Source organism: Dreissena polymorpha, chromosome 12 (assembly GCF_020536995.1).
Source record: "Dreissena polymorpha isolate Duluth1 chromosome 12, UMN_Dpol_1.0, whole genome shotgun sequence".
Classification (NCBI taxonomy): Eukaryota; Metazoa; Mollusca; class Bivalvia; order Myida; family Dreissenidae; genus Dreissena; species Dreissena polymorpha.
Window position 1 is genome coordinate 73,740,830 of NC_068366.1, and position 72,089 is coordinate 73,812,918.

At 34.0% G+C, this 72,089-nt stretch overlaps 1 protein-coding gene across 1 annotated transcript; it reads right to left on the minus strand.

Annotated features, from left to right (window-relative positions):
- Nucleotides 1-25,806: 25,806 nt before the first annotated feature.
- On the minus strand, nucleotides 25,807-27,533 carry LOC127854125 (testis-specific serine/threonine-protein kinase 6-like). The gene is given in 3 exon segments (XM_052389130.1): nucleotides 25,807-26,272; nucleotides 26,560-27,100; nucleotides 27,102-27,533. Coding segments are annotated over 3 exon segments (1,107 nt in total). The 5' UTR covers nucleotides 27,366-27,533; the 3' UTR covers nucleotides 25,807-25,970.
- Nucleotides 27,534-72,089: the final 44,556 nt, after the last annotated feature.

The window sequence follows — 72,089 nt, forward strand, 5'->3', positions numbered from 1 at the left end:
CGACTATATGCTCCCCCCAACAATTTTGGGGGAGCATAATAAAAGAGAAGAGCAATTTAAACAAGAGCTGTGTTTGTGAAACACAATGCCCGCTACTGCGCCGCTTTGAAGCCAATTATATTTGACTTTGACCTTAAAGGGTGACCTAGACCTTTCACCACTCAAAATGTGCAGCTCCACGAGATACACATGCATGCCAAATATCAAGTTGCTATCTTCAATATTGCAAAAGTTATGAGCAAGGTTAAGTTTTTGGACAGACACATACAATGACAGACAGACAGAAAGACAGGCCAAAAACTATATTGCCCCGATAATTTGATCCGGGGGCAAAAAAGAGCAGTGCAGTAAATAAAGGAAGGGTTTGTTAAACAAAAGAGGAGATAATTTTAGCTTATCATTTCGAGGAAACGACTTAGCTTACTCGTGGCAACGAGTTAGTCAGCCAATCAAATTGTTCCATATGGTCTTTCATGGTAATCTTTATACAAAGGGAAGTAATCATCAAATTAAAAGCCTGCTTTGGCCAGCTATATATATGCGTACAGAATATTTGCACATGTTACGCAAAATTTGATCGGCTGAGTAACTCGTTCCCTCGAGCTGTAAGCTGTGGCCTGGAGTTACTAAGTCGAGGCCACGAGAAAGAAAAAAGAGGAGTGTAATTTAAAAAAAGAGGAGTGAATGTCACTGCTATGCCACTGTACAGGACCAACTGGTTTATAAATAAGTCATTTAAGGAACATAAAAGCCAGGAAATCTTAAAGCACATCTCCTATGCATATGGAAGTCAGTATTACATCATAGCAGGAATTATTAGTTTGCCCACCAGTCCTGTCTATTCCTTACATTATTCACTGGAGGAATATACACCATCATAAATATATTGATTGCTACGGTGTTTTCACACTTTGTCTTGCCTGAAGAACAAGTCTATTTGTTACTGCCAAAAGCTTATTAAATCTGCAAATTAAAACAGTCCTCTGTGAATACATAAGTTGTCATTTGTTAATTGAATGACATAGATAACATATATCCAATCACAATGTTTAACATTTGGTAATTTAAAGCCAATAATAATATTAGGTAGTTCCATAGCCTGGGGTTTTGTGTTAATCTTACAATGCTGTGATATTAGCAACCATATTGGTAGATGGGCCAATGACCACCATGCCAAGAGTGGACATTTTTGGAGTTCCCAGATATTTCAAGTTAATCATAATATTTTGTGAGAAGCAAATTATGAGATGGGGCGCTAGGACACTACATGTATGCTGTTTCACCAAGGGGCGAGCGGCGTCCTCCTTGCTTTATCTTCTTTGTGATAATTTTGGTGTCTTTTTTTTAGCTTTGGTGTCGTTGGTGTAGTAAGACGGATTTTACCTCGCGCGATGGGCGCCATGTTAATTTACATCGATATTTTCAATCTTTTCAACCCTTTATCCCCCACATATTGTAAGTTACAAGTTTTGTATTTCATGTATATTATAAAAGCCATGCAACTATTGCTGTACAACATTTATTGGTAGTCTTTTTGCATCTGTTATTACTCTCGAACCTTTTCGCCCCCATTAATGTATTCGTACCCAATATTTTCGTCCAAAACAATTGTTATAGATTAGTATATGGTCATTCTTACAATTTTTTTTTGGAAACGTTTTTCTAACGTTTTCTTCCAAGAATATTGCTGACACCGTTTTTAGTGAATTTTTCTAAGACCGTTTTATGTCAAAAAATCTTCTTATAACCTAAAACAAATTTCGTTCGTAAAACAATTCTATCTGCACTATAAATCTCAATCTCCTACGCAGTGGCCTCCCTTATACTAGAAGTTACTGACCGGGCTAAGCAAGGGAAGTAACTGCTGTGAGGAGTTTCTATAAAAATCTGCATTCAGAAATCTGTATTCAGAACTCAATCTGTTGTGCACGTCTGCATCTAACGCTTACCACAAGTTTAACGACAAATTCTTGACGCAGACGAATAGGGTAGCGTCTATTTTCATTTGTGAAAACAAAAGTTCTATACAGATCTGTCCGTGCTTAAATTTTGAAAGGCTTGGGTAATTATTTTTCATAAGCGTTTCAAACACTGATGTAAATGGAAAGATTATCTATTTAAATAGTCGGTAATTGTTTGAAATTATTGATTTGAGAAATTCGCGGATGGCGATATCGAACTACATTATACCACGTGACGCCATTCTTCCCTGTATCTTGCACCTATGCTTTTAACGCCATCGGCGCTCTCGTTACCCTAGACAGCATAGACACTATGCTTAATGCATATGGGCAAGTATCATGCCCAATGCTTATCAGGTCGACACTTTCCATCTTGACAGGCTTTTTGTTTAGAAGAGATTTTCTTTACACAAGAAATTCCCTTGAAGTGTATAGTGTCCTCCTGATAAGCCTCTGCCCACTGCACAGGATAATCTGGGACAATACTTCACATACAAATGATAATCTGGGACAATACTTCACATACAAATGATAATCTGGGACAATACTTCACATACAAATGATAATCTGGGACAATACTTCACATACAAATGATAATCTGGGACAATACTTCACATACAAATGATAATCTGGGACAATACTTCACATACAAATGATAATCTGGGACAATACTTCACATACAAATGATAATCTGAGACAATATTTCACATACAAATGATAATCTGGGACAATACTTCACATACAAATGATAATCTGGGACAATACTTCACATACAAATGATAATCTGGGACAATACTTCACATACAAATGATAATCTGGGACAATACTTCACATACAAATGATAATCTGGGACAATACTTCACATACAAATGATTATCTGGGACAATACTTCACATACAAATGATAATCTGGGACAATACTTCACATACAAATGATAAACTGGGACAATACTTCACATACAAATGACTTAAGCCCAATTTCTCAGGGCATGGCTTAATCTAATATACATTGGGCTCAGTGAGAGGGAGAATTTTTTGGAAATAAGTTATTTTTTAAACTTTTTTATTTTAGCTGGATTGAATCAAAACCCTAAGGTCTTAATTCATGTTCATGTTTGTATTTTAAGTTTCCACATTTTTTAGTGCTTTAGCTTAGCTGTCTAAAATCACTTTTTAACTATATTTGTTGCAATAATTTATGCAGCATGAAAAATAAAAGGCAAATGAATTATACAATTTTTCCGAATTTAAGGAATATTATATTATCAGTTTTGTTTAATGTTTACCAATAACTTCAGCAAACTTTTTGAGGATTTAAAGTTAAACAGCTGTTTAAAACATACATGCCAGAATTTTTCAAGTCCAAATCGGGACTTTCCATAAAAAATTGTCGGGACATTTTACCAAAAAGCGGGACACCTAAAACGATCAATCATTCCACCTTTTCTATATACTCAACAGTCAGTATATTACTTACAAAAACTCTAAAGTTCTGCCCAATCTTGACGAGAAATGTGTGTTCAGAATTTCGTGAGCACAGACGTTCTCCATTTTCCGGAAGTAAACACACTCCATAAATTAAAATGAGGGGTATCCCCGTATGCCTCGATTTGACATCAAATTGGTACAGGGATATCCCCTTGAACATATGTAAATCGCTTGACACGATGTGAGTGCATCGAGCACTGTTCTTATTCAACCAATCGTAAATTAACTCTAAATTTAGATTGATGCAATATGTACAAACTATTTTCTGAAAATCAGTCGAAAACGAAAGGTAATTTGTGAGAAACATCAATGTATATTGGTCATCATTCAATTTGTTTGATGTACAAAATCGGTGTTTTGACAGGATTTATAACCTTAGGTTGTATAATACACAGGATAAAAGTATCGTTGGATTGAAATACAAACGCAGGTGGCGTTAATTTCTGTACGATACATCTTTCGATAGCAATTAGCGACCCCTATCATAAAAACACCATGGTGTGAATGCTGATTAAATCAATAAGTTGCCGATAAATCGCTGATAAGGTGTCAAAAACAACACTGGTGCACTCGAGTAGTAGAAGTGGGTTGTTAATTGGGGGCAATAAAGGGATTAGCGATGATAAGTTTTAGCCAGAAAGAGCTTGAAAAGCGAATTTTATTGGGAACTTAAAGACCTTATATTGTTTTTAACGAGTGTCGGGACAAATCGTCTCATATCGGGATGCGGGGACAAAGAGCCCAAAAGCTGGACTGTCCCGCGGAGATCGGGACGTCTGGAATGTATGGTTTAAAATAAGTGATTTCACAAAGTAATAACCATACAAAATTATAACCCACACATATAGAACCAAAAATAATTGTTCACAGTTTTCCTCAATTTATGTTTTATTCGAAGTGAAATGTGCATTCTTCCAATGAAATGTATTCAAGTTGAATTCCTCCATTCGCGTAGCAGGAAATCAATACACTTTGTGTAAATTTGTCATACATATTAGTTTATATAGTATGTTTTTACAGATTATCTGGATCCTGTTGTACTTTATCAAAGGCCTATTAAATCTATGTATTTATATCAACTTTTTTTGTTTGTTTTGAAGTCATTTCTTCTTTTTAAAGGAAATACTTTTTTAAGCAAAATAGGACATGATGATATTTTATGTAAAAATCTTTAAAATAGCTAATTTCATAATAGTGTATTTTCATCCACATTAGTTCATTTTTATTCAGTAACATCATTAATATTTACAAAAATGAAAACCCAAAGAATATAAAAAAAACTGTTCATTTCCGAAGGATCCAGTTCAAGAATATTGAAACTTCAAATAATTTGAATGGAAGATGGGCTACTTTTGCCACTTACTACAAATCTGATGACAGGCTGTCGCTCTAATTCTATGTTATTCGATATTTATTGCCTCGCTATCCCGGTAAACCATTTGTTCCAATAATTGTCCCATAACCCATATATGGTGTATCATGTGCATCCATTCGATAAGCAATGAAGATGATGTATGCGGGACAAGTAACCATAAAAATAGCTAGAAATCTCGGCTATGCGATAACATAATTACACATGGAAGAATATTTCCCATAAAAACATGAATATGAAGCAGTGAAATGTGACCCAGTTTGATCCAAAGTTCGGACAGAAAAATGTACATGCAAGATGATTAAGATATTTTCCTCGCAAACGTAATTTTCCTATGTCCTGGAATAAAACTGTGTACCCTAGACTTTATTTTATGTTTTCCAGTGATGTAAGTAAGTCAATTTCAGTAAATGAAAGTGGGTTATTCTTATTCAAAACATTGCCACACTGGTCTCATTTTCTCCAAACATTTTGAAATACAGGAAGATCCTCCACACAAAAATCAACAAACAAACTCTATACATAAACAAGTAATATCTTTAAAAAAGATATACGGCGTTGATTGTGGTCGATGTTTATGAACGATCAAAAGTTATCTCTATGAGATAAAAAGTAGCGGATGCCTTTTTTCTGCGCAGTTCTTAGCTACATCACAAGCAAATCAATTACGGGGTGTTGCGCCAGATTTCGTGGCTTATTTTGCTTTATGTGATATTATTACTCAGATATCTATATTTACAGAATAGAAAAACACAAGAAACATGAAAATAAACGAGTGCATATAGGTCAGCCGGCAATACTCAAATCTTATTTAATTGCATAATTATAGTATAGTGAAATATTGTGCTCATGCTTAATAAACTGGTCTAAATGGATAAATATTTCTAATTAATTTTATCAAAATTGGTCCTTATCATGCAAATGTTGAAAACATATTAAAATCGATGATTGACATACCACAATAATATCGCCGAATATCTTTATTTAGTATCTTTCTGATCAAAACAGACTTCAAGTGCACAAAGTTTACGAGACAGCGTTTATATAAAGATTTCTGCAACTGACCGCAAACTGACCTTGATACCTTGCGGATTGGAATGCAATGCATTAAAGTTAGGTAACAATTCTGCTGCTGAAACGACGGCTTGTTTACGCCAACTGTACCACGACCAAGGCAACAGCTGTGCCTAAAATATTGATATATCGACAAAGCGACTAAACAAACTATTTACTCCATCAGACAAAAATAGCATAGATTCCAATTTGTTCCTTCAATGAAAAGATCGCAACCCCTTCTTCGAACTCCGGTGATGAACTGTATATAAACTCTGACTTTAACACACTGGCCGCGAATTGACCCGAAACCATGCGGGTTGAAATGCAATGCAAGTAAGTACTAAATATGAGAATATAGCCTTTAGTATAAACGCTTTTGCACTGGTAATTCTCTGAAAATAAAAGGTGAACGCACAAACTGTATTTATGTCGAAAATTGATTGTAAAACTGTTCTATCTATTGAGCCTTTTCATTAGAGATAAAATTGTTTCATGCAGTAAAACAGTGTTACAAAGACGCGGATATGTTTCCAATGTTCTGGTGTTATACTCAAATCAGCCAATGGAATAAATGAAGTGTATTCATTCGTACCTAGCCGCGGGAAATTTTATTTGAATAGTATTGGACACTTACAAAGGTCAAGTCAGGGTGAAAAGCTGGCTTAATACAGCTTACGCCGAAAAATACCCCTTTCCTGTACTGCAATACCCTAATTCCTATTCCTTTAATATCTGATCAAACAACAGTTTATATGCTTCATGCTCATGAATTAGAAGCAATGACTCTGTTTGTGTATGACAGCATCAAAAAGAGAAGCAAACATTTCTTATATAAACATATGAAAACTAGGACACTTGGAACATTTACAAAAAAATATGTAAAGTTAGCAATGGAAACAAAATTTAGCTTACAACAAATATATAATTTAACTGGACATTTGTTAAAGCCAAAGCACATAGTATTCTTGCAGGAATTTACCTAGCAAATTAAAGGGATTGTTATCAGAGAACAGCTGAGAGGCAATTCAGGTGCCATCTTATTTCATTAGACAACAAATAGAAGAACAAATAAAAAAGGTAATTTGTAAATCTTCTAAGCATGCAAACATATCAGTGTCACCATAGACACATACATTCCAGCTCTACAGCAATTAAGCCAGGGAGATGTGTCCAATTTCTTCCTTTATAGGAACTAATTCTGTGGCAATCTAATGGCTCGCAGCTGTCTTGCATGGTGTTTTATCACTTTTCCTAGATTTCTTTACATGGTTATTATTTGTTTGCCCTTATCTCTTGTTGCGCCAGGCCAGTGCTTTGCGGTGAAGCAATAAAATGAGGAGATAAATAATCATACTCTAGCTCCCTCAGTATTTATTGCTGAACACCAGATACTATAGATTATGTACAATATGGAACCATACATAATCAACAAATATGGAATGGGCCGATAAAGATGTCACATGCATTTTTTATTAATATATTAATTTTATAACCTCATTAAGTGTTTCTGAATTTTTATGAAAGAATTATACTGAAGCAAGCAATATGAAAACAAAGAGAAGCAAGCTACACACTGGCTGATATAAACAGGTGAAACATTCAGGAAACTTGTGCATCCCCTCTCATGTTCCATTTTTAAGACACCAAAAACAACAGCCTTCATCCATAGTTTTCTATCATAAAGTTTTTACTAATATCTGTAGGTCTTGCAAGCATTTGACCATGAGCAACACCATCAACAAAGCTTTCCTTACATTCATGTAATAAGTACTGGTACATTATCAATTGAATACATTTTACAATACCATGTTGTGAAGTAATAAATGAACATTATTCAGAGTGCAAAACAACATAAATGGTGCTGCCAAAGAATACAAACCTATTATGAATTCCTATATGCTTAAGTTATTATATATCTACCAATATCGCCATAATTACCTCTTATTTTCTTTTGTTATTGGACATTCTTTTTTATCACTGCAGACCAGACATTTCCAGACAAAAAGGCAATAAAGCAACAGCAAACAGTAATTCTGGGCTCCAAATATGATCCAGCATCCAAACATCACGATAGCCTAACATTTCTTTATAATCTTGGGGAAAAAACATAATGGCTTCCTTGATAAATGGCCATTCTTGCATTTCGTAATGTTATGTACTAACAAGATATATTAAAGTCTTTTGGCTGATAAAAACATTTTCCTACATGATAGGAATATTTCCATGTGTATTTGAAAGAAACAGGCTCAATTAATACAACTTACCAGGATATGTTATTATTCTTTCTTTCTTGTCCATTTAAAGTAGCAATATGAAAATTGTTATTCTGTATTCAATATCAAATTTGAAGGTTGAGATAAAAACAGGTGTTTTTTTTTAACTTTAAATACTTTCATTAAATTTTGAATGAATAAGTAAAAAGTATAGTGTACCAAAGAATTACTTTTTAAAGTTTAAATTACAAAATCAATTAATTCTTTTTCTTTATAATCTTTACTTAGGAAATGAAAACTTATTACTGTCTTAAACATTGTTCAACAAAATTTCACATGTCTTTTGATTGACTTTTTGCCTTTTTGGATACTTTCTACATCTTTTATGGCGAAGTAAGAAAGGAATTGCATTAATGCAATCTTAAGTATGGTAATTTCCTCATAGATTAGATTATTGCATGCAATAGCATCATCGCCATTGGCACTGTGCTCGTGCTAAAAAATATAATATCCTGTCAGTAATATAAGAAAACAATCTTTTGCCATGCTCGAGAGCAATTAATCACAGGTTAGTCCAAGTTTTTCGTATTCATTATGTATTGTACAGTATTTGGGCTGTTTGCAGTGTTTTTGAAATCATAGCATCAATGTGTTGGCAAATGAAGGCGAAATTAACAACAACAATTGTGCTAGAGGACAAGAAACATTTGCCACAAGTAACATTCGCCTGCAGACTAGTTGAATTGTGGAAGCAACTTGTCAGTTAACAAGTAAATAATTTAAATATGTTCCCACTCATCTTTTATATGTTTATATATACTATACCTTTACTTCTAACAAATATAGCACATACAGAAATTATTCATATTGTATAATATAGCTGACTTTTCCAGTAAAATACAATATACACAAACATGTAACGAGAAAATATTGTTTTATGATAAATATTTGTTTTATCATAATTTAAGTAACATAAATACTCAAAATAAACAAATATTTCACAAAATAGTTGGTAAAATAAAGTTAACCCATAAAAAAACACAGTGTTCCTAATTGCAATAACCAATATTTCAACGCTAGATGTGGTAATTGGTAACATAGATTTAAAGAGATACAAAATGCTAGTTTTTATTTTTTGTGGAACAATATATGCCATTCTAATTTCCCCCAATTGATTCATACAACACAAGAATACTAACTTGGTACATGAACATGTGTTGAATATATTGTCCCACAAAAAAACAAAAAAGTTTATTTTGTATCTTGTTAAAAGGGCCTTTTCTTGTTCGCATAAATTGACAAAATTGAAAAAAATTGTTTCTGATTCGCAAATTTTCGTTTATGATATTTGTGAGGAAACAGTAATACTGAACATTTACCATGCTCTAAAATAGCCATTATATGCATCTTTTGACAATTTAAAAACCCGAAAATTATAAAGCGTTGCAACGCGAAACGAATTAATAATTTGGAGAGTTCTGTTGTTGTCGTTATGTTTTGGGGAACTACGAGGATTGCTTATATAAAGTATAAAATACGCCTAAAAATCTATGCAGAAGGACGGTCGAGTGGTCTAAGTTGCAGGCTTTTTACTCCAGGGCTCCAGGGGTCAGTGGTTCGAGTCCCGCTGAGGGTTACCTTTTTTTCTTTTTTAAAATTTTATTCCTGATTTTTTACTGGAGCTTTTTATATCCAATATTTATATTTATCAATATAAAGAATTTAATGACAAACTTCCAAACATGCCTAAATCTGTGAAAAGGCCCCTTTAAATCTATGTTCCCAGACCACATCTAGCCTTGAAATTCTGGCTATTGCTATAAGAAACATTAATATTTTGTATGTGTTAACTTTATTTTTATATTGTACCAAATATTTGTTGATTTTGAGTGTTAATGGGCTTTTAAACAAGAGTGAACGGTTTCTGTTTGAACCCAAAGCATGATTTAAACAATCTTCGTTGAGGACCACTGTACAATGTTACCAAATGTTGAACCCCTGTCTGTTGCATTTATTACAATATAAGTATAATGCAGCATGTGACCCCTGGGGCATGGCCAGCTTTGATCATATGGGCTTGAATAGAACAAACTTAATCAAGGACCACTTTACGATTTCACAGACATAAATTATGCACCTCACCCTTGCAGTTTCAGAGATTTATTTATTTATTTACTATAAGAGTCTTTATTAATTATGGGACCCCTGGGGCTTTGCAAGTTTTTACCTCAAGGGCATGATCTTAACAAAATTAGTAGACAGCACCTACATGATGTAAAACTCAAAATATTGATTTCCTGACCTTTCCTCTTTCAGATTCTTACATTTTTAAGAGTTATTTTTTATGTCCCCCACCACTAATAGTGGGGGACATATTGTTTTTGCCCTAGCTGTCTGTTGGTTTGTTTGTTTGTGTGTTTGTTTGAACATTTGCAATACCTTTTGCAATATTGTAGATAGCAACTTGATATTTGGCATGCATGTGTATCTCATGGAGCTGCACATTTTGAGCAATGGAAGGTCAATGTCATCCTTCAAGGTCAAAGGTCAAATATATAGCTTCAAAGCGGCGCAAAAGGGGACATAGTGTTTCTGACAAACACTTATCTTGTTTAAATATGTTTTACATCTGGTGTCATCTTTGAACAATTGGAAAGGGGGTCATCCAAGGATAATTCCTGTGATGTTATTATGAGCTTGCATATGAAGAAAAAGTTACTGATGACGCATGACGGACAATGCATGGCGCACAACAGACAAAAGGTGATCCAAAAGTGACAGACAATGCATGGCGCACAACAGACAAATGGTGATCCAAAAGTGACAGACAATGCATGGCGCACAACAGACAAAAGGTGATCCAAAGCTGACAGACAATGCATGGCGCACAACAGACAAAAGGTGATCCAAGTGACAGAAAATGCATTGCACACTACAACAAAAGGGGATCCAAAAGTGACAGACAATGCATCGCGCACAACAGACAAAAGGGGATCCAAAAGCTCACCCTGGGCATACCGTGTACATGTGGGATTTGAAAACAAAATGATGTTGCTGTGTGTAATTGTACATTTCTGCATCATTTCACAACTCAATCTTGCATGAAATTATAAGAAACAAATTAAAACCTTCATGTTTAAAATTCCTGTAAATAAGTTTACAAGCAATTTACAAACACAAGTTGTCATTAGTGTTAATGTAATCATGATCATAATTATTGAGTGTTCCAAGTTTGTTGTAGTCATACACCTATTTGGGATGAGTAATAATATGCAGTTCACACTACATAAGGTAATGAAGATTATGATTAATTTCTATTCGATTTCTCACAGATTTGAAAGAGAGACTCACCAATCATAATTGTCGTACCTGACTTGGATTCTCATTTGGCCTCCATAAGGTGTGTGGTACAGGCTAATATCCTTGCACTGATAATCCAATTTCACAATCGACTTACTTCATTTATGTTGAAAATCTTGACAAAAGGAATACAGTATAAATATTATTTTATCAGTGACTTATCATTTCTCGCCCTACCCAATCAATTTCTAATTAGCAAATGATCACTTTTGTACACAGATATCTCAAATAGCAAGATCAAGGATTAGATTTCCAAAGTCTGTGAAGATTGTTGTGTAAATGCTGTGAGATTATCTAGTAGAACCAATTAGGGACAATTTTGTACAAAGATATTCCCTGACCTTCAAACAACTATATTTTTCAACTTTTTTTCCACCTGGCCAAATGTGAATGTTCATACGGTCATATGATCACGGGTAAATCTGTTAACACATTTTTAAGGAAAAGCAAAACTGTGTAAATAACACAGGAAATAGTACCTGTTAACTTGTTTTTATCTTAAAGTATCACAATAATAATTCAATATGGGCCGGTTTTCATGCCTCATTAGTTGTTTTGTTCCGTCCTTATCAGAAGAAACACAGACATGCATGTTTTGTTACAAAGTTCACTGGACAGGGTTTATATTGTTTTTATGAAATATGAAATTGTTAACATACTATCTGTCCACATGTTAGTAAGTATTACACATGTTATAATAAAATAATTATCTTCTTATAAATAAGTTACTAACTTAGTTAGTAATTTAGTAGATATGTTATTATCATAACACATGTAATTTGTATGAACATTAAATACAAAGCATGAATGCAAAACAAAAGTTAACACTTGGCCTATAAATGGAAAGAAAATGATGTATGTTTTGCTTAAGACAACTTAAATGTAGGGCCCTCGGTGAAGTTTTCTATTTCTTAAGTTAAAGCTAATAACTATTAAATGATTCTTGTGCTTTTTTTACTGGTATTCCATTTTCCAAGTGTTACGTTTCCTATGTTTCAAAGTTGCTTGACTCAAAACGTTAAGGGGACTTGTTTAGGGATTTTTAATATTTTCAACAAATTCCTTTAAATGTATTTACTTACAAATATATCTTATTTGGAATGGTATAAAATAATTATGATAGCAAGAAAATCTCTAAATAAATAATATTGCCTTACACAAGATTCAAACATGGGATCTCTGGAAGCAAAATGCTACTATAATTTATCACTGCACCATAAAGGCTTTTTTAAATTTCAACTGCGCTTTTTTAATGCTTATGATATTGATGCATATTTACAATCCTTTGATGAAAAATATTACCAAGGCTTTTGTAATTATTTTATGATAGGGATTGTCTATAAGAAATCAAATATTTTAAACAATTTTTCTCAGTTAGGGGAGCTATAATTTTGCTTGTTTTAAGAAAATACACCTTCTTTTTTGAACTTATGCCAATTATTTTAAAAACTGACATTTTGCCAAACAGTATACAATTCCCTTTCAAAACTGCCTATCTCTTCCTGTTTTTGCACAGGTTATAGTTATTGCATTTAAATGAAAGCTTTAAAGGGGCCTTTTCACAGTTTTTGGCATGTTTTGAAATAAGTCATTAAATGCTTTATATTGATAAATGTAAACATTGGATCTTAAAAGCTCCAGTAAAAAAATCAAGAATAAAATTTAAAAAAGGAAAAAAAAAGTAGCCGCAGCTGGACTCGAACCAGTGACCCCCGAAGTCCTGGAGTAACCTGGAGTAAAAACGCATTAGCCCGCTGCCGGCTATTCAGCCAAGCATACTTGATTGAAGTATTTTATGCATTTTATGAGAAATCTTCGTAGTTTCACAAAATTTAACGACAACAACAGATTTCTCTCCAAATTATTCAATCGTTTCGTGTTGCAGCGCTTTATAATTTTTAGGTTTTTAAATCGTCAAAAGATGCATAAATTGGCTATATTAGACCATGGTAAATGTTCAGTAATACTGTTTCCTCACAAATATCATAACGTAAACGAAAATTTGCGAATCTGAAACAACTTTTTTCAATTTTGTAAATTTACCAAACCGTGAAAAGATCCCTTTAATTGATCAATTTATGTGAAAGAATGCTCAATTCAATTTATAATTTTTAAGGTTCTTTACAATTGATGATCACTTGGTTCCAAAATGAAAAGTAGAACCTAATTCTTTTTAACAGAATGTTTAAGAGCTACTTAATTAAATTTCATATGATTTCAAACCCATTCTCATGTACCTGAAATGGTACTAAACGCATTTGTCAATGATTTGAACAAAGTCTATGGCAAGTGACAGCAAAACCTCCATTTATTTGACAACCCATGACACAATTATTAAGTGGTGTTACACTAAGATTAACCTTCTGCATACAAAACACAATACACAGAATTCTCCATTTTTTTTTATTTATATCAAGTTAAATCAAGATAGATCGTTGGTGGCCACATCAGTCAAATCATGTTGGCTGTGTGAAAGAAACAGTAATTGCAATCTATTGTGAAAATCAAAATATTTCAAGTCAATTAAAAAGGAATCTCATTTTTCAAATTCATTTGACAGAAATAATAAATGATCTCTGCCAAATAAAGTCTCTGAAAATACAAGAAATTTAATATTTGCAGGGAGGCTTGAACCAATCTATTGCATTAAACAAAGAAACCATCATTCAAAGTAGTTTGCCTTCCGTAATACTGTAGTTATTCCATGCTAATATCAAATTTGAAAATCCTGAAAGAAAATAATGCAGAATGATTAATGTTGTTTTCTGTGCTATTTTTACGATGAGATGTTTTTAAACATTATAATTAGATATTAATGCAGGGTGTCAGTTCATTACACAATTAGGAAACAGTTGAAGCTGAACTAGTGTTTGAAAGATTTCATTTGTTGCTGATGTGTATTACCTGTATCAACGTGCCTAATTTGTTAAAAACATCTGCACATAATCTACAAGAACTAAAAAATTATAATAAACTTAGTCGATGTTCTAAATAATATTTTATTGCTCTTTTTCATCCATAATTTTGATATGCATTCCAACGTTCATAGAATACTTAGAAATCTTCAAGATTATAGTGGAAACAAATTAATTTATGAAATGTAAAAAAATACTTCCATTGGTAATTCTGGACATTCACAAACAGTGCCTTAATGCAATTTTAGCATTCCACAGATATAAAGGCTTCACCAAAGCAGTGAAAGTCATTTATGATCAGACATAGAGTTCAACAGTTAATTGTTAATTTTCACAAGTGTCTTTCATGTTAGTAATTAGCATTGAAATTTCCATCAAGCTTCAGCAGCATTATTAATTACTTCTTCAAAATTCTGGACAAAACAAATATCATAATCTGAGTCATCTAGCAATTTTTATCATTAATATTCCCACCTAACATCGCCCAAAGTCATTAAATCAGCAAATGTTCCTCTGGAATCTTGGCGAAAATTCATAATTACCATACAATGTGACACTGTTTTATTATGCAAAAGCCCAATGTAATAATTGCCAATTAAAGAAACATGGCTGGCCCCTAAATCAAATGTGCCGCAGCAGCTCCTTTGGCCTACCACACATCCATTTCTGGTACCGCTCTATGCAAATGAGCTTCTTACCAATACAGAACTCTTTTGGGTTTGAGCAAATCTCATCACCTACACAATTAGATATTTATTGCTTCCTGCTTTGGGGTCTGTCTTGCTTGACCAATAAAACAATACAAGTATTTTAGTTTTAGCTTCCATAACATGAAATGACAGCTATAAGTATTCTTGAATATATGCTTTATAATTTTAATATAAAATGGTATGTATTTTTGTGTATGCATTTCTGGCTTGAGCATTTATTTGTATGTTTATTTGTAGTTATTGTAAGGACAATTTGCATATTGATACCGCTATTTAAAGTTGACTTAGCAAATGTTTGAAAGTTGACTGTTGTCATTGATTGAATAAGGCTGATGGATTATTAAATGTGATAGACATTGACAAATGTTAAGACTTGGCACTTGATATCCAAGATAAGCACCACTGAAATGTTACTAGATATTTAAATATATATAGTATAGGTACACTGGTACATGAACTTTTGAAGAATTTTTTTATAATCAACATATTTAGATATATTATATTGTACAGGTATACATGAACTTTTGAAGTTATGAATTTTTTGTAATTGACAGACTGGCATTGCAATTTACGATTGGGATCCATCAAGAAGCTCAAGAGATTACAAGTAAGCAAATAATATACATAAGAACTGACAGGACTAGAAAGGAGAGATGTACTGATATACTCTTGGAAAGATTGACAAACAGACAGGTGGACAAAAATACAGACAGACTAGCAGGCAACGGTTCAAACTACAATTGCATGTCCAAAGGCCAAACTACAATTTCATGTCCAATGGTCAAATTACAATTGCAAGTCCCATGTTCAAACTATAATTGCATGCCAAATGGCTATCTATAATTGCATGCCAATTGGCTAACTATAATTGCATGCCAAATGGCTAAACTACAATTGCATGTCCAATTGTCAAACTACAGTTGCATGTCCAATTGTCAAACTACAAGTGCAAGTCCAATGTTCAAACTACAATTGTAAATCTCATGGCCAACCTAATATTTCAAATCTCATGGCCAAACTGCTTCAAATGAGGTGAAGACATAATTCCTTCCAACGTATTTATGTTCTCTGCCCTAGAACTACTGGCAATAGCCTACTGTCATAAAATTAATGGCATATTGATGATGTTCAACCCTCGGGACTGTTGCCATGTACTACTCCTTATATTTCATTTCCATCTGTATTGATTGTGGCAAACCAAATGTTTGTCCTTCATAACTGTGTCCCAAGAAAAAACATAAAATCCCATCATAAATTGTGGATATTTTATCTCAAACCAAATGTGTCTGAAAGCGTAATAGATAATTGTCCAAAATACCAAACATGTCCATTGGTCCTTGTAAATTGCAGCACTGGGAGCAATAGCAATTTTAGGAGTGGAAAACTGCCAATGAAATATTGCAATTCAATAACAACTATTCAGTGGGTATACTTCATGTTGACTACTATTTTCCGTAAGTATTGATTGGTTTTTGTGTTATTTTTTTCTAAAGAAACTAGCGTACCTTCATGTGGTTGTCTTCTGGTGTACTTTATCACTCATTAACCTTTTGATTTTACATGTTTATCTTCTGAACCTTTCTTTCCCGCCAAAAACTGCACATGGACACGTGCTAATCGTGGGCATGCAATCATAAAAGTGTTAGTAATAAACTTAATTTTCGCTTTACAGTCGGAGCTCAACACAAGCGACGTGACCAATCATACGGCAACATAATAGCATTGACACGCATACAACAGCCATTTATTATGCGACGCCATATCAGCGTCATTTTAAACTGCCCAATTATCTTACGCAACGGAATGTACACACGTCACTTACAAACAGCAGCGGACGCGTGCAAAGGTGATTATTTCGCACGGATAAGCGTATCTTAAATTACAGCCGTGGAGCAATGTGACGCGTGCCTGGATCTGTCATTATGTGCCCATGTTTTGTCTGAATTTAACGATTATATACTTAAAATCATTCAATAGAGCAACGTTGATGTTGTCAGTAGTTATTATATCCATCAAAGTGGCACTTAAAAATGTTTAAAAATGCTGCGGTCGACTTTTGTAATTGGACACCACCTGTACATGCAATAATGATCGTAGTTTAACTAGTGGGAAAAATGTGAAATGAATGTATGCACGAGTAGCTGAGTTGACTGCGACACTTAAAAATGCCATGAGCATGGTATTGTGTTAGGTCGCCATTATTAATGGCCATTGCAACGAAGCGCATTGCACAAACATCATGCAATTGTATCTGAATACAAGTGCTTGCTCATTCTCAAACACATAGAATGCTTTTTCTTTCACTGCGCAATATTAAAATGCGTTACCAGCGTAAATGAATGTTTTAATCTGTCGAATGCGCATGGACATTCATTTTAAGTCAGACCGTAATCTGAAGTAGCTCTAGCAAAACAAACATTCCCAAAAGAAATGTTTGAGAATTCCTCTGCGCATGAATGGAAAACTGAGAAATTAAATTTCATGATTGATTTCAATTAGGACATTATCCATTAATGGAATTAAAACGATTAAGTATTTTAGGGGGCTGTCCAGATGTAAGGTTTAATTTTACCCCCACGAGCCCCTTTACACCAAGGTTTGTTGGAGACCAAGGGCTCGATGTCGACAATCGCACTCTCCAAAATGGCGTTCCGTTAAGAGGGGTTCATTATTCAGCCATAAACGGTCCAGTGTTAAGTGATTCCCGAATATTTTTCCTTCTGTTCGTCGAATGATTGAGTAGTTTTATAGGGCCCAGGCGTAAAACGGGGGTTCTTTTTCTATTAATTATGCTACTTGAAAGTAATAAAATCTTCATCGCCTGTCGTGCGTTTATTTCATTTGTCTTATTTGCAAAACTGCATTCAGCATTAAGTCGCTTCAAGTTATCTTTTTACGAGAGCAGATGGCATGGATATTATAGACATCAATTGATTTAAAACATGTTTTTTCGATAAAAAATGTAAATGTTTTGATCGTATAGTATGCTACCATAACAGATACTGATGAAATGGTATTAAATTGCGTCCACAGTATAACCGTGGTAATAAAAGTGTCGCAGTCTTTACAACGGAACTCACTCGTCTTCGTATTACGTGAAAGAATGTATTTTATTGTTGTACACATAGCGACTGCGAGTCTGCTGTCCGCGTTCGAGTAAACAGGCGGCAATATTTAAGAAATGTTGCTCCCATGAATGACGTTTTAATGAAAAGCGCGGAGAGCGTTCCTGTTTCGACATTTATACGAAGATTGTTTTATAGCGTATTTAAATTATCAACGAAGCGAAACACGCAGAATACTGAATATAAAAATGTAACTGAAACGATACTCTGGTGACCAAATATGCTTATGCAAATTTAGGTCATATTAAGAAAAAAATCAGAACTGAAATTCCGGCGATTTAACCACTAGTATTTTGCACAACGTCGGAGGATTAAAACTGTATTTTTAAAAGTATAATGGGTTAATTTTTGAATGGATAGTGTAAAACTTAAACGCCATTGTTTTTGTTCAAAGTAGACCTAATCAATATGAAACTGATCTTTTGATGCGTAAAAACAGCCGTTTCCTTGTTACCAATGGCACTTTGCGACCATCAGCATTCCTTAAGGTATGTAATCGGATTGAAATTGAGCGTCTTCGAGCGAAAATGGGTCTTATTGCCATTTGTGGTCAGCTCGGCTTCACACCAGCCCGGCCAGAAGCCAAGCTGTCCGTTATAAGTTCACGCAAGGTTTCGTGATGTCATTAAGGGACATGACAGCTCCAGACAACGCGGATGCGCAGGCTGGGCACATATTCACAAACTAAATATACTACTTTTAGTAAAGAAAGTACGCTATTCTTCAAACTTAAAAAAATGTTCTATAAAAATGCATTTTCTGTCAAAGTGGCCATTTGACTCCAATAATTGAATGATTCCTTTCAAAGAAACGTTTGTTAATGACATGATCACCTTCGGTAAACTATATATCTTGAAACTGAATTATGTTTTATCGAATCTAAGTGTATTTTTTTTTTCTTAGGTCTAAAAATTGGTTTGTAAATACGGGCCCAAGGCTGGAGCGTCACTGGCCGCATATGACATAAGACCCATTTCCGCATAGCCCCTTTCAATTGGTGATTATGCTTATGAACATGTAAATTTTCAAATGTAAATCAGAAGTAATAACTAGTTGTCAACCAAGCATAAAATGAACAAATCTATAAACATGCCAAATCGTCTAATATAATTATATTGCAATAAAGCTTTATTGTAATTGGCGTGGTTTAGTGGGACATTAAAACATAATCACCCTTTTTTTGAACACCGAAGAGACGACCAACTATGTCCCCGCCGTCTTTTCTTGGCATCCGAATGTGTGACTGCGTGTCGCCACATAAACAAAGATCGTTTGCTCATATAGAATTATGTTTCCGCGTTGAATTGCCTCGATTCTGTTGGTACTGAGTGTCAAAGTGTTTGTTGATTTGACATAAGACCCATTTTCGCATAGCCCCTTTCAATTGGTGATTATGCTTATGAACATGTACATTTTCAAATGTAAATCAGAAGTAATATCTAGTTGTCAACCAAGCATAAAATGAACAAATCTATAAACATGCCAAATCGTCTAATATAATTATATTGCAACAAAGCGTTATTGTAATTGGCGTGGTTTAGTGGGACATTAAAACATAATCACCCTTTTTTTGAACACCGAAGAGACGACCAACTATGTCCCCGCCGTCTTTTCTTAGCATCCGAATGTGTGACTGCGCGTCGCCACATAAACAAAGATTGTTTGCTCATATAGAATTATGTTTCCGCGTTGAATTGCCTCGATTTTGTTGGTACTGAGTGTCAAAGTGTTTGTTGATTTTTGGTCAGACGCCATCACGATTTCGGTAATTTTAAATGATTGTTAGATGGATCATATTAACCAATTAGCATACTATTAGTTCATGGCATTCTGGAAAGTATCAATACCTGGTTATAGTTCCTGCCTTGAAATACTGTTTTAAATGGTTTGACATATCTTATGTATTTGCAATTGAAAAAAATATTTAGTGAGATTATGTTATAACTTATAAAGATAAAACTGTACATATAGATATTCATATGTTTACATGTTGTTTATTTTTGAAACCCGAACTTGCCGCGCACTTTTCACCACTGGGCGTCATATCATTGTTTGCTTATAATAGAATTTGACATTGACGTCTTAGAACAACGAATGAACGCTTAAGTTGCGAGAATATAGGGTTTAGCTCTTGATTCATTAACGAACCTTATTGTATTGTATTGCCCATTTGAATACTATTATGCATTTACAATTAATATGTTACAATACGTGTTTGATGTTTACAGATCATACATATCTTTATAATTAAAAATACTACCGGTAATAATGATTCGCTATAAACATTAGATATTTTTCAGGCAAGATACGGATTTGATAACCCTTTTACGTGTATTTGGCCTATTCAGGGACAGTGCGTACTCTCGTCCTGAATCATTGCCCAAGATCACACAATCTAAACATATTAGTTTTGGATGTCGCTAGTTGACTGGAAACAGACAAGGACCACCTTTAGTGTAATTGGAGTCTTCATCTATATAAACAGGAAGTTCAGACGGGTTCATTGCCGCAGGTGATAGTCTAAGCGTCTTTATTCCATCGGACGGAGTCCATCGTTGAATGCAATAGCAGTTCTCTCCAATGCATGTAATTATGGACCTTACCACGCGCGCCGAGATTGGCGCCTACTTGGCAGGGACAAAACTGTTTGTTACCAAGTTCGTCGACATTGATGATTTTATGTGTTCAGTTTAAAACATGTTCATTGACGTGATGTTTTTTCTCTTTCTTTTTAAATATAGGTAGCAAAATAACATTTATGGGCCGCTCTAGTTTTATTCATTGTGTTTTTTTTTAAAGTGCTATGTTAATTGTTTAAAAGTATTTCAATATTGGTTATTTGCCTAAAATAAATGACCGTTAAGTAATTACTGCTGATGCAAAAGGATATTCTGTTCTTTTATATAAGGGTAGAATACATGTATATACAAATACTAACATCGGCATAGCAATAGTATATCATAGGTCAGCACAGGCTAATCAGAGACGACACTTTCTGCCTAAACTGGATTTTCCTATACATGAAAAATGCAATAAAAGTGGAAAGTGCCGTCCCTGATTAGCCTGTGCTTTACTGTGTTTATACTGCATAGGCTAATCTGGGACGACACTTAACGCACATGTATTAAACCCTCTTTTAACAGAGAGCGGCTAGAAAGTACTATTGGAATCACTTTTTACTGTGATTCTTTACAGCAGATAAATATTTAATGTAAACACGATATGTACACTGGCATGAAAACAACATGCAGATTCGTTGATACGAAAGTAGACACAATTTTGTTCGCCCATGGATATGAGTACACGTTTTTGTATCGGCGTAAACTGGTTCCCTTTTAGTTAAGATGAAGTGAACAATATTTGATTTATGGTACCATATATAAAGATAATTAATTTTATAAAACATTACTCGGTAATATCCATATGGGGGTTAATTATTGCGATAGTATAACGTTGACATCGTATTTACCGGTACTTTACTTAAAATATAAGACTCGCTTTTGTACAACCGTGCTTAAAGCATTCGCGTTCTGTCGCTCCATATTAGCCTGTGCAGTCCGCCTAGAATGTATTTCCGTTTATAAGAGACTTCCTTTAATCGAAACAAATCTGATTTCTGCGGCTCGTATCGTTCCTGATAAGCCTGTGCTGACTGCACATGCTAATCTAGGACGATATTTTACGCACATGCATAACGCCCGGTTTTAACAAGGGGCGGCTCGTGAATGATAGTTCGCAACGATGCAAAAAAGCATTAAATGTAGGTAATTTATTGAAGAAAAACCAACAATTCTTTTGGAATTCCATAATTACGATCCTCATTATTAAGTTAGTTTTGCAATTTTTTCGAACACAAACAAAACTTATATCTTTGAAAAAATATATGTTCTGTTACGGGAATAGTTACCATGTGTTAAATGAAGGGTTTCTAATGGGTCTCGTTTACTTGTTATTACCATAGTAACCGATAATATAAGGTTGATGAAGCACGAAGACCTGAAATTTTTTATATGAGGACCGAATTTGTGTTCAATGAAATTTGCGAGTGCATAATAACGGACAAAGTATCATAGCTCAATTTGCATATAAATATTATCGATTGTTGAGGGATGCACAAATCGAAGATTTATTGAACCATAATCTGCTACACCAGTGTTGCAAGAAACTTCCTAGATAACGTGAAGATATATATTGTATATTAGTGTACATGGACAATATTAATTTTGTTTGCTTTCTGGGTAATACCGTGAAATATTTTCTCAGTAAAATGAGAAATACATATTTTCACAATCGCTTGCGCGAGTGAAAATGTTTCATCATCATCATCATCCTCATCATCATCATCATCATCATCATCATCCTCATCATCACCACTATCATCATCATATTCATCATCATCATATTCATCATCATCATCATCATTCCCTTGACCGGTTCGGCCTTTGGGGAAGGGGAATGCGGGATGACGATACAGAAATCCTCATCCAGTCAGGTCTGTTGTGTGCTGCTGAGAGTAATTCATCCGACGGGAAGGGATGTCTACTTATAAACTTTGTCCATCTAGCTTTTGTTTTGACGGCCTCGACGTCGCCTTCCTTTTAGCGTGCCCTGTGGAACAGTCTTGCACAGAGAGTCGTGCCTGTTGACGTGTCCAAACCAAGCCATATTCCGTCGTTTGACGGTCGCCAGTAGGGGCTTTTGTGGACCAACAAGTGTTGAAGTCATGTTCCGTGCGTACTCGTTGGTCTTGTGCTAGTGTTTCGCCCAAGTACTTGAAGCTGGTCACTTCTTTTACCTATTCGCCGCGCCGTGCATGGTGATGTCTGCACTGGTGTTGGTCGTGCTGTTCACCATTATCTTCGACTTCTCCATGCTGACCTCCATTCCGCATGCTTCTGCTCTTTCTAGTGTCTGTTGATGAGATACAGTTGGTGCCACACATGAGGACAATGTTATCAGCGAATCTCAAGTTGGAGATGGGTTTTCCACCGATGGAGATAGAGGTGTGGTGGTCATTTAGAGTCTCTTGCATTATCTTCTCAATGAAAAGGTTGAACAGGACGGGAGAGAGCTGACATCCCCGACGGACGCCTATTGAAGAAGTCCCTCTGCTGGCCGTTGAGAAGTACTGCACTGCTGGCGTTTCCGTAGAGTTCGTCAATGACTTGCATCAGCCCTTCGTCCATGTTGAACTCTCTCATAACATGCCATAGGCCATTATGCCACATGCTTTTGAAAGCTTTCTTAAGTAAATGAAGTTGTGGAAACGCTCACATGTGTGTTGCAGGTGTTTATAAATGATGACGCTGCAGTTGAAGGTCTGTTCCACTGTGCTCTGCTCAGCTCTGAATCCAGCCTGCTCTTCGACCAGCAGCTTATCGGCCTAACTTCTAAATCATTCTTATGTGAACATATCTAGAAAGCAAACCCCTTTTTCTTTTTTTTATTGCTTTTCTGTTCTTTTCTCCAGTTAAATTTTAGACGTTAAATATCCGTCTTATATTCTCATTTATGCGTAGTAATTGGGTTGACAGAGAAGCCTTTCATCCCCATGTTAGATTTCGTGGATTTCAAACGTAATTAGTTGGGGTTTCTACTAGTACTTCCAGTTTACATTATGATTAGGGCCGTCATGTGTTTGAGCCATTTTTTCCCGAGCAGAAAAAAAGCTCAAATGAACATTTTGCGGTGCGGTATAGGACAACGTTTACAAGGTCGAGGGCAAACAATGGAAAACGCACGTGTATTATCTAAATCAAGATAAATTTATTGAAATATGCTCATTAAAATGAATAACTGTCAAAGATGTACGATGAAAGAGAATTTTAAGCCGGATAAATGGCATGCGTTTATTATCTTTTGCTATATTAAATCCGAATTAATGTCCACGTAATTAGATCGGAAAATAGACCTGAAAAATACTTTGGCGGCCATTTAAACGCTGAGTCAAAATAGGAGTAAAAGCACAATTGATTACAAAATAACGTATGTGCCAAGATGACATGCTCCTATATCTGGTGGGTTTGACCAGTACAATCGAGACAGTGTCCGATAGTCTTGTCCCAATGCGACTGTGGAGGAAACAAAAGTCGTGTTGATTAAAGAGGTGATGCATTTAAAATAAAACATGTTTTCCAACTGATTCTTATCTATAATTTATCCCTTCCGGATGATGAGAGAGGTCAATGGTCAATAACAATATCATGTCTTACCATTGTGAAGTTTAATGTAAGTGTTATCGCAAGCACCACATTAAGCGGTGGTTTCTCAAACAACGCACGAAGGTATACGATTGCTCAATTTAATTTAAGTAACCAATATGGATTCACGTAGCGGGATATTACAATGTTGATATCAGACCTTATAATCAAAATCTCGCCTTTGAACCACATGGCAGCAATTATTCGGCGCGAAAATGACAAAGCTGGATATCCGATACTCTTTTATTATCTACTTTTTTCACCGAGTTAAATATCAACTTTGCGCACATTACGTATTCTTTTTTTCCTGACTCATTCATTATCACCAGCTTATATTATGGCGGACCTCATGTTGTGAACTGCGACTTGACGCAGTCAAGCGTCACGTGTTCTCTATGAAATCCGTCTTCAAATCAGTTACCTTAAAGTTCATATTATATTCCTGCTGTCAAATGTGTTAAAACGTGTTTCATGTATGGAAAAGGCGTTCACGTTCTGTTAACTTTGCTTAATATTGTATAAATTGATTTTAAGACCATGGCCGTTGATTTTTTTTAATCGTTGGGCTTTCATCAAAGGATCAATTACAGAAATCAAAGATTCGGTAACGATCATGAGACATGGTCACATGTTAAAGCGATTCTGAGTTTCTTATTTAACGTTTGAGCAGTTATAAAAGTGCGTAATATGAAACGACTTTAATCGGCATTGTATCTAAAAGTGTTTTAACATATCAATCAATTTTAATTGCTAAGAACGTGTCTGAACTTTCGATAAACGCAAGTGAGCCATTATTCCACCCGATGTATATTTCACACATCACGTAACATCACAGGTATGTAAGGAAATCGCCGTCGTTAGCAACAATAATTACATAATAGCTTTGAAATATTGTCTTAAATTATGTTTCCTTGCTTGAGCGATACGCTAAACGCACGACCGCAACGTCCTTGGTGACATTAATAGAGCTTTACGCGTCGTTACCTGTAACATTTTAGTGGAAGTTGGAAATCATTTACTAGCTCAAACAGGAACATATGGTCAAACGACGGTTTTCAACGTAGACATATTTTTTGCAGATAGTTATCGTTAAATGACTAAAAAAACAATTTACCTTCATGGATTCATTGTTTAAAACTGTTTTACAAAAATGTGGAACAACCATTTTAACTACATACAGTTTGTAGTTTTCGATTTTTTACAATATAAGTCCCATTTTACGTAATTCTGATAGGCGCAAACATGTCGAACTATGTAATTGAGTTCAATTTAACTGTTATCTATTCATCAAATTGGATCAGTTGTGTTTGCTTACATGCGGATAACATGGATAGCATATGTAGAAATAAAATTATACGATATGCACTATGAAAAATAACAACTATTTGAACTTCTTGGCAGGGAACATACTTTTAAATTTAAATTTAATATACTGAAAGTATAACTGATATTACAAAACACAATAACAATACACTTATATATGCAATTACAATGCTACCATGATTGCTCACAAAACATGTTCGTATTAACTTAAATTGTTAATAATTTAATTAATCAAGTCATGCCCAGCATCACTTTCCTCTTGATCGATGGAGAGCCGTCGCAAATTCCCTCTGTATGTCTAATTTACTATCATTCTGAATGGATACCGGAGATTGCTTCCCACCAGGCGCTCCTTCCGGTTCCGCGGCGGCCGGCGGCTCGAGACCTTTGCGCATCCACTCGAGACTCATCACCTCGTGGATCCCGGGACGCTCCGTGTAGCTGGCCCTGAATAGGCTGAGAATTACGGACTTCACATCCGGTGTGACGTACTTGAACTTGTGCCAGGGGAAACTGAGCTTCCGCTGCTCTTCGAGAACTCCAGAGTTTCCTGAATATTTATTCATGGTTTTAGAAACTCGTGCATTGTTAGTTACCGATTTCTTTTCAAACTGTGACTAAATAATACGGACGAAAATGACATTGAATCTTAAACAAATCGGGGGATTCGATACAGAGCAGGCGTGACCAGTTTTTTTAACACATACTTATTTATTTTTTAATAATTGCATAGTGAGTTACTAAATATTTGTGTAAATGTGATAAATTACAACACAGTTAAAGTATTTTTATGTTTGTAAGTATTTAGGGACTTCACGGGATGAGGCACCTATTTACCTTTACTTTCATCGTAAGGCATCTTCCCCGTGATAAATATGTACAAGATTACTCCCATCGCCCACATGTCCGCCTTCTTGGGGTCATACGGCTCTCCTCTAAGTATTTCCGGTGATGCATACGACTTTGATCCACAATACGTTTTGCTGAGTTCTTTCATCGAGTGACTTTTCACAAAACCGAAATCACATATTTTAATATTGTAGCAACTGTCGAGCAGGAGATTTTCCAGCTTTAGGTCCCTGTGTGTAATATCTTGATCGTGAAGGTAACGGACCGCATCACCGACCTGACGAATCCAGATTCTAGCGAGGTGGTCTTTGATGGCACCCGATTTCTGGATGTAACGAAGGACGTCACCATTTTCGGCATATTCCAGTATCATATATACTCTTGAAATGTCTTCAAACACGTCGATCATTCTAGCAATGTTCGGATGCTTCATTCTCGGCCATATTGAAAGCTCGCGAGGTAAGAACCGAGATTGAAAGTCTCTCGGGGCCTTGTTTCTGTCGACTATTTTCACCGCATGCAGTGGAACAGTCATAGTGGTCTAGACAATGGGCAAATTTGACTTTCGAGTAACTTCCACTGCCCAATGTCTGTTTCACCAACAGCCCTTTCTTTGCCAGTACCGCGCGGTACGTGGGGCGGTACACAACAGTCTCTATTTTACTTGTAGAAGATTTCTTAACTTCGAAGGGCTCGACCTCCGCTTTCATATTTTCCAGGTCGCTTCTTAGTTCTAATTCCCAGGAAGACGAATCTTCCTCTCCCTCAATCTTTTGCCGCTTTGAAGGGTGCATCGAAAACGACGTTTGTTTTTTAACGAAATAAACGCAAAATCATTATTGTAAAATATTGAATGATATAACTTACTATCATTTTATCTGTGAATATGCCACCATTTTGAATTTTCCGCTCCTAGGCAACTTTGAAACGAGGCTTTTGTGTATCACATGATTAAAAACATGCGTTTCTGTCATAGTAACGTCGCATAAACAATTGTCATTTTAACGTCGCGTATGTGACGTCACAAGACAAAACCGCGGGTCCGGTTGACCTTAGAAAAAGCGCGCGTTTTGTTAGAACGTCATTTTTATAGGTTACAATAATAATAATAATAATGATAATAATCATAATGATAATAATAATAATAATAAAAAAAAAAATAATAATAATAATAATAAAGATGATGATACTAATTAGTGTAGTAATAATAATAACACTATAGCATATTTTTTAATATGAATTCGTTAATTGAATTCGTTCCTTGAATTGTATTCATTCATTAATGCATTCGGTTCCTAGGTTGGTCAATATATATACAAATATATATATATATATATATGGAATATTAATTTATCGTTTGTAAGCCTTCAAAGAGCTAAAACTCTGAAATCTTAAGACAAACGTACGCGCTCAGTTTGATAAATCCCGCTGAGTGTTTTCTGGCATAATTGGCCCTATGCCTTCCTGGTCACTCGTGTACCTCTTATTTCTTCGGCTATTGAATGACCAGCTCACTGTCACCAGGATAACGCGTCCCTCAAAAACTGCGAGTTCAACAGCGATTATGACAAACTTTACATACTAGTAAGAATAAAACACTATCAGGACACCTTCTGTTAATAGCGCGATTGAAGCTTTGCTGGAAACTGACATTGTGCTTTATTTCATTAATAGCTGCCCATGTATTTCGTATTAAATTATTGGACATTGTTTAATCTTAACCTCGGAAACAGACAATGCACTTTTTGTTCGTTAAAGCGCACATGCATTTACCCATTATTCGTGTATGTGTGAATATTGATGATATCAACGGGTAAATTATTGTATCTATATGTACAAGTCCGGGTGCTCGTTACATTTTCACACTTTCTTGCAATTCCAAGCATGTTTCCATGAGAATTATTTCTACATACAGCTGTCTACTATCGTGTATAACGTGCATTGAAGTCTGCTCTCGGCTCCGGGTGAATCTTTATGGAAAGTATCAATTATCTTAGTGGGTTTTTGCCAATCCCATAAATTTTAGTTCAAAGAACTACTCGGAGCGCCACCATTGATCACATAATTTAAATTATTAAATTATTCAAGTATTTATTATTTTACAGAACTTGTTTGTAGTCTATACCCGCCCATTTATGTAAATAAGTATGAAATACAACAGTTTATATATATTTTTTAGATAGCAGCACATTCTTACCTTTCGATTTCGCAGTCAAACATATTTTTCCATTTAAATGAACGGTATCAATTAAGCTCAGAAACAAGAAAATGTGTTACGGTTTTCTACTTGTTAAAACATTTTGCGTCTGGAAACAATACACGAGGGTCTTGCTGCGTTAATTTTTCATCAAATGAGTTGGCAGAATTATTCCGAAATAGCGTGCGGCCGCGCACTCGCAAGCACAAATATCATACATATCGAACATGACGTCATGATATGGTAATTGTTCTAGCGCAATTATGCAGAGCACGTTTAAACCGAAGCAATAACTTGCTATTTTGTTCTATCTTTGATGTGCACTTTAAAAATCACATACTAGGCTATATAAATGCCTGTAGTTAAAGCAAAGGCCACTAAAAAGCATAGCCGACCTGTAGACTTTACTTTTTGGCCCATTATTTCGTTTTAATAATACTTAATTGTTTTAAATGTTGAATCTTCTTTAATGTGTTGTAAACTATGTGTGTTATAAGCTGAAAAAGGTTACATTTATGCAGTAATAACCAGTATGTGTATATGTTTTGTTAAACTTTGTGTTGTGTTGCATTGAAAACCACTTCGGCAACCACACGTACTTATTGACTGTCGCTTACACGTACCCTCGAACAAGTCCTTCGCGCCGCTATTATGAGTGTGATCTGATCCAAGGGAAGTAACTGCATGTGAGCTTGTGAGTAACTGCTTCTTGTTGAAAAGTTGTTGTTTTTTCCGTTAAATTGTGTCGCTTATATGAATATATAAAATGTTTGAGTGTTATGAATGTTGTGTCAGAATGCAATAACCTTTCATTAAAAGGGAACGTTTTCGAATGTCTTTTGGGCGAACTTATTTCTTTTTGTTTCCTTTGTAAAACGATCATTCTAGTTCAGAATTTTATTATAAGTTGATTTTATGTCTCAATGTTTAAATAATACAATTTTATACCTTTAATGGCTTCAAAAATGCAATGTTTAAAAAATGCTTTTAAATAGCCTCTGAATTCTATGCATATAAACAAAGATGTTTGAACAGCTTTCATCTTTAAATCAATTAAAGTCCAAGCATATGCTTCATAAATTAGTTGAGAGTGGAAAACGATATTTGCAAAAAAATCTAAAAGAAAAAAAAACGTGGTGTCAATATCGCGGTCTCATTTTCAACTCTGCTTAATATTAAACGCTTGCTTTAGTTGTTAGTTGAATCCCTTCACGTCCTCATGGAGTTGATAAGCAAATATAGAACTCACCGCCTGTCTGGTTTATACGGTGCTTGGTTTTATATAATTTGGTGTGTAATGCATGTATGTGATATTACAAACCACAACACGAACGCATGAATAATAATGGTTTAATCGATGGGTAAAATTTTGTTTCAATAATAAGCTAATTTGTTTTAAATTTATATTTCATCAAATATATTATCCTGTTAAATGTATTGATTAAGATATGGATGAACAGAATCAATCGGAGTTTCATATGTGTGGCTACATTGATAAGATTTTATTGATAAGATTCATTGCCTTTTCTTTTCATTACGTGCATAAGTAACCTTGAAACTGAATTATTCCTTTAAATGATCAATCGATCTCTTGGTTCCCTGCAAATAGGTGTATACTTCTCAAAACTGTTCAATGGACAATTTTATAATATTACATTTTTAGAGAGGTTTGCTCTTCAACGAATGTAACTCTGCAGATTGTTAGCATTAAGCAACAAGTCTGTCTCCAGCGAAGCATCAATATTGCGTAATTGGCACGGACATAAACGTACTTTGCAATTGCACGTGATCGACAGGCCGTAATGATCCGTGTGATTCAATATGCATACGTATTTTACAGGAGAACACTTTTTTACAGATGAAAGCATATTCCGATTGGGTTAAAGCTCTGCAACTTCCGTAATTATGGAATAAAATAATAACAATAATAAAAAATTCAAAAACGGTCAGCAAATCTCTCAGCCATACGGTAGAGGGAAACTCGGAATCCGAAACGGATGTTTTTCTCGTCACTAAATTGGGCGGTGTGAAAGACACCGTCATTGTTTTCTTTTTTAAGTATCGCAAGTGGCTTTAGCGTTCTATATTTTCCGAGCATTGTTGTAAACTACATAATTTGCTTGGGGTGATAAACATGAGTCGGCTTATTGAATCAAAGTACTGACAGTACTGGTGTGACGATGCTTTTGAGAGGATGGATATAAAAGCATCAAGTTAAGTTTATCTACATCACCACAATCACCACAATTGTGTATGTTGGTACGCAAAAAAAATTTGGTACAAAAATTTTGCGAAAAAAATTTGGGTATGAAAACAAATTTGGGTACGAAAAAATATTTGGGAACCAAAAAATTGGGACCGAAATTTTTTTGGGTACGAACAAAAAATTGGGGATAAAAAAAAATTGGGTACGAAAAAAAATAAGGTACGAAAAAAAATTGGGTACGAAAAATTTTAGGTACGGAAAAAAAATTGGGGGAACGGGAAAGTAGTACCTGTGGGGAACTTGACCCACACTCGCACATTTTCGGCCCTTTCCGTCAAACATCAGATGAGTTCCTCGAAGGCAATAGTATGAATACACATTTCGGAAGCGGTAATGCGGTCCTACCTACGCGCGTCAAAATGTAAGCGAAATATGTACACAAGTCTGTCAGGAATGATTGAATTAACGAAGAAAATTGTGTATTGATGTAAGTTTTTTGAAGAAATGTGCAGAAAATATATTAAACAAGAGCTGTGTTTGTGAAACACAATGCCCCATGCTGCGCAGCTTTAAAACCATATATTTTACCTTTGACCTTGAAGGATGACCTTGACCTTTCACCACTCAAAACGTGCAGCTCCATGACATACACATGCATGCCGAATATGGAGTTGCTATCTTCAATATTGCAAAATTTGACCTTTGACCTTGAAGGATGACCTTGACCTTTCACCAATCAATATGTGCAGCTCTATGAGATACGCATGCACGCCAATATTGAAAAAGTTATGGCTAATGTTAAAGTTTTGGGACAGACAGACAGACGCTTTATATTTGACATTTGACCTTGAAGGATGACCTTCACCTTCACCTTTCACAACTGAAAATGTGCAGCTCCATGAGATGCACATGTATGCCAAATATCAAGTTGCTATGTTCAATATTAAAAAAGTTATGGCCATTAAAGATTTCGGATGGACGGACAGACTGACACACTGACTGACTGACTGACTGACAGTTCAACTGATATAGGCCACCCTACCGGGAGCATAAAAAGCAATGGCGATATTTTTCTCAGCCACATAATTGTTAATAGTTTGATATCACAAAATGAAAGTGAAAGTAGAACATGTCAACGTGTTGTTTTTGCTGGCACGAGAGGGCGATTACACTCAATGTGTTCACATTTTGACCATAGGCTTTGTCAATGACCTTTATAGTATGGGTAGCTTTGATATTATTTATTGCTATCATGTAACTGCATGATTGTGTATATGTTTACAATACACAAAGCATAAATAATGATATAAATATACTGATTGAGCTTATAATAATCTGAGAACTATAGCCAGGTCAATTAAGGACTTAAAATACAATTTTGTGTCCTGATTTCATGAAGAAATTACCATGCATGTCCTAGATTTCAAATTCAAGGCCCTGGTGTGACACATTGGTAGCATTACCGTTAAACTGTTACCAGGCTTATGAAATTAGTTTTTATTGAACTATCTAAGGAAATCTAAATCAGGCACTGATTTTTCTTGTTTTAATACAGTCATAGAACAGTTGTGGCCTCTGGGTAATGACCAATTTTACTACTTGTCACACCCTTAAAACTTTCCACACCTCTATAATAGCAAATCTGGATTTAGGCGATCTTCAATGGTACATTTAAACTTTAGCTCTGTTACAAGAGTGCTGGTAAAGTCCAGTCACATATTTAAATCTAGGCCATGTCAAAATCAAAGTGTCAAAGACAAATGAAAGATGCGTTCATTAATTATTGTCCAGTTGTTTACTACTGCTGTAAGTTTTTATATAATATGACTGATGAACATCATGTGAGAGAAAATTCACATTATCATTGTATATCAGGTTTAGCAACCTTTTAGATAACAAAGTATGCTAGTTTTCAATGTGCTTCTGGGGATCGAACCCGTAGGGCTTTTAGGAAGATTCTGAAATTTTCGATCCCTCGAGAGCAACCAAACCAAAAATTAAGTCAAATATTGCCGACTCGGTTTTTTGAGTCGGTTCATGACGGATAATGGAGCTTGATTGGTCATTGTCGGCTCTGGTACTACTTACATGTACCCCGGGTACTCTTAAGTATATTTACATGTAACCTGGGTACTCTAAGTATACTTACATGTACCCCAGGTACGGTAAATAAACGTAATTGTACTCGGTCCATATTAGACTGTACCCGAGTTGTATTCGCGCCCAAAATCCGATGTCGTAAAACGCGCAACCGATTATCTTAAACACACTTCTCTTCAAAAAACACTGCATCAACATGCTTTTTGAGTATGTGTTCCGATAATAAAGAGGCCATTCTTCAGAAAATTGACATAAATGTGTATATATAATAATTACAAGAAAATAGTCGACAACGACTGATTTAGGGTTAAATTTCCCGGGTACATTTTAGTATATTTACCGTACCTGGGATACATGTAAGTATACTTAAGAGTACCCGGGGTACATGTACGTAGTACCCGATCCGACAATGAATTATCGAGCGATACTGGAAGGTGCAACATCTCTCACGCCCCCTAGCATCGCCTTTAGCAGTATTCAATTCTCAACAGGAAAGTGCTGGAGTCATTGATCCCGAGGGACAAGAAAAACAATTGATTAATGTTCGAAATAAATAATTTGATAAATGACAATTCTGTTATTTGAGCCAGGTCACAGGAAAAGCGCAGTCAAATCAGTATCCAATTAAATTATTTGTTATTGTCAGAAAAACGCTTTTAAGCAAACAGCTTTCAAGTGACTGCTGGCTGATCTAGATCCAAACTGGCCACAATTGCCTTAACCCTTTGCATGCTGGGAAATTTGTCGTCTGCTAAAATGTCATCTGCTGAATTTGTAAAATAAGCATTTTCTTCATTTTTTTTTCAAAGAATACTATCAGAATAGCAAACAGTTTGGATCCAGATGAGACGCCACGTTCTGTGGCGTCTCATCTGGAACCAAACTGTTTGCAAAGGCCTTTAAAATTCGGTCACGCACTGAAAGGGTTAATGTCTCTTTTACTGTGACACAGTTCATTTAACTTTAAAATGATAAAAAGTACTAACACTAAGAAAGAGTACTAACCAGTAAAAGTTTGAAATCAATGTTGAATCTCAGGACAGCTTGGTGATCTGCAAATCCCCGATGAAATGTTGATATCGGGTATCATAGTCATTCAATAAGTCGCAGAATGCTCGAATACAATTTATAAAGCACAATGTGACTTATATTGATAACTAAAAATACCAGTAATCAGTATGCCAGTTTTGCCGTGTCAAGCTGAACATTACGATCCAGAGACCAGAAAGTCCTACATTCACATCGAGTATATATCCTTTGAATTCCAACTATTGTTGTCATAAGCGGAGATTTAGTGAGTAAATAATTCATATATCCTAAATGACAGCTTCTAAATAGCGAAACAAGCCAATGTATGCAGTAAGAAAGTTTTTAATCGAAACTCTCATTAAGGCGGCCATTGTTGAATGTTGAAACACGAACGACAACTCTGCTAGGAGAATGTTATCAATGCTAGGATCTTACGCAGTGGCGTATGCCCAAGGGAAGTAACTGAAAAATCGAGTTATCTCAATCGGACTGGCTCGGTCTTTTACATAGATGGCCATTGTGAAAAATTGTTAGGTGATTATCAAACCTTGGACGCTGCTGTTCCAGCATCGTCAAAAAGACCCAGGTCGCAAGGCGCAACATCTTTGTTACAAATTTATGTATAATTTAGGGAATAAGTACATAATTGAGAGGAAGGGTTAAACTGGTCAAGCGGAGCTCCATACCTCGCACTCAAAAACATTTAAGTGTCTAAATGATATATAATGTTGCTTTTGTTGTTGTTGTTGTCCTGTCTTTATTTTGTGTTGCAATCTTTCTTTTTCTTTTTTTTCTTACCATTACGAAATATTGCTGATAAATAACTGATTTTAATGTATCTTTATTAACCATGATTAATATTTTTCTTTAAGCATAATGTTTCCTAGTCTTTGAATCTGATCTTTTCAAATTCAATTTGTCAGAGATTTTTTAACTTCTAAATTGTTACCCTAATTTAACTTAAACTCAAGCTCATATTTTAGCACGTCGAACTTTGCTAAATGTATTTGTTTGTTTTGATTTTCGACGGTATTGTATGTGACTTTTTTTGCAATAAGTGCTATCCATGATAAAATAATGTTTATCGTATAACCTTCAATAAGTTGCTTTAATAAATGTTGGATCCCGTACTGCCTAAACATCGACTAAATTGCTGCTACAATTATCTGATGTGTCCTCTTTGATATACATACATATTTCATAATTAAAACGATTTATTCTGATTGAAACTGTTAAAAAAATAAAAAAATCTCCTGATCACCTTCCCCAAATAATGACCTCATTCTTGTTTTTTGTTGGAACACTTGTTTTGTGATTTTTTTTTGTGAACTATACGCTCACCTGTTGTCGCAATATATGTTTCATGTATTATGTGACCTGTGAACCAAATAAAGATCTATTCTGTTCTGTTCTATAAAATTATGTGTATAAAGACTCCAAAAGCAAACACAGAAAAGTGTTTAATTACGTTTTGATTACAAAATGGAAGCACACCAGAGCAATTAGAATTTTCTGAGGTACTATGAAATGAAAGTAAAAAAATAATCAAATACATATCGTCTTTGATAAAAAAGCTTTGGGAGACTTTACATCATAAACTTAAATATTAACATATGTTCAGTTAAGTTTCAAGCAATTTCAAGAAAAGTCGCAATAATTGTGAAAAGCCAAATAACATACATTGCTTGGTTTTTAATGTTCATTTTTATCTTTACACAATAGCATTCTCTAATTGTTTAAAATAAACAAAAGCATTCGACCAATGACAACTAAATAAAATTAAATTTATAACAAGGCTGATTTTCTTAACCCCCCCATAAATATGCAAAGAAAACTAACGATCTAATTACTAATCTATTTGGCCAGGACCGTCTTTGAATTCGTGTACAGGAAAAAGTCTACAAAGCTATTTGAGCATCTCAATAAAAACATTATGATTTGTTTTCTTTCTGTATTTATAATCATACGCCATTTGCTGATGAATTTAGGCTGATAACCAAAAGCATTAACATTGTCACGAATACGACACGGTTATAATATTTATGGCCTTTGTAAAGCGCCTCCGAAGTGGTACAACAGTGACAAAATATTATCTTTATGTGATTATGACAGAAATATCAATTACAACTCGACACCCATTGTAAGAAAACATCACTTAATCACAGATGCGTTTTGGTTCATCACAAATTTAAAGGATACTTTTTGGGACCGGTTGATGTGTTGTAATTATCCGTCGTCTAATTGAACAGCATGGGCTTAAAACAAAACATAAATTATTCAACGCATAATGTGTATAAGTAGTTGCATCAACACAAGATGTATGTATTACAAAGTCATACAAAACAATGACTTAAACATGTTTATATACATATATATAGTTTAAGGAATTACATTGTGTTCGAAACGTTTACGTTTGCTGATCAACTTTTACACTGTTCGTACATGTATTATAAGAACATGTATATAAAGAGTGTAACTGATTTGTTATTTTTTTTATTACAAATGCATAGTTACTATATTAAACACTTAGTAACACTAAGCAATAAACTATTCTGGATATTACTTAATTCGACATGGAGAGTTGGTTGATTGTCGACGACGGACTTAGGTAAGGTTTGACGCAATTTGTGTTTCATCAACGCAAACACGAAGGTAAGACGGATTCGATGCCGCAGACAAAGTTTCTTGTTCCTTTGGGTAACATTTATCGGTAAAGGCAATTACATGTTTCTTCCGTACATGCAATTTTTATGCGCAACTAGATATTGCCGCCCGTTATGCAAGACTAGGAAAGCATTTTTTCAGTACTGTTGTTGGTTGCACAGGCACTCGGCATTAGCTACTACCCCCCAGGACCAAAAAAGTTCGTCGGTCCAAAAAAATAATTTTTTACTTATATATATAACAAGGTATGTGACTTAGACCCTTGAATTGCTGATTTCGGCATACCAGCCAATTTCCAAAGCTCACTACTCCATCAATTTTCAACCGATTGGCACAATTCTGGTATCAAACAACGCAGAAGACTTCATACTAAATGAATAAAGCGATGCATGTTCGCATAAATCTACCATAAAGCGGTCATCAAAAAACAAACTTGCAACAACATTTCCTAGAATCGATCTGATTACCACGAAATTACATTACAAACGTACACACTTCGGTTGGACACTCATTCGCATTGTACTTATACATTTGATACAAACAAATACAATCGAAGTTAAACAAATGTATTACTTACTAACATATATATCTCTCTATCTCCAATATGTGGCGAGAATCAGCTTTCCAACTATTCAACCGATGCCTTTCACTATCGCTACGCTATTTCACAAGAATAGTCACACCTCCGTTATTGACCAATGAGAGCACAGCTTTGTTGAAAACTATTTTGAACTCGACACTGGCGTAGCAATTGTGAAAGGCATTGGTTGAATAGTTGAAATGCAGATTCTCGCAACAGATTGGAGTTAAATGGATTTATATGTTAGTACGTGTTAATTTTGTTTGATTTTCATTGTATTTGATTGTATGCGATGTGAGATTATAATGCGAATAACCGAATTATGTACATGTGTAATGTATTTTCGTGGTAATCAGATCGATTCTTGGCAATGTTGTTGCAAGTTTGTTTTTTGATGACCGCTGTACGGTAGACTTATGCGAACATGCATCGATCTTTTCATTTAGTATGAAGTCTTCTGCGTTGTTTGATACCAGAATTGTGCCAATCGGTTGAAAATTGATGGAGTAGTGAGCTTCGGAAATTGGCTGGTATGTCGAAATCAGCAATTCAAGTGTCTAAGTCACATACCTTGTTATATTATACAAGTAAAAGAAAAATTTTCGACGAACTTTTTTGGTCATGGGGGTAGTAGCTAATGCCGAGTTCCTGTGGTTGGTTGCAACGTACGCGTAAAGTGGCAGATAAGACTTAAAGTGAATTACACAAGAAGTATGTTCTTCAACAAGATCGGTACTAAGAAAACAACACTACTCTTTAATCGATTAATGAATTATAAAATGAAACATACTAGTTAAATATTTTAGACATTGACAAATAGACATGTTAAATATGTAAGGTAAAACATCTGTATAAGTAGTTGTGGGTAAATACGGGTGCCATTGACAATTGAACATTAATCCTAACATACGCGTGAGGAGTCAGTACATATTTACTGACACACAATTTCGACTTAGACAATAGAGATATATTGCAACTTATGAGAATTGATATATATTTGATAATGCATTATTACAACATTAACATATTAATCCGTAGCTGCTATGTATTACCAACGTAGTGTAACAAACATTATCTTGCAACAACAAACGCCTAAGGTTTAATGAAGGGTGTGTAATGGGTCTCGTTTACTTTTTAAAACTCTGGAAACCGATGATAAGTGATCGGTAAAGCAAGAATATTGCCAAGACTTAATTATGTAGTCCAAATTTAAGATGAAATGTAATTTCCGCGGGCATGCTATGCGGCATGGGAATTTTGATCTTAGCAATTGCTTATGTAAAGAAACGACGATGGCGTGGTTAATATTGACTGCTAAAGATGCTATTGAAGCATTGAACACGTGTACTGATTGTTAAGGCACATTTTTTTATTAGGATTCCTACTTATAAATTGCGTATTACAAGTACAGCTCAATAGTTAACCGATATTTACATTGGAATCTGTTGTCGCATAGTATGTCAAGGTTTGTTATGTTACATTCATGGATAACATGTATAACAAGAGCTTGTCACAGTTATGCCAAAATCCCCGCCGATATGTGTTTGCTTGTATAACAACAATTATTTTAGATAGTAGTATAATATTTGTAAAACATGGCACCTGTGTCATCTAGTTATATTTCAAGGATCAATTAGTAATATAGTGTTGGAGTTATGCTGTAGAGAATAACATATATGGAAATGAAAGAAAGGGAGGTAATTAAAAGAGAAGACTATAAACAGTTACTGTTCTTGATCACTGTATTTTTCCTTAAACTCATCTATTCATTTTACAGTGAATACTTCAGTGTCCAAATTAAAATATTATTGTAAAATTATATAAAGGGAAATATTAAAAATTGAAAAGCTAAAATATTTACTATGAAATTAAATTAAATATAATTGAAAATTATAAATAAATAAATAAAAATAAATAAAAAATAGTAAAAAATAAAGGGAGATAATTCAAAAACTACGTCCGAAAAAGTTAAAGTTCATGTTCACTGCACTTCTCCTAGTTGCCATCTGTTTATATTTCTAGTTTCAAGTAAATCCCTTAAGTAGATTTAGAGTTATGCCCCGGACAAAAATTAATTAGGAAATTAAATAAAGGGAGATAATTCCAAAACTAAGATAGATAGAGTTATGGTTCTTAGTCACTGCACTTCTCCTACTTGCCATCTGTTTATATTTCAAGTTTCAATTTCAATCCCTTTAGTAGATTTAGAGTTATGCTCCGGACAAAAATGTACTTTTAAATTATATAAAAGGGGAGATAATTCAAAAACTAAGGTAGATAGAGTTATGGTTCTTAGTCACTGCAATTCTCCTACTTGCCATATGTTTATATTTTAAGTTTCAAGTAAATCTCTTCAGAAGATTAAGAGATATTCTCCGGACAAAAATTTACTTTGAAATTATATATTAAAGGGGAGATAATTCAAAAACTAAGGTATATAGAGTTATGGTTCTTGGTCACTGCACTTCTCCTAGTTGCCATCTGTTTATATTAAAAGTTTAAAGTAAATCCAATGAATAGATTTTGAGTTATGCTCTGGACAAATTTTCGGAGGAAGGACGGAAGGACAGACGGACAGACGGACGGAGACTGTTACTATATCACCTCCGAATTTTTTTTCGGCGGGGATAATAAAGCTCAAGCTGCATATACCGTACGCAAATGTTTCCAGATTCAACGAGTAAGCCTCTTCCCACATGCGTTAAAGTACACTTCACTGACAATTATTTCTTCACGTATGACATATGCCCCGGTACTACAGATACATTACGGATTCGTATTAAATAATTGCTGTTGGTTATCAGACACTTCTAGGGGGAGGATAACAACAAAATACGCGTATTTTGTGGTGAGAAAATGCATGCCTTGATACCCGAAACTTTTATATTATTGTATTCATAATAACGATGTATTGCTCACAATCTTTATTTAGAATTACGGTAACTGAAAGTATCGTTCATAAAATTAAACCGTTTAAAAAATTGTGTTTATAAAATATTGAAGACAAGCAATTTAAACAGAGTATGCGTCAATTTCTATGAGTTTTAATTTATTATTCAGGAAGGCGTTTTGTAAAGAAAATGCTATTATTTGAGCTAATACAACTGTACCTACCAGCTATAGACCGTATAAATGTTAGATACACTTCAATAAAGCGATAGGTTTAAGGCATTTCGATTCCCAATTCAAAATGCTCTTGTCTTATTGATGCCGCCGTCTGTGCAGTGGTCCGTCCTTTGCAGTGCCATACCCAGTGTGGCAAAATATGACGCTGTAAATTTAAAAGGACACCTTGTAGACATTTATACTGTAATATGCCGTAGCTTTTGTTCTTTGCATTATTTTTCAGAAAGATAATTCGCTTGTGTTCAAAGAAAGTAAACATATATTAACTTTGTGCATGCACATTCAATCAAGCAGAATTGTATTTTGTGCATATGGCATAATGAGATATAATGTGCGGATTATTTCAACCAGAACCAGAATGTCGAAACCATTTTAGGTTTGACAAAATGGGTTAGTTTAAGAAATGCCATACTAATTTGGCAGCCAAACGCATGCATAAACAGGATGATGATGTGTGTGTGTGTGTGTGTGTGTGTGTGTGTGTGTGTGTGTGTGTGTGCGTGCGTGCGTGCGTGCGTGCGTGCGTGTGTGTGTCAATTTCAAGGGGAATTTCATTTAATTCATATTTATCTGTCGTACTCCATTAAGGAATTTTTAACGTAAAACGATGGCCATAATTTCTATCAACGTATAATAACTTTTTTACAGTACGCAATACTGTTTAAACAAATTGTCAGAACATTAAACTATAATTAAATTATTTTTGCGATGCTTACTTTAATAGCTATTATTAAGTACACACGACTTGAGGAGTATTGCTGCATAGAGAAAAGATTGTATGAATAATTTATGAAAATGCATTCGTGTATTTGCATTTATCATAACGTTTTGAGTTTGTACTGATTTAATGTTCTTTGTTGCGTAGACATTAACCGCGATCTGTTTGGGTCTGCTTTTAATATCACAGCAGGGGAATTCGACATTATAATAAAGCATTACATGGTGTTCCAATAATTACTATTTCGCGATTTAATATGACAAATATTGTTAACACTGAGCAATAACTCAAATAGAATTCACTTGGTTGTCTGAAATAACAAAGACATTTTGGAAAATGAAGTTCATTTGGACATGACTTTGAAGCATGTCAAAAGTTGCTACATAAAGTAGCCAAACATGCTATCAACGTGACTTGTCGACAGTGATTGTTCTGCTAGTAACTGCAAATAAAAAAAGCAAGGTAAAACAGGCATAACATTATACACGTGACCCGTAAGTGTTCCTCCTCTCGCGATAGTCTCACAATTGTTCCATATATACTATTGATATGATTGAAATGTGATAAATTAATTGTGTTTGACATTAATAAAGTGTTTGTATGCACTTTACAAAAAACAATAAAAAACAACAGTTTGTTTTTTCTTTAAAACTTCAATTTTCTTTTGTAGTTACTTTAATCATTTGCCATTATTAAACACCCGAAGACATACCATGATATTGACTTGCTTACAGGCTATGAAGAAATGCATGTACGGTTAGTACATTTTTTATTGACGTTACAATACCTCTTGTAAATAGAAACTTCTCGTGTCTGTCAACAGTAAGCAAACCAGCACTAATGACAACCAACTTTGGTTGTGTATAATATAATCCATGAAATACTTTGCAAAAAGCGCAGGTAAAACAGATCGACCGATAGTATGTTAGGAATTTGTGGTCATTTATATTGTTTTGCGCAATGCCGAAACAAACAAGAATATATCAGTTTGCTATTCTTATGATGGCAATATGATAGTGTTGCATGACTTATTCTGTATTGTAATATATTTGATGTCTCGCCTGCTATAAAGACAAGCTGAGGAAAGAACGAATTTCTCTCCTAGCGAGTTTATATGAATATATTAAAAAGCAATAAACCTTATTTGGAACTCAACTTTACATGCACTTGTGTGGAATATTCACATATTGACCAAAGATTTGTGGTCACAATAATTTGAATCACAATTCATAACCTCGTGGATTTTGATCGTTGTTATTTGTAACGTATATACACTAGTTTAGAAAAAGAATTTGCAATGAATTCCGACAAAGAACTAATGGCAACATGTTGAAAATTCAGTCATACAGTATTGAGAGACAATAATTTAGTAACATATAACAAAACTATCAATAAAATGCTTGATCTGCCGGAAGAAACCGGCTTCTGTACACTAAGCACACTATACTTTCTGTTTGATTGAGTCTTTTATCAATTTATTAATATCTTTGTATTATTAAAACATAGGATATACCTATAAACGTAACATATATGTAATATTTAAGAGACAAGCTACCATGTAATACAATATGCTTGTCCTATGGCGTTATCTGAAAAAGTATTATTAAACATTACATACTACGGTTATTTGAAATAGTATTATTCAAACATTGAATCAATAATTAGAGTGCAGTCATGTAGAATTATTGAACGTGATTTTTTCATCGGAAAATGATAAAAGACGATTTTCTATCAACACAGGATGGTCCTATCTAAAATACTATCAATTGCACTGAATCACATATAGTCAAATACAATAAGCTTTTCATTCTAATAATCAAAGCGATAATTTGCTTACTTTCATTTTCGTTTGTCCTTTTGTCCTGATTATCTGCAAATATGTGGGTCCTCATTTCAACAGCGTAATTTCTCCGTTGTCATTACTGCCAGAAGTGTTTGGTGTATGACACATTTGTTATACAATGTATGACACATTTGTTATAAAATGGCCTTCCCTCAATTGCCAAATGTTATTAACACTCTGTTATAAATAAAGACATGCCCTGTAATTTCTTTATACAAAAAGCTTTGTCGGAAGATAGATGGGCTCGTGTGCATATCTTGGTTACTAGGGTAGCAATGTCAATAACTATCATCAGCGTGTTACATCGTTACTCAAGGTGTTCAGAAAGTACATGCATGCATCCATCTGTAAGAATATGACGCTCAACAGTTTTTGTTTATTAACCAAATGTGTTTTATGCATATAATTTCAATTACACTATTGAACCATATGGTTTGTTCATGAAAAACACTGTCTTCTAACATTTTGATTTTAAAACAAAGCATTCCTAATATATATTAATTGTAACTATCCCTCTGTAAGAATATGACGCTCAAACAGTTTATGTTTATCAACAAAATGTGTATAACGCATATAATTTTTTACAGTACACTATTGAACCATATGGTTTGTTAATGAAAAACACTGTCTTCTAGCATTTTTATTTTAAAACAAAGCGTTCCTAATTTATATTAATTGTTAGTGAAAATCTGGAAATTGAAAGCAAACAACGTATGGGAGTTCATATTACTTTTGCAAATACGAATTACTGCAACCCGTAAGATGTTCATTTGTTCTAAAAGTACGATTTGAGTGTGTTATTTTTTAACTGTTTGGTTTAATTGCATAAGTTGGTAATATTCACATATAAACACAGATTATTCACGTACAGGCTTAAAGACAGCTATGATAACCGTCCGATATTTTCTCAATTTTAATTGATGATTATTTATTACCCAGATATAAGAATGTATATTTTTTATTAATGTTTTCGAAGTGTTCTTGTTGTTACCTTAGATACCATATTTCTTTATTCTTGAATCTGCTGCACGTACTTCGAAAAATGTAAACTCGTAAATATATAAAATTCCCATTCCCTTAAAGTGGCCTTTTAACAGATTTTGGCATATTTTGAAGTTTGTCATTAAATGCTTGATATTGATAAATGTAAACATTAGATCTTAAAAACTCCAGTAAAAAATCAAGAATAAAATTAAAAAAAGGAAAAAAAGTAGCCGGTACCAGGGCTCGAACCAGTGACCCCCGTAGTCCTGGAGTTAGTATGAGGTAAAAACGCATTAGCTCTCCAGGCCATTCCGCCGGGTATACACATAGTAAATATTTTATACCTTATATAAGCAATCTTCGTAGTTTCGTAAATTTAAACGACAACAACAGAACTCTCCAAATTATTCAATCGTTTCGCGTTGCAACGCTTTATAATTTTTAGGTTTTCAAATCGTCAAAAGATACATAAAATGGCTATATTGGAGTATGGTAAATGTTCAGTAATACTGTTTCCTCACAAATATCATAACTAAAACGAAAATTTGCGAATCTGAAACAACTTTTTTTAAATTTTGTCAATATACCAAACCGTGAAAAGATCCCTTTAAAATAAAAAAATAAAAATAAAATTTATTATATTAAAAAAATCTGTTAGTGTCCTTTCAATATTGTATCACTACTGCTAATAAAACAATAATGTGATTGTATGTATAAAACAATAATGTGATTGTATGTATAAAACTTAATATATTTTCCATGATAGTTTCTTATAATGGAGATGGTATTATATATCCTTTGGTCATTTAAGATAAAACTAATTTAAGGCACTTACTGTGGTCCATTTTGTTTTCAGATAACTTATGCTAATGAAATTAAACGGATTGCCAAACATCGTTTCTAATGCCATATATGTGACAGGGTCATACTATTTATGAGCTTTACACAAGTACAAAAAACAGTGGCACACTGTGTTTAATGAAGGGTCTCTAATGAGTCTTCTTCACTTAGTAATACCCTATCAAGCGATCATATAAGTGTTATTAAGCTAGACAAACAGGAGCTGTGTTTGTGAAACACAATGCGCTCACCCATTTATTTTACCTTTTACCTTGACCTTTGACCTTGAAGGATGACATTGACCTTAACCTGTCACCACTCAAAATGTGCAGCTCCATTAGATACACACGCACGCCAAATATCAAGTTGCTATCTTCAATATTGAAAAAGTTATGGCCAAGGTTAAAGTATTGGGACAGACACACATACAATGACAGACGGTCGCACACATACAATGCCAGACAGATAGACAGGTCACAAACAATATACCCCGATCTTTCGATCTGGGGGCATAAAACAGAACTTTATTAAAGAGAACGAATTTGAGCTCAAATGCATGTGCGAGTGCAAACCGTATTGCGAAGAAATATTGCTCGCCTCGATTGTTTATTTAAGAAACGACGGCGATATGATAAGCATAGACTTGAACATGTTATAGAAAATTTGCATAAGTGGAAGGTGGTTCTATAGTTTTATCTCCTTTAAGTTTAATTCGTTTTTGTTTAATCGTAGCAAAGGACATCGACATTATAATTAAGAATTATTTGGTGTTATGATTTCAATTATATTGTGGTAAATAATGCTAACATCAAGCAAAACTAAAATAAAAACACATTTTGCTTTGGCACTCTGGTAAGTGTTGGCTGTGGGTAATAGCATGGATATGTAATAAAATAATAGTGATCTCGAAGCATTTTGAAAATTACAACGAAACATTTTATAATAATGCCTATTAATAAATATGCCTTAATTACAACTATATATACATGTATATTTTCTTTCATTTGGATGTTAATTTACTTTTATTAGCTCACCTGAGCACAACGTGCTCATGGTGAGCTATTGTGATCGCCTTTTGTCCGTCGTGCGTTGTGCGTCGTGCGTTGTGCGTCGTGCGTCGTCAACATTTACCTTGTTAACACTCTAAAGGTCACATTTATTGTTCAATCTTCATGAAACTTGGTTAGAACATGTGTCTCAATAATATATTGGACGAGTCGAAAATGGTTCCGGTCGGTTGAAAAACATGGCTGCCAGGGGGTGTTGCAGTTTTCCTTATATGGCTTTAGTAAAACCTTGTTAACACTCTAGAAGTCACATTTTAAGTCCAATCTGCATGAAACTTGGTGGGAACATGTGTCCCAATGAAATCTTGGACAAGTTCAAAAATTGTTCCGGTTGGATGAAAAACATGGCCACCAGATGGCGGGGCAGTTTTCCTAATATGACTATTGTAAAACCTTGTTAACACTCTAGAAGTCACATTTATTGTCCAATCTTCATGAAACTTAGTCAGAACATTTGTTATAATGATATCTTGAACGAGTTCGAAAATGGTTCTGGTTGGTTGAAAAACATGGCTGCCAGGGGGCGTGGCAGTTTCCTAATATGGCTATAGTAAAACCTTGTTAACACTCTTGAAGTCACATTTTTAGTCCAATCTTCATGAAACTTGGTCAGAACATGTGTCCCAATAATATCTTGGAAGAGTTCGAAAATGGTTCCAGTTGAATGAAAAACATGGCCGCCAGGGGGCGTGGCAGTTTACCTTATATGGCTTTAGTGTATAGTAAAACCTTGTTAACACTCTAGAAGTCACATTTATTGTCCAATCTTCATGAAACTTAGTCAGAAATTTTCTCTAACGATATCTTGGATGAGTTTGAAAATGGTTCTGGTCTGTTGAAAAACATGGCTGCCAGGGGGCGGGGCAGTTTTCCTTATATGGCTATAGTAAAACCTTGTTAACACTCTAAAAGTCACATTTGTGGTCCAATGCTCATTAAACTTGGTCAGAATATTTGTACTAATGATATCTGGGCTGAGTTCGAAAATGGTTGAGATCCGTTAAAAAAAAACATGGCTGCAAGGGGGCGTGGCATTTTTCCTTATATGGCTATGTAGTAAAACCTTGCTAACACTCTAGAAGTCACATTTATTATCCAATCTTTATGAAACTTGATCAGAACATAAAAATGCTTCTGCTTTGTTGAAAAACATGGATGCTGGGGGCTGTTGACACTTTATAAGCCACATTTATTTGCCAATCTTTATGAGTCGGAAAATTTGTTCCAATGAAATCTCGGCTGAAAAAACATGTTAATACTCTTGTTATGATATCTGGGCCGAGTTAAAATGTGTTCCAGTCTGTTGAAATCATTGCCAGAAGGGGGCGGCGCAGTTTTCCTTATATGGCTACAGTTAAACCTTGTTAACAATGTAGAATTGACATTTATTTCCAATGGCTATAGTATTTCCAATCTTCGTGAAACTTTTGTTCTTATGATATCACAGCTGATTTCGAAAATGGTTCTGGTTCTTTGAAAAACATGGGTGTGGGTAGTTTTCTTTATATAGCTATTGTAAACCTTTTGAACACTCTAGAAGTCACATTTTAAGTGCAACATTCATGAAACTCTTTTTGAACAGAACTTGCTGTATGTGCAATATATCCAGAAATTCTTCGAAATGCCTTAAATATTCAACATATAAAATCACGGTACTATAATGCAGTGTCATTTCTTTTATTCATAAAATTTATACAACTTCATTGTGTACTGCGTTCAATTCACTTTCTGAAAAAGTCTTAATTTCTTATTCTTGCTCCTCCATTACTAATCATATCAAATTTCACCATTTACAAATCAATAAAAAATGGTAATAAAAAACCAATGAATTTGACAAAAAGATGTTTTACAACCCTTACTTATCATTAATACTTCTCAGGTGAGCGACCAGGGCCACCATGGCCCTCTTGTTTTTAAATATCTTATTTAAATACTCCGATTACATCAATCAAGTATGGCAAGTTTTTAACCAAACACAAAACAGGAAGAAATGAGGTCGTTCACATACAGTTCAGAGCCGTTTAGAACTGCATTTCATAGAAACAAACTGCTGACGCTTAATGTATTTAATTCACCAGTGTACCGTAACTCTGAAAATATGAACGAGAGTGCTATCGATTTAGCAAAGTGTTACTGTAATGTTTAACAATATGTTGCCCTTGCGGATATACTGCCTTAGAACTGCACTGCACAATGACGAAACAAATACCATCAATGTCATTCTGGTTTCATTCTGTTTGAGAGGCGGGTGTTCATAAAGACCTGTTCACGGTTTGCTAATTTTACAAAATTAGGAACAAAATTACTTCAGATTTGCAAATTTTCGTTGTAGTTATGTTATGTGCGAAGAAACAATAATACTGAACATTAACCATACTCTTAAGTATCCGTTATATGCATCTTTTGAAAAACCGGAAAATTGTAAAGCGTTATAAACGCGCAACGATTCAGTAGTGTGGAGAGTATCGTAATATGTTGTGACACTACCTGGATAGATTATTTAAAGTATAAAATACATCACTATTTGTCTTCGAGCCCATGTGTCTATATATTTTCTTTCTTTAATTTTATTATTGTTTAATACTAAAGCTTGTAAGTTCCAAGGTTGACTTTTACCATTTTAAAGCATTTAATGACACATTTCAAAACATACCAAAACCTATGAACAATTCCATTAAAGTGTTTTTTAAATGAATTATTATATTCAATAAATAATCTAATATTCTTACACTCCCTTAAACAAACAAAACTCACTATTTTTTGTACTGCTATGCAATTTGCAGGGAACAGCCAGAAGATAAATCAGTCCATAGTTAATTATCGGAACGAAACTTAAAGACTTAGATTCATATTGATAAAAAATATCCTATTTGCGGAGCAAATTGTTTTTACTTTTATATCCAGGTTATATTTCAAGCTATGTTCGATATAATAGCCATCGGAATAATCGCATGTGAGCTTTGGATAATGTATTATGTGTTAGCTTGTAAAGATATATTTAGAGCGACTTTAGTGCAGCGCAATTATCAATTATCTTATCAATTATTAATTTTGTATGACAGCAATCATAGAATTAGGCAACTCACTTTTAACAGAATGTATTCACAAGACGCATAAGTAATATATTTATATATTTATATATTCATATATTAATATATATATATATATATATATATATATATATATATATATATATATATATATATATATATATATATATTTGTGTATTTATATATCTATTTGTTTATTTATATTTATTTATTTGTTTATTTTCAAAGACAACATATATAAGAAGTTTTCATTTTCTCATTACAAAATGTCTATGACCCAAAAATGCGTAGAATGATAATCAAGAAATTACCTCGATTCTTCTAAGAATACGGCAAAACGACAATATATTAGATGTTTCGAATTCATTTGAATATAAGTATATTACACCATATTTAATTTTAGTTGTATAAGAAAAATACATGAGTCACACAAAAAATATATTTTTCGACACGTTCAAATGCATTCGATTATATTCGGTTATGCAAATGTGACAAACTATTTAAGAAAATCTTTTTGAAAAGTCTTCTTTATACGTTCATTATTGAAGCTTGCTAAAACAAACATCATCAAACTGATAGTGAGCGATCGTGAAACTGAATAATTATCGTATGGGTATTTTACTCTGTATGATTCTATGTCTCAAAAGTTAATTTTTAATAAAATATGTATTCATTTTATTCATATAATATCTTTTTTTGCGGGTTTTGGTTGGTTTATGTTTATGTCTTATAACTATTTACTTGAGTAAAATGGCTAAGAACGTAAAGTAAATGTGTCTATATTCAAACAAAAGATATTTTTATAAGCAAACTGACTAATTGCCACAAATTTATCACGTGAGTTTTATATTAAAAAAACTTTGAATAAATAATTCATTTCAAAATTCAAATGCCGTACCAAAGGCTTCACGCATCAACGTTTTGTAATTTGACCATTGACAACTTAAGTATGACTTGGCTTTTTCATAAATAGCACGACGATGATTTTTTGCAAAGACGAGATGTAGTTGGTACTCGTAACTCGTTAAGTTTCATTTCATCGTTTCTCAAAAAGATACAGGACTGTGGCTCTTGCCCGTATATAGATAGCAATTGGGTAGTTAAATGGTAATTAATTTGACATGTTTTCTGTTTCAATGCTGTTTAATGTTCATTGTAATGCTATCAGGTTCATATTTATTTACTGAATAAATTTATGCCAAGCGTCAGGTGTAGAGCTATTATAAAACGGTTTTAACGACATTGTGCTTGTATTTACCATTTCAAAAGAGTTAACCCAGTTTTATTTACTCTTCGGTTTTTGTTTTATTCGTGTTTGTATTGTAAACTGTCTTGATTTGCGCCTAACTGTTTGTTTGGAAACTGGTTCCTTGACATAAAAAAAGGAAGGTCTTGTTAAGTAAGGTTTCCCTCCTGGCGGGAGCGCAATTATCAATTATCTTATCAATTATTAATTTTGTATGACAGCAATCATAGAATTAGGCAACTCACTTTTAACAGAATGTATTCACAAGACGCATAAGTAATATATTTATATATTCAAATATTAATATATATATATATATATATATATATATATATATATATATATATATATATATATATATATATATATATATATTTGTATATTTATATATCTATTTGTTTATTTATATTTATTTATTTGTTTATTTTCAAAGACAACATATATAAGAAGTTTTCATTTTCTCATTACAAAATGTCTATGACCCAAAAATGCGTAGAATGATAATCAAGAAATTACCTCGATTCTTCTAAGAATACGGCAAAACGACAATATATTAGATGTTTCGAATGCATTTGAATATAAGTATATTACACCGTATTTAATTTTAGTTGTATAAGAAAAATACATGAGTCACACAAAAAATATATTTTTCGACACGTTCAAATGCATTCGATTATATTCGGTTATGCAAATGTGACAAACTATTTAAGAAAATCTTTTTGAAAAGTCTTCTTTATACGTTCATTATTGAAGCTTGCTAAAACAAACATCATCAAACTGATAGTGAGCGATCGTGAAACTGAATAATTATCGTATGGGTATTTTACTCTGTATGATTCTATGTCTCAAAAGTTAATTTTTAATAAAATATGTATTCATTTTATTCATATAATATCTTTTTTTGCGGGTTTTGGTTGGTTTATGTTTATGTCTTATAACTATTTACTTGAGTAAAATGGCTAAGAACGTAAAGTAAATGTGTCTATATTCAAACAAAAGATATTTTTATAAGCAAACTGACTAATTGCCACAAATTTATCACGTGAGTTTTATATTAAAAAAACTTTGAATAAATAATTCATTTCAAAATTCAAATGCCGTACCAAAGGCTTCACGCATCAACGTTTTGTAATTTGACCATTGACAACTTAAGTATGACTTGGCTTTTTCATAAATAGCACGACGATGATTTTTTGCAAAGACGAGATGTAGTTGGTACTCGTAACTCGTTAAGTTTCATTTCATCGTTTCTCAAAAAGATACAGGACTGTGGCTCTTGCCCGTATATAGATAGCAATTGGGTAGTTAAATGGTAATTAATTTGACATGTTTTCTGTTTCAATGCTGTTTAATGTTCATTGTAATGCTATCAGGTTCATATTTATTTACTGAATAAATTTATGCCAAGCGTCAGGTGTAGAGCTATTATAAAACGGTTTTAACGACATTGTGCTTGTAATTACCATTTCAAAAGAGTTAACCCAGTTTTATTTACTCTTCGGTTTTTGTTTTATTCGTGTTTGTATTGTAAACTGTCTTGATTTGCGCCTAACTGTTTGTTTGGAAACTGGTTCCTTGACATAAAAAAGGAAGGTCTTGTTAAGTAAGGTTTCCCTCCTGGCGGGGCAGCTGCAGTTTCATGTTATTTTTATTCCATAGGCGGAACCCAAAATGATCTGTCTTTCATATGGCGCTTAGAACAAGATATTTTATTAAAAGCAGATGTTTAACCTTAATCACCACACCTATATATAATAAAATCGAGTTTATTGATGACAGTCTTTACATTTTAACAAGTTTCCATAAAAAAACAATATTGTTTTCGTACAGTACAAATATAGAAGACACCACAACTATAAATATTTCCAGACCTTTGAATATATGCTTAAACAGTAATTTCTATTTCCTACATTTTTCACCTTTATTTGGGACTTAAATAAATGCCCGATATATATATATATATACGCTTACGAATCAAAAGATTGAGTTGTTGACAGGCTATGCTGTCCTTATTTACACAGAAAGCATTTTTCCTGTGTTTAGTAATAGTGACTTTAATCTAAGTGACTAGTGACGAACTGGCCCTATATGAACACAAATTATGTTTGAATTGAGGGTAACTATATTCAAAATGTCAAAGCAGTGCCTGAGTTAAAAAATTTTTTTTTGACCTAACTGGTCTGAAATGCAATCATAGGTTAGGTCTGCATGTCAGTTACCTACTTACAAAATATCAGCGCAATATCTTCATCAAGTCATTGAGCAGAAACCGTTATTCTTGCTTTCGAAACAGCGACATGGCACATAGCCAAATGAGTCCCAAATACAATCGCGTACACGCCACATCCCAATGCAAATTAAAGCGCTGAAGGCACTAAAGTTGTTCGCTATTGCATAATCATAGACGCAGCTCAGTTTTCCAAATTAAGTTATAGCTTTTTATATCGCAAGTTTAAAATGAACAAAACCCATTTATAAAGAGTGTGTCTGAAATCACAGGTCGAGATGCGTGTGCACTGTTTATCCTCATATTTATGTTATAGAGATAACTTAGACAAAATGTACAACAATATGTATCTTTTTTCACAATTGGTTGCTCCACTAGCAAACATCTTTATAATTTTGGCTGCCTTGCTAAAGAATAACAAGCCTATAGTCATGTACATTTTATGTGTATCTGATAATTTATCTATTTTCTTTAAATTATTGAGCAACAATTTTGCCCACATGACAGACTTTTAATGCAGCATAAAGCCCCGTTTTCCCTGAAAGCAGCCAATATGTACAGATTTCAATGATAAACTGGCCAATGTCGTCGCACAAGCTGTTATAAACATTACACTGGCCAATATCATCGCACAAGCTCTTAAACCTACTGTTTACATAGAGGCTATCTTATGCAGTGTACCAGTGGTTAATTATAAACAGGCAGTGGTTATCGTTCCTAGCGTAGTTAATGCAGTTATCGTTACTAGCGAAGCTAACAGCAGACTGACTTGCAAAACTGCCTCTCTAAATCAACTAATTCCAAAGCGCTGAAGGCACTGAAGTTGTTCGCCAGTTGTCGTCCTTGATTAGCTTGTGCGCATTGCACAGGCTAATCAGTGTGTACAGGCTAATCTTATTTGACATTTTCCCTGAAAGCAGTCAATATGTACAGATTTCAATGATAAACACTAGACTGGCCAATGTCGTCTTACAAGCTGGTAAATACACACACTGCAGTAGTAGAGCAGACGCTCCTAAGCATTCGTCGTCTGCAGTTCAGACAGGCAGCAGTAATCGTTCTTAGCGTAGTGAGTTATCGTTCTTAGCGTTGCTAAGCACATACTAATTTGCAAACATGCTCTGTAAATAAAGTCGGCCGCTAACGCGACCAACTTAAAACGTCTCCCGTCTGCCCGCCATACATTTATCTTATAATCAGGACTTTTGATGTTGAAATCATGGTTTTCGAAAACATAATTTAAATTTTAATATATATCGTATGTGTATGAATACCATAAGATTATCGACACATTTAAGAACCAACGTTTACCGAAGACACTAGATTATTCCAATCGCACATACCAAAGCTACCGCAATGGAATCGTTAACTGACAAAAGTGATTTGTAAATGCTTACTTTTAAAGCTCTGAGTTTCGATCACAAACATACAAAGATATTGACGTGTCGTGCCTTTTTAGTGTCATTAAAAAATATATGCACAAAGACAGTTACAATTTATGTATTTACATTAATATATGTACGGTAATAGTTGTTCATTATATGTTTACAATTACGAAAACAAACTAACAACTGGACAGTATACGAATTTTGTAAGGACAAAACGGTAAGTATGTCAGACAAAGAACCGAATTGCGGAGTATGTTTGGTTAGTACACGGTTATTTGTGACTATTGTGCTATTAATACTTAAGGTGTTTAGTTAAATTTAATATGACATTTGAGCGACGAGATTCGTAGCTATTATCGGTTATTGGTAAGGTTGTTGATTACTCTTTATTATTTGTATGTTTTAAAATTGCTAAGTAAAATGTTTATATGCGTAAGCAGTTACCAAGACCATTTAAACTTATATATACATATTAAAATGATCGTCCTTTGGCATATTTCCCACATGTGTTTGTTTCATATTATTTTCAAAATGATATCAATACATGAAGAATGTGGTCATGAATAGTGTGAAAACAGATTAATAATTATTTTATTGCGTAACTCTTTCCGAAAAGTGTGGTACTATAAAATTGTCCCGATATAGTATCCCAAAGGAGCGATGATGCAAACAGTGAAATCGGACGTCAGTCACTTGCGTTGTTGTTTGTATTTTATATTTGATTATTGTTTGAATTGGCAACTATCTAATAAACACTGTTCCCTTATCTACTTGTACAGCCAACATGAAATGTTTATGCACAAAGGAGGCATCCTAATTTACTAGAGTGGTATGCCAAGAAATTTTATGTAACCGGTTGTTTTGTTTCTTTGCGACTTCAGAATGATTTTGCGCATAAGTTGTATAGCGTTTGTAATTTGTCATTGCAATATAATGAATAAGCTTCTATATTTCATGTATGACGCAGTCAAAGGTTCTAAACATGATGTCATAAATTACGATTGTTTAAGTTCGAGTTAAAGTCAGTGAAATTATATTTGATTTCATACATGATACTGCATCCAGGGTCCACGTTTTTCTCGACTTAATCAATATAATTGTTAACTTCACATATTATCACGGAAGCCTCTGCATTTGTTTTTATATAGGTTTACAAATAACCATTTTAAAATGGTACTGTTTGAAATTACAGAATCAACATAATCTAAGTATTCATTATTAAGTGAAAAATGCATGAGAATGCATGACAACACGTAATTCATTTAGAAAAATAACACGTAAGGACTTGTTGACAGTTAATGGTAAACTTCCTTTTGTCCTAGCGCAATTTGAGTATAAGTATGTCTTTACCAAAAAAATATAGTAAAACATATCAAATCAGTAAGTTCAGCAGAGATATACTCTGCGAAATCTTGGAAATTTAACTTTTTAGAAATTCCTTTTTATTTACGTTAGTTTGCACTGTTGTTTTATTCATACAGTTCCTCTTGTTATGAATTGAATGCAAGCATGTGCATTTCTTTTTCAACTCTCTTTATTCAATGTCCTGTAAAATGCATTTGCCTTTGAAATCATTTGCCAACCTATCCGTGTCGCTCGAATGGTTGCTCTTATATTTATGACTGTTAATCATGCATTTTTTCACACTAGATGCACCAAAGAACGTTTACAGAGGTTTTCACTCCATCGAACTTTCGTCTGCAAATGTGTTAGCGTAAATCAATCATTGAAGTTGCCTCTAGCAATGTCACAAACAGGATTTTGTAATTGGCAAGTGAAACAAGCTTCATAAGAAACTACACGTGATTGTGATGCTATGTTAGTGTGTGCATCGACACATGTGATTCTATTTTCAATTTCGTATTGACAATGGTAATAATTTAAAGACGGGTTCCCGTTCCAACAAGATCAAGTCTCCAAAGCTACTGGTTAGTAAGTCATCAACGTCAGGAATCGGATAAGAAGCTTACCGCTTCATTTATTTTAATTATTTAGTGTGAATATTAAATTTACTTTTTAAAATAATTGTGTATTTGTAATAATTGTACCCTTTCCCTAAACACCGAGTAAACATTTTACATGGACTCGAGATTTTTTCGATTAAAATGAATCTGACTATTTTGGTTTTTATCTCGATTAGAGTTCGGCTGTACAGCTTCTGTACAACATTCTTTTGACAACATATCTTCCGCTTCAGCGTGCGCTAAAAACCTTGCAGCATTTGGAATAAATTTCTCGAATCGTCGGCAACATTTCGAATTCCATACTGCTCAGGCGGATAGGTTTAGTTGTATACATCACAATCAGTCTGCAAATACATGCCTAACATGCTGAATGGCCATGCTCCGCTCATTTGTTCACGAAAGATCATAAAAAGTAGTTTTTAATCGGCAACTCGGACGCAAAGCATCGATGCAGTTGCGGACGGTATTCCGCGGTAAAAACGACGCACGACTGAACAATATGCTTACCTATATTTAACACAGTACATTCGGAAGTTTAAAATAATACAGAACGATTGAAAAAATAAAACCTGGCAATACTTCGGGTAAAGGGAGCGAGGGAGGTGGGGGTGGGGGTGGACGCGTAAATTGTTTTCGCCGTCTTAATCCGCCTAAGGATGTACACACATGGTTTCGCGGAAGAACGAATATAGTCTATCGCGAACAGTTTGTTATTTAATACCACATTCGAAGCACGATTATGCATGCATGTTAATCTCATTTTGTTTTATAAAGGGGTAGCACGTATTATAATGCTTACAGTCATTCCCTTTTTCCCTTTAGACGTGGCAAGTTAACTTTGAGGAAAACGCACGTTTGTTAAATAAGCTTGTTTCGAGAAACGTTTACATTGAGACCTTCCACAGTCGTAATTGTAAAATAATGTTTTTAAGTGGACCGTGTGCAATTCGGCATTCATTCATATGATTATCATAATGTTTCATGTAATTTACACACTTGAAGTTATAGCAATTATGAACTAGTAATTGAAAGTCATTAGCAAATTATTAACATAAAAGTAAGCAACTAACCTTAAGTTTTACAATTAACTTGTCGTTGTCCTTTCCAATTACCTGAGTACATCTTATATCCGTAATTTTACGAATTGATCTACATAAAATATCCATACCGTCGACATTTATGTTGACATTTCCTCAAAACTGACAATTTTTGGATTAAAAATTATAGAATACAAAGTAATTTAACATGTCAAAAATGTTATATGTTTGAATTTCCAATAAAAAGTGTACATTTACTTCTCAAAGTAAACAAATAAACTGTGCACTTGTCAAAATTATTAACTTAAAAATTAGTAACAGCTTTAACGAGTGTCTTCCATGCGATAGTAACAAACATTAATAGCCGTTGTAGGTTCTACATTTCCTCGCGGTTTTTGAAAGAGTTTGCTTTTGTTCCTAAACATGGCGGCGTTTGATTATTGAAAGACTAAACACACTAAACACGTCATTATAAAACTCTTTAGAATGAACAGTGGAAATAAAGCTGTTTGTTTTCATTAATCGGCATATACTTTGTATTGTTTGTGTCGACCCTATAATTTTGTATGTTTCAGGTTGAGTTTTATTTCTATATTTGATCATATTCGCTAAATATCTTCAGGAGATATCAGGGGAAATTATCATCTTATTTTGTTTTATATTAATACATACAGAGATTGGGCTCACCATCTTGTATATTCTATAGCCGGTAAGACTTAAAATTGGTATGTTTCATAGCAATCTTTTTTATTTTCCACTGACAAGATGATTGGAATGAATGTCATCAAAAGTTTTTTATGCGCAGTAGAAAACAAAAAAGCTTTAGAAGAATAACGTTTAGTTTAATAATCAGGTAATAATGAAATATTATATTGGTTAGACTGTTTAAACTGTAATAATTTTAAATTGTACGATTTAGCCCAACAACAAAAATAATCACTTCTCGGTCGTTATTACGATTCACTTATACATATTTTTAATCCGAACACAGCCGTTCCCCACTATTTGCGCTGTTGACAAGTTATTATGGATATGTGTCTCACACAACACTCAACCGTACCTCATTGTCTTATCAGATTGGATAGCGTAAAAATAGCATTGTAATTAAGCTCACAGGTGGTTAGCGTGTGGCTATGATATTAATTAGTGAAAACATCATTTTGAATGATAAATAATCATATTATAACGAAAAATTAACTTTTCTGAAAAAAAAAATTTCACTATCAAATATATATATAACAAGGTATGCAACTCAAAATCACCCCAAAACGGGGTGCATCGCTTTGAACAGCCATATCTTCATCAATTGTGCAGCGATTTTCACGATCTCGGTCTTATTCAACGCAGAAATGAATTTCCTTTCTGGAAATGTATATGTCTTGCAATATTTTTACAAATGCTGGGTCAACTTTTAAGAAATAACACGATACACAACACGCATGACCCAGTTGACAGTGATCATGTATTCTTTATGAATGAAATCTCCAGTTGTAAAGACACACCTCCGCATTGGACCAATGAAATCACTCGTATGTTTAAAATGTCAGTTAGTTGAAATGTATGTAAACAAAGGTTTCAAACGGCGCTGGACAGTTAGTCTTGATGCAGAATGTAACGACAAGAACGGTAATAATGTTTTTTCATACGTTTTATTGAATTATGGTATCGAACTACATGAACTTTGTAGGGAAGTTGCCCTTTACTCCGTGAAGATTTCAGTCTTAAAGAATACATGATCACTGTCAACTGGGTCATGCGTGTTGTGTATCGTGTTATTTCTTAAAAGTTGACCCAGCATTTGTAAAAATATTGCAAGACATATACATTTTCAGAAAGGAAATTCATTTCTGCGTTGAATAAGACCGAGATCGTGAAAATCGCTGCACAATTGATGAAGATATGGCTGTTCAAAGCGATGCACCCCGTTTTGGGGTGATTTTGAGTTGCATACCTTGTTATATATATATATTTGATAGTGAAATTTTTTTTTTCAGAAAAGTTAATTTTTCGTTATAATATGATTATTTATCATTCAAAATGATGTTTTCACTAATTAATATCATAGCCACACGCTAACCACCTGTGATTAAGCTTGGATGTTGAATCAATTGATAAAGTAATCTAAGCGGGTGCAGGAACGATCCGTTGGTTACATGCATGTCAATAAATGATCGAAGATTGTAATAGCAACATTACATACATCAACGGGTACATTGACTTTTTGTGTAACATTTGCATAAAATTCAAATAACGTTCTAAGGTCCGGAACAAACAATTAACTTCAGCATGGTACAGTGCCACGTGTCAATAACGCATAACGATTTCAGTTTTAAAAAGTTAACACTATAGCGCCAAGTACCCGTTGTATCCTTATGCGATACTATTTCTGTTGAAATTATAGTATTAAGGTAGTTTGTGTCGGGTTGTCTGTTTTCTATTAATTTACCACATACGATTTGCACACATGTCCTTGTGTATATACGACAAAAATAATGTTCCGAAGCGAAAAAACTTACTTGATTTGTGTTATACTAAGTTTGATTGAGTGGTATTTTTTTGCAATTTGTGCATTACGAGCAGCAGTAAGTCAAATACTTTCTGAGCATAGTTCACGTAATGTTACATCTTAAATGTAAAAGTTAATTGTATATGCCAAATTCCAACATATATCTACACCATAATAGACACTTACATATCCCAATATACATCATATACATCACTTGCGCATATACAAAACAAGAATCCAATAATGAAAACACGTTTTGTCTTTTTTATTACATTTATCGTATTGTTCGGTCACTCTGATGTTTTTGGATTATTTTATTGTTTCGAATTTCCCAAACAAGCTTACTGCAACTTATTATATTTGTCATACAATAAATTAAACAAACAACACACACGTGACAGATATAATTAACAGACAGTGACAATTAATGACATTGGTTTCGACTGTTTGTTTCAGGCATACAAACATGTGCATACAATTTGATTATCCATCGTATGGACTGGAATTTCACAAAATAATTATAAAATAACTGTTAATAAACGACGACGTATGAAATATCTGAAATAATAGTTCTATTTTTTATTAGACTCTATATATTGGACTTAACAAAAATGATAATAACAGATAAGTCATTGTGCGATTATGCTACAGATTAATGATATAGGAATCTTCATTTTGACGGCTATGGCTACCACACACGTCGTGCTTTACGTTTTGTTTATAAGGAGGGATTGAAAATAGATCGGGGCCACGCTTTACATGGTTTCAAAGAATATATGTCTCGAATGACAAGATATGGGTTTAAGTTGCAGATATATACTTACTGTGATTTTAATGTCACTATCAAAATAGGGTCTCATTTCATTTATTAGTATATCGCGACGACAAATTACGCAAAACATGATCTCTAGATTATCTTCAGAAACATGTAAGTTGGAGAGAAATGCATGTTACCTTCAAAGTTTCAAATTAAAAAACTCATGGAGGAATATGTTAATTATTATAGTTGAAATGAATGCTTCACAAATACACTTGACAAGCATTTGTCATGTCTTTGTTAAGCATGCCCTAATATGAGTAATTATTTTGTATCTCTTAGATGATAAATATGTGAAGCGCCATATATGTTTCTGTATGAGCCGATGTTATAAAAATAATATTTGCAAACATCGTGGGGAATAGCTGCGCGCTATCGAATTTCATTTGAATGAACGATACCAATGAAAGCGGAGGCTGAATTAAAACATAACAAGATGTGTTTGTGAAACAATATGTCCCCATATATTTGACCTTTTACCTTGAAGGTTGACATTGACCTTTCACCACTCAAAATTTGCAGGTCCATGAGATACACATGCATGCCAAATATAAAGTTGCTATCTTCAATATTGATAAAGTGTACATTAAATAAGCGATTTTGACCCATATATTTGAACTTTGACTTTGAAGGATGACCTTGACCTTTCACCACTCAAAATGTGCAGCTCCATGAGATACAAATGCATGCCGAACATGAAGTTGATATCTTCAATATTGCAAAAGTTATGGCAAATGTTAAAGTTGGCGCAAACAAAGAAAGCAACAAACCAACCGACAGGGCAAAAACAATATGTCGCCAATATAGTGGTGGGGGACATAAAAAGTATTTCATTCGACAGTTAGATTTTATACGTGCTTAATTATAAAATTACAAAACGGTTATTGATAATAACCAGATACGACATATCTGGTTAAAGTTTAATTGCATAATCGAACATTTTATGTGAAGTTTATCTTTGACCATTCAACTAAAATGTGCCGTATTTTTTTCCTGATCTCGTTTATAAATATTTTGATTTTCCAATTGCGTTTAGCGAAACCTATCTTGTCATCTCATGATCAGCCTGATCTTAAATAACTCAAAATTTAAAATATTAAAGCGTAAATCAATATCACGTGTACTACCTACGCGGTAGAACTAATAATTATAGAAGGCGAAAGTACGGACGATCAAGGGACCTAATTTTTATGTATTACGCATATTATATACGCATTTTTATGATTGCGTCCATATTTAAGTTAAGTTAAACTGTTTTGTTTGAAGTTACAAGCAGAGTGAAAGCGGCAGATGTAATTTGTATCTCGTACTATATAAGAAAATAGTTCAGTGTCATTTTTATAACGTGAAATGACAATTACACGTTCCAATAAACTTGCTTTCATTCTGAACTATATTACACGTGTTAGTGCTATAACATTTGAAACGGCATTTCCTTTGTTTCTGGATTATGATATTACGCTATTCGAATCATTTTGAATATTCGACGAAGCTGTAGAAGTATCTTACATCAAATGTCATACACATGTTTCACTGGGAAATATATACTTTACAACGGAAATTAATTCAGTCGTCAAAATATAGTTTACGTGTGTGCAAAAAATTTCTGATCTAGTTTGTATCAAATGGTTGATGTCAGATTTCACCTTAATTAAACGTTTTTCTATTATATCAAAATAATTGCTTGGAAAGATAAGCCTTCCTACTTTAAACTTATAATAATAAAAAAAACACGTTCACTTGTTGTGTCTCAAAACATTTAACTTAGAAATAACACAATGTTCTTCCCGGGATGGTACCTGAGCTATTGCGCATGAATACATAGAGAAAATACTTGAGGCTAGATACTGCATTGAGGCTAGATACTGCATTGAGGCTAGATACTGCATTGAGGCTAGATACTGCATTGAGGCTAGATACTGCATTATCTATGTCCCAGCACTCTTACCAAATTGAAATTATCAAAATGTATTTTAATACTATGAGAGTTGAAGTTTTGCAAAATAGGCATATTAAAATTGTGCGGTAAGCTTGTTTCTAAAAAAGAGCTGAAGAAATAGCACTTACAGTATAACATGTATGTCCCATTCAGAAGGACCCACGCGTCAAATTTGGTACATCAAGTTTAATCAAACTTCATATATTAACACCTCGTATCCAGACGTAGGTTTTCATGGCATACGTTGTTAGAGTCAAAGGCAAGGTTATGTTTAGTCAAAATTAGAAAATATTTCTTAGTTATAACCTAATGATACATTTAGGATTTGAAAGAAATTAAATACGTAAAAACCATATATCCAACCCTAGCTACGGTTGAAAGTGGCATGTGTAAGGCCACGGTCAAGGTCACTATTGCTAAAATATAAAGATGGATTCTGATTACTAACTCAGAACAAATAGAGCTATTGTTTTGAAGAAAATACACCAGTGTCTTATGTCTAGATCTTACATGAAATTGCATATGGGGTATGCGGAATCAAGGTCAACGTCAATGATAGATGATATTTCAGAATTTTTTGTCTTAAATATTTTGAAAAACAATTGAGACATGTTATTGAAAATTGATTAAAAGATTCCTTATTAAGAAAGGTATCGTAGTAAAAGTGAACAGCACAATATGCTACCATTTGGAATAATCGCGGAGTGGTAAGGTATACATGAACGTACTCTTTATACTAAAACCTTAAATTTAACACATAAATACATAGAAAACAGTTCCTTTCAACCGCCCAGCACACTCTAATACCAACCACTTAAAACTGAAGAATATTCTTGCAATCATTTACTTAATTGCGTCTGATATTTTCCGCCAAAATAAGTAAAGTGAAAACAGTTAAAATTAAAAAGTCAAAATTATCGGAAAAGGTTACAGAGCACTACACAATGTTGAGGAAAACAACCCGGTTGCACATTGTGTACACACCGGTCCTACTGACCTGTGTACTAACGCGAAAGGAATTGTGGGTAGCACTTCTTTTACGAGTAAAAAGTGAAAGCGAAAGTAGGTCAGGTAATCGTGCTTCTGATAAACGCTATCAGTCTTATTAGATATTCAAAATCACATATAAACATAATTAAATAACATTTCTTTTAACAACATTCCGTTTTAAACACACAATAAACAACGATTTTTCTTTCATTATTAACATTTTCATTCCTACGCAGAACTACTTTGGCGGAAGCACAATACCCCAAACCAGGGGAATGTGATGCGTCCTAGCATAGAGGTGACAATAACGTAGTGACGTCACCATCTATGTATAGAATGCCCGGTTGCACATATGAAAGCTTCTGTGCGCAGCGTTTTGTACATATTGCACGCGATTTTCGTCAAACATCTACAGGGCAGTAGTCTCCAATTGGTAGAGCGCATATTTTCGAGGTTTTGTGATTTAGTGTTTAAGAAATAATCGCCAATTGTTTAAAATTACACATTAAAGGGGCCTTTTCACGTTTTGGTAAATTGACACAATTTAAAAAAAGTTGTTTCAGATTCGCAAATTTTCGTTTTAGTTATGATATTTGTGAGAAAATAGTAATGCTGAACATTGACCATGCTCTAAAATATCCATTATATGCATCTTTTGACGATTTAAAAACCTATATAGATTATAAAGCGTTGAAACGCGAAACGATTGAATAATTTGGAAAGTTCTGTTGTTGTCGTTATATTTTGTGAAACTACGAGGATTGCTTATATAAAGTAAATCAAAGCGCTGACGGCACTATAGTTGTTCGCTATTGTATACTCTTAGACGCAACTCCGTTTTCAAAATAATGTTATAGCTTTTATATTGCAAGTTTGAAATGAACACAACCCATTCAAATTTATAAAGAATGTGTCTTAAAGCACTGGTCGAGATGTGTTTTTTTTTCCAAATCATTAATAAAAAAGACAATTTAAGCTTCATTTTGGGGAAAAAGGGATAAATGCATATGCATTATTTGTCATCCCAGTACCAGAGACTCTCTTTAAACGAAAAACACCATAAAATCAGAAAGTGTCGTCCTTGATTAGCTTGTGCGCATTGCACAGGCTAATCAGTAAGCACAGGCTAATCTTATTTGACATGCATTAAGTACCGTTTTACCTGAAAGCAGCCAATATGTACAGATTTCAATGATAAACTGGCCAATATCGTCGCACAAGCTGTTAAACACTAGACTGACCAATGCCGTCTTACAAGCTGTTATACACTGTTGATTACATACACACACTGCATTGCACCAGTGGTGAACTATAAACAGGCAGATGCGGTGGTTATCGTTCCTAGCGTAGTCGAGCAGACGCTATCGTAGTTCACAGCAGACTAACTTGCAAAACTCGCTCTACATTAGTTGTGAGCTATCGCTCACAACTAAAAATACATACCTACAGAACATAAGTACGGATGTCCAAGTGTTTTAAGCGGAAGACTTTTTACTCAAGGACTCCAGGGGTCAGTGGTTCGAGCCCATTTGAGGGTTACTTTTTTCATTTTTTTTTCAATTGTATTCTCGTTTTGTTTTTTTACTGGATATTTTTAGTTCCATTGTTTATATTTATTAATATACAGCATTTAATGACAAACTTCAATGCATGCCAAAATCTGTGAAAATGCCCCTTTAAAGTTTTGTGCGCCATCCTTCGACATTTTTATGCGATTTTCTACGGTTATCCTCCTCCGTTCTAATTCATTCTCAGTTTTCATTCTCGAAAAATGTTACATATTAGTTATTTGAAATTGCTACAACGCATATCGTCAAGGTAAAAAGAAGAATAATGTTTAAGTTGTATCTTCTTAATGCCATTTGATATTATGATTATGTAAATAAATCAACTCAAGTACATGGGGTATCCATAACGAAGCTCAAATGTAAAATTATGAATCGAAAAAGCGCTTCATTAACTTTGACGTCGATAATAATTTCCAATTATATGTAAACAACAGTTTTATATAACGGTGAAATGTATTGTCGATGATACCTCAAATACCATTTAATCTTTTAAGAAGCGACATATGTTAATGCCTTTATTGAGGAGTTGTAATAAAAGTCATGTGATTGTTGTTAAACAGTTCAGAACAAAGAAGATACAACACTCGTGTTTGTACAGTCATGTTTGAATGAAACCCGGACAACGATTTTGTTCGATTTCGGTCGACAATGGCATCGATAACATCCATAAAAAAGTGGGACTTCGTGCTTAAAGTTTCTGTATCGCTAATGTAAAAGTACTGGCGTGTTAGAAATAATTCCAACCTCACTATAACGAGATTCAATATCATGGGAAAAGCTAGCCATTGGTAAATTCGTTTAATGTTATGTGACATAATTGCAAATCAATATCGAAATGTATGAGGTGAATAGGTTAGCACTAGTATGCATGTTTGCTGGATTACAATACTCATACTCCCCGCAGAAGCAATGTAATATTACTTATTTAAATGACCAACTTAATCTCTACAATACATTGAGACATACGGCTATCACGACATCAATTGCTTAAGTAAAAGAAAAACGTCATTTGTCTTTCCGTTTCGTAACATACTACTTATCTTCTAAAGTTCGAGTTTGCCATGATTGATAAGAGGCAGTTACGGTTAAGTTAAGTTATGATTAAGGGGGTAAAGTTCTGGAAGGCTTTTGCAACACAAAACATCGAAGAATATTATATATGCATCATAATGTACTTAAGCCAAACCAGAACGAATTTCAAAACTTCTCTCATAAGGATGAGTAGTTTACCATTTTGTTTGCGCACTTGTTGGTTTGGCTATAATACGTGTATCTCAAATCTCACTAGTCATCGCTCTGCAGATGTCGGATAAATACGAATGGTTTCATACCGAACAAGATCCTATCAACCAATTATGGCATCATTGAGAACAACCTTTGTAATAAAATAAAACAAACATTTGCTGTAATTTGTTATCGTATTTCAAAAGTTGTTTTAAAATCCAACACCATGTACATGATTATGAGTATTTAACGTGTTAGCCACTGCTAAAGACACAATATATGAGAATTAAAAACTAAAATGATGTATGTGAGTTAAATACAAATGGCTGTACCATATCAAACGTCAATTTGTATTTGCATCACATGGTTCCTATAATATAAAAACGCTAAGCTATTATGGCACGGATGTGATATTATTGGCGGGTGATTCAAGCATTAAATACGTTGCGTGCGAAAAAATTGTATCATTCTTAACAATATTACACATTCTGTGTCATGAACTTATTTCCATTTGTATTTGCACAATTAAAGGGATCTTTTCACGCTTTGGTAAATTGACAAAATTGAAAAAAGTTGTTTCAGATTCGCAAATTTTCGTTTTGGTTATGATATTTGTGAGGAAACAGTAATACTGAACATTTACCATGCTCTAATATAGCCATTATATGCATCTTTTGACGATTTTAAAACCTTAAAATTATAAAGCGTTGCAACGCGAAACGATTGAACAATTTGGAGAGTTCTGTTTTTGTCGTTAAATTTTGTGAAACTACGAAGATTGCTTATATAAGGTATAAAATACGTTTAGTATGTGTACTCGGCGGAATAGCTCAGTAGGTTAAAGCGTTTTTACTTCAGGACTCTGGCAGGACTCCAGGGGTCACTGGTTCGAAACCTGCTCCGGGCAATGTTCTTTTCCTTTTTTTTATTTTATTCTTGATTTTTACTGGAGCTTTTACGATCCAATGTTTACATTTATCAATATAAAGCATTTAATGAATAAGTTAAAAAATGCCAAAATCTGTGAAAAGGCCCCTTTAAATACATTGATAAGTCAATCTTTATAAGTGGCATTCTCTATGAAACGGATAAAGTAAGGAACAAGCTGGTACCAAGAAAGGTACAACTTAAAACACCTTTAACCCATTTATGCCTAGCGTCTAGAAAAAAAGGCCTTACCAAACAGAGTAGACCCAGACGAGACGCCGCATGATGCGGTGTCTCATCAGGGTCTGCGCAGTTTGCTTAAAGTAATTTCTGTAAGAAATATTCTAAATATAGAAATACATATACTAGACATCCCTAATTTTGGAAATAAATTGATCCAATTTAGAAGGATTGGAGAGTCCACAAGGCATAAATGTTAACAGCACGCGTTCCTGTTAATTGAAAAAAAAATCAGAAAGGTGAAATTACAGTAAAGAATAAGACAATGATAAATTGGTTGTGTTTTTGTTTTCAATTTGCCGAAATACTTATTTACAATTAGGTTGCGGTAAACAATGAGTAAATAGGTCATCTGTATAAATCACTTGTGAAAACATGACGTGAGATATATTATATGATTCACGTAAATTGTTGAATTTATCAAATTAATGTTGGTATCTGATGAGTTTTCTGACGATTTCCTCATATGTGCTGCGTTATCTAAAACCACTTTTTATTTTAATGACGTTTGTCTTTGTCTTGGTTTTGCCTGTTTGTTTAAGTAAGTTATCGTGTTGACAATGCATTTATGTATAATAAAGCTAAAGAGCGCATCCAGGACAAAAAAAATCGCCCCATTATTATGATATCTTTATTTGTGAATGGTGTTGTAGTAACATGTATAGTATTATTGTAACAACAGCGTATATAACAATGAAAATTTTGCTTGCATTGTGTTGTATAGCAATACAGCACTAACGTTGAACTGACGCTAGAATTTGAAATATAATTTTAAAGCCACAAGCCGGAACGAACTAAAAGTATAGATGATTGTATACAGAAAGGAAATGTATCTGCAAAACTTCTGTGTCGGGCAATTCTTTGGGGAGCATTTATTCCAATACTCCAAGAAGAAAATTGCTCATTCAAGAAACAAGATGGATTATTATTGAGTTGTCAAAGAACCTATTCGGCTTTGATAAACAAGCCCTAGCTTTCCGAGACCCTTTAGAACATGTCTGTATCATCTACAATAGCCTTACTCGAAAACGGTAAATTGTCAGTGTTTATTTGTTCAACTAAGAAATACTTAAGTATATCAAAGTCTATGTTTGGTTTTCTGTAATGGAACAAACACACTGAGGATAGTTTAAGCATGCATTGAATTTATCGTGAAGAATGAATAAAGTTTGAAACGTATGCTTAGCAAAATATGCATAACTATTTTGTTAAGGGACTTGTTTGCAGATTTTCGTATTTTTGAAAATGTTATTGAATGGATTGACCGTTCATATATGGAATATTTTAAAATAAATATGAAAAAAGAACAAGATAAAATATAAATATGTTCTTATTCTGTGGTTGTAACGAATGACCTCAAGAAGAATGCTTGTGCATGCTATCGATGCATCTCGCGGGTGTTAGTTTTATGTTTTAAACGCTTAAGTTTTATTTCCGATTCAAAAAATATACGACTTGTAAAATACATATTCACTCATAACACTTTAATACCTATTTGTGCAAGTTGTGCTGCAGCTGGAGTTTCGCTTCTTTGTAATGAGTTGAAAGTTATAAATGTCATATGTAAAATGTGTGTACGCTATATATATGACTATACATTAAATTAGTTTTAAAAGATTTAGGATTGTGATGAGCTCCAGATAGTATTCAGTAAATCATGGTAATTTTCCGAAAAAAAGACTGTCGGATCCGTATTAACATTTATTTCCTGATAATTTTAATTAAATATTCAAATCTTTTAATACAATATATATATATTCGTTTTGAATAAGTGAGAAATTTGTTTCAGGTTATGTATGGTCCAATATTATCGTGGTTAATCTATGTGACCAAGAATAAATATTACAGCTTGTTGGACATAAAATATCAAATCATATGGGGTTTTCCGCTTTTTACTCGATTGGTATTCAAAACGGTAATGTGCATCTTTTCGCTTTCTTTTGATATAGTGCATGGGTTCCAATCGGTGTTTGGAATCGCAACAATATAAATAAAAACAAGCAAATTTGTTGAGTTGATATCCCCCGCCAATATGCTTCTGGACACTCATACCAAGTTTCAATGAAATCCGCCAAAGCACTTCCAAGATATGGCTCTGGACACACAAAAAAGTTTTTTTTCAAGATACAAAGGGCCATAACTCTGTTATTATCAGATGGTGTACAATGCCATTTGGCGTGCATCATCCTATTATCAATATTTGCAGTATATATACTCATACCAAGTTTCAATGAAATCCGCCAAAGCACTTCCGAGATATGGCGCCGGACGGACGGACGGAAGGACGGACGGACAACGCCAAAATAATATCCCTCCGCCTATGGCGGGGGATTATAAACGCCTGTGGTTGCAACACAGCAGTCTCAGGCGAGGACAACAGTCGGAACAACATAACTGGTGCATGCAGAAAGGGTAATTTGCAACTGCACGTGAATGACAGGCCGTTATTAACTGCGCATCGATACATGTATTCCAGTGCAGACGTTTTCACTTTGCGGAAAATAGAAAACTTCAGTATCATCAAAATGAGAGTACATCAAAAGAATCTATTGAAACATGTTTGTAATAAAACAGCAATTGTGTGAAATGATCCCACGAAATGAACGACAAAATATACCGTTTGTTGAAACAGTCCTGCGCAAAGTAACTATAACAATAAACGAGGAAATAATTGATTTTAGAGGACGTACTGCATCAAATTAAATGGTGAACATTTGCAAAATGAATTGCCACAGTAATAATCTTCACTATATTTTGATAATGTGATGAATATTTTCTTGTAAGATGTTCTTTTTATTTGGGAACATCGAATGCAAAAACAATACATCGCAACTATTCATTGTATGCATAGTCATGTTTTAGTTGTATCCATTTGGATAAACAAACAATAACCAATAACCAATCATAAACATTACTATACATACAAATTAACAATTACACGCTATAGAATTTCACTTTTTGAAAAGCGTGGGGATATTGTGGTTATCTCCGCCGTCCGTCCGTCCTGGCCACTATCTTCTCCTACACTATTAGCACTAAAACCTTGAAACTTACACACATGGTAGCTATGAGCATATGAGCGACCCTGCACTATTTGGAATTTTGATCTGACCCCTGGGTCAAAAGTATTGGGGGTTGGGGTGGGGCCGGGTCAGAGATTTTTACTCATTATTTTAGGTTATTTTACTATAATTTCTTCATTTCTACACCAATTGTCTTCAAATTGATACTGAACCTCTCTTATGACAATACGGTCAATCTCAACTATGCATGGCCCCATAACCAACACTGGGGCGCCCCGCCCACATAGGCCACGCCCACCCAAAATTGCCTTTTACTATAATTTCTTCATTTCTACACCGATTCACTTCAAATTGATACTGAACCTCTCTTATGACAATACGGTTAATCTCAACTATGCATGGCCCCATTACCAACCCTGGGGCGCCCATGGGTGAAACATGCGGCGTGGGATACGCGTCGGCCTCTGCCGCGCCATTTCTAGTTTTACATTAATTTGGTTATGAAATTTTACATTTTGCAGCAATAGTTATTCTTCTGTTTGTTGAAATGTGATGTCAAGTCAACTTAAACTAATATATTAAATCATCAAAGCGTATACATTATTAAGTTGTTCGTCATAGTACGATCGTTTGTCGTGTATACGTTCAAATATAAATGCATATGAAATGCACGATACGTGAAATGACACAAAAATCGTAGCTTATGAGTGGCACCCAATACAGTTTTAAGATACAGAAGGTAAATATGACACCTTGAGTGGGATTATCAGCAATATTTAAAAAATAATATTCACTAGAGGGGGAACGAGGACAAAGCATTTTATAATGTATTGATTCTGTTTATATTTATAAGTTGAAACGTTATATATTTATGGGTCTTATCAATGACCCGGTCTCAACTTTCTAGCTCTTCAACGTACACTCTGATTACATTGTTGTTAACAAACTTGAGCCTTTATTGACCAGCAATTATCTGTCAATGATTTATAGTCTGATTCATATTGAAGTTTAAGGACGATAAGTTCTCAAATTACGATAAATATGTATATTTCCTCGGTTGACATGATATTTTACTGGCGATATTTTATATCACTCGCGAATTCAGTAGATGGGGCGATTGAAATTACCATCAACTCAGGTTTAATAATGTATGAATCACATAGAAACCTCAATCAGGTTAATGTATTGGCCTTATGCTAAGCAACATGTTCAGGCTTCCCTGCCTGTGCCTCTACTGATACGAAAAATTGAACATATGGGTCCCGTATCAAATATTATTATTTGATGTATCCAATATTACTATTTTATGGAATATTTGTTATATTTTATGTATCACTTTTCGTTTGGCATCTGCATTTCAAATGACAAATTCAACCGCAAATGATGTTACTGTAAACTATGATGCCCGCGATAGGACATCTTATTACATCTGAAAAGCAGGAAAGGAAGTAGTCACCATTTCCACAGTACGCGTCGTTCGATGTAGGGTGATTGGAATATCGTCTTAAACGTTTTCTTCTCAAGGCTATTTTGGAGAAAGGAAACTATTTGAGTCATCAAACTAGCTACCTTTAAATTATTCATTTTGAATCTTTCCTAATAAATAATACAAAACCAATCACGAACAACAATTCTGGTTATAATCCGACTAAATACCTAAAACAACCGGTAAATTAGAAATGTCCTTGCACTTAATTATACAATGATACTGGTCCAGCGTTACACGATACGCCTTTTCAGCACCATTCTGTGCCATTAGTGAGCATGAATCTGTCCTTTAAAAAATTAAAACATTTATTTAAATAATTATTGTATACTGCACGGTTTACAATTTATTTTCTCAAAGTTAAAATATTAAAATATGAATACAATATAAGCCTCTTACCTCTATTTAAAATAGCAACGCATTGACAATTATTTCAAGTGTAATCTGGTATTGACACCGATTAACTCTAGCAATCAATATAAACTAATTTTATCGATTACTTGTTATTTAAACAAGCGAATCCGTCCTGTTG